General features: G+C 33.0%; 7 protein-coding genes across 7 annotated transcripts in view; 2 read left to right on the top strand and 5 right to left on the bottom strand.

The window, feature by feature from the left end:
- The first annotated feature begins 15,002 nt into the window (after window positions 1-15,002).
- LOC114715477 (gibberellin 3-beta-dioxygenase 1-like) lies at window positions 15,003-16,947 on the top strand. The gene is made up of 2 exons (XM_028900352.1): window positions 15,003-15,638; window positions 16,129-16,947. The coding sequence occupies exons 1-2, from the start codon at window positions 15,139-15,141 to the stop codon at window positions 16,784-16,786; spliced, it is 1,158 nt and encodes a 385-aa protein (XP_028756185.1). The 5' UTR covers window positions 15,003-15,138; the 3' UTR covers window positions 16,787-16,947.
- A 6,647-nt stretch (window positions 16,948-23,594) lies between these two features.
- LOC114715473 (pleiotropic drug resistance protein 1) lies at window positions 23,595-31,249 on the bottom strand. Its single transcript, XM_028900347.1, has 22 exons — window positions 30,786-31,249; window positions 30,548-30,668; window positions 30,261-30,434; window positions 29,997-30,156; window positions 29,813-29,889; window positions 29,666-29,719; window positions 28,975-29,367; window positions 28,607-28,888; window positions 28,043-28,359; window positions 27,780-27,940; window positions 27,586-27,689; window positions 27,315-27,471; window positions 27,136-27,231; window positions 26,897-27,006; window positions 26,297-26,629; window positions 25,907-26,197; window positions 25,726-25,809; window positions 25,510-25,643; window positions 25,189-25,416; window positions 24,918-25,089; window positions 24,578-24,832; window positions 23,595-24,163 (listed from the first exon to the last, which is right to left on the bottom strand). Exons 1-22 carry the CDS (start codon window positions 31,109-31,111, stop codon window positions 23,903-23,905), a joined length of 4,290 nt encoding a protein of 1,429 aa, XP_028756180.1. The 5' UTR covers window positions 31,112-31,249; the 3' UTR covers window positions 23,595-23,902.
- Window positions 31,250-36,572: 5,323 nt separating this feature from the next.
- LOC114715465 (uncharacterized) lies at window positions 36,573-40,430 on the bottom strand. Its single transcript, XM_028900336.1, has one exon. The coding sequence runs from the start codon at window positions 39,996-39,998 to the stop codon at window positions 36,819-36,821; it is 3,180 nt and encodes a 1,059-aa protein (XP_028756169.1). The 5' UTR covers window positions 39,999-40,430; the 3' UTR covers window positions 36,573-36,818.
- Window positions 40,431-45,572: 5,142 nt separating this feature from the next.
- On the bottom strand, window positions 45,573-47,220 carry LOC114715413 (molybdate transporter 2-like). The gene has a single exon (XM_028900257.1). It carries the CDS (start codon window positions 47,203-47,205, stop codon window positions 45,787-45,789), a length of 1,419 nt encoding a protein of 472 aa, XP_028756090.1. The 5' UTR covers window positions 47,206-47,220; the 3' UTR covers window positions 45,573-45,786.
- A 3,652-nt stretch (window positions 47,221-50,872) lies between these two features.
- LOC114715417 (root phototropism protein 3) lies at window positions 50,873-52,846 on the bottom strand. Its single transcript, XM_028900264.1, has 3 exons — window positions 51,803-52,846; window positions 51,082-51,646; window positions 50,873-51,031 (listed from the first exon to the last, which is right to left on the bottom strand). The coding sequence occupies exons 1-2, from the start codon at window positions 52,514-52,516 to the stop codon at window positions 51,122-51,124; spliced, it is 1,239 nt and encodes a 412-aa protein (XP_028756097.1). The 5' UTR covers window positions 52,517-52,846; the 3' UTR covers window positions 50,873-51,031; window positions 51,082-51,121.
- A 3,635-nt stretch (window positions 52,847-56,481) lies between these two features.
- On the bottom strand, window positions 56,482-58,275 carry LOC114715466 (caffeoylshikimate esterase-like). The gene is given in 4 exon segments (XM_028900337.1): window positions 56,482-57,251; window positions 57,666-57,704; window positions 57,706-57,852; window positions 57,854-58,275. Coding segments are annotated over 4 exon segments (975 nt in total). The 5' UTR covers window positions 58,196-58,275; the 3' UTR covers window positions 56,482-56,804.
- Window positions 58,276-69,964: 11,689 nt separating this feature from the next.
- Window positions 69,965-72,089, top strand: part of LOC114715481 (uncharacterized) — a 4,846-nt gene continuing 2,721 nt past the window's right edge. Inside the window, exons 1-3 of the mRNA XM_028900356.1 lie at window positions 69,965-70,562; window positions 71,236-71,543; window positions 71,706-72,089. The exon at window positions 71,706-72,089 is cut by the window's right edge and continues 357 nt beyond it. Of these exons, the coding sequence (XP_028756189.1) occupies window positions 70,298-70,562; window positions 71,236-71,543; window positions 71,706-72,089 (957 nt within the window). The 5' untranslated portion in view covers window positions 69,965-70,297. The remainder of the gene's footprint in view (window positions 70,563-71,235; window positions 71,544-71,705) is intronic.

Raw genomic sequence — 72,089 nt, 5'->3', positions numbered from 1 at the left:
ATAACTTTTCAATTTTACCCATATTTAATTTATACATCTTTCACAAAAAAGTAACTATACACACGATAATAAATAAATGACAAAATATTACATTTATGCTAAAAATTTAATAAAGTAACTTATAAATAGGACAAAAAAAGACCTTCTCTCTCTACCCTATAAATAAGACCAAAAGAGTGTGTGTGTGTGTGTATGGCCTAACTTTCATATGCAATTCTAGTTAATAAGGCCATATTTACCACCAAATAGTTGATCTCATGGTAGAAGGCCTCACTAGATCTTTTTGGGTCTTGAGTTTGAATCGAGTTTGAATCCCAGAGAATGAGAGACTTTTGCAAGGAAGAGAAGCCGCGACGACGATGAACCCGATTAACCAGATCATAAATAAAAAAAATAACAAGGCCATTAGTTCCAAAAATCATCAATAATATTAATAAATTCAATATGCAGTATAAATGATGTAAAATTCACAACAATTTTCAATATTCATATTCATACACATTATGAACAATATGACTTTTTTTTCTCTCTCTTTAAAGTGGGTCGTTGATCGATATGTGCACATACATCTGATATAAATCAATTAGTGCAGTATCTCCACTAATTTCTGAATGAATAGATTGATTTGTCCAACATATCAAAACAGATTGCACGCAGAAATTGTCGAAATCATTGCCGTCGTCCTTATTATAGAGTATTTGCATATTTTAAAAACATATATGTAATAAGAAACTAATTAGAGGAGGAAGGGGACAAAGAATATATTTTGTAACAGAGTTATTGGCAGTGGTGAAGATTGAAGAAGATAATGTTTCATGTCTCTCTCGATCAGGATTTCATGCAATACTAATAAAATATTTTAATAAGGATAAGAAAACTGCCTTCAAAGAGCCCCAAATCACCCCCAGAATCACCCATCTTGTCTTTTTATGACTCACACACACACACACACACCCCTTCAAACCTCGTAAAGCATCATTAATTTAAAAGTATGAAAAATAAATTCATCATGAAGAATATATATAATTAAATGCATATGTCTAATACTTAAGATTTGGAACGTGTTTTACAGATTTACATGTAATTAACAGAATACTACTTCCGGTCTTTAATATAAAAATTAGCTTATGACCAAAAAAAAATATAAAAATTAGCTGAGAATTTGATTTGATTCTAGATATGAGATTTCAATTTATTTTGTTTTTCAAATTTGTAATTTATTCTCTGAAATGTCCCAATTGATTACACATGTCAATGAATTTTCATTTAAGAGTAGTATGATTAAAAAAGTACTTTATGACAATAAACTCATATTTGTGATAAATAACTAAATTAATTAATTTTTTAAATCTATTTAAATTAGTTAAGAAACTCTTATATTAAGAACTAATTAAATATTAATCAGCCGTTCTATCTCTCAATATATAAAAATCTCGTGTAGTGATTGGCTGGGAGTTTGGGACTCTCCCCATATCTTGCAATTTGGGTTCAAATAATTCGAAGCATTCAATGATCACTATTGAATTTTGCCTGTGAAATAGAAACAACAACACGTAACAATGTTTGGTTTAATTTTGTTTGAATATTTGAAGTAAGGAAACCAAACGTGAGGTGACAAAGGTGACAACTCAATCTCGTTGATCCCATTTTCAATAACACGGAATATATCCCAGATTCTCACAACTTCCCAATTACGCCATTTTTATGCACATCGAACGACATCTTCATCTATATTTATTTACAAATCATTTTCAATATACTACTTCTAATCTTTAATATAAGAGCTAATTAACTAATATAAGTATATTGAGAAAATTAATTAAGTTAGTTATTTGTAATAAATAGATGTTGTTTTTTTCTAAAATATCTTTACTAAAAAGTATATCGGTTATAACTATTATTATTATAAGAATTATCTTTTAAAAAATAAATATGAGAGACAAAATGAATTGTAATCTTATATTGAGAACTAAAATAAAAATCAAACGAACTTTTATATTAAGGACCAAAGGTAGTATTTCATATAAATTAAGAAAAACTTTAAATTTCATTACGTCTTGTTTAAAACTCAATAAATTTTCAAATTTATTCCTATTTAATATAATTATAATATCTCATAAAAATAAAGCCAACACAATAATAAATGTAGGGTAAAATTGTGTATTTATATGAAAAATTTCTCTCTCAGTTGCATATGTGAGACCAAAATTTTTTTTTCTCTATCTTATAAATAGCACTAAAAGAATATGCACGCATATATATATATATATATATAGAAGAAGAACAAGGAATTTAATTTGGACATATGTGTGCGTGTGTGGGTCTCATCATGAACTGATAAGTATTACCATTACTTTGAACTACTGTACTTTTCCTTCTTGAGATCTCTATGCATATATGTGTGTGTGCACGCCATTAACACTACCGCAATCATAGATAATGCTTCAGCAAAACGACAAGACTCTCAATCACGCCAAAGTCCCTCACATTCTCACTGCTTATAAAATTTTTACATGTGTGTGGGAAATTTGATGATTATTAAGATACGCGCTTCAACATCTAATCCAAGTTTAGTACATATTTCGTTTCATGAAAGCCACTAGGATAATGATGTCGGCCAGGTGGAATAAGCAGATACTTTCTCTCATTTTAAATATTAGAAAAATTAGACAACTAATTTATACAAATTAAAAAAAATTAATCTAGTTGTTTGTGATACTTGCATTGGATACTATTATCTTAATGTAAAACTCCCTTTACATACGTCAGTGTGTATTTAATAAGGAGAATTAAACTACAAATTTATGAGACAGTTTTATATTTGGAACCAAAACAAAATGGAGGTAACTTATGGTTTGATATTAAAACCATCCAAATCATGGTTTTGGTAGTTTTAATGTAAAGTGAAACACATTACCATCTGCAACAGGTAGAGAAAGTTATTATTTTTTTTGGGGGGTTAGTTGGTAACTATTTCTACACTGGATAGTCACAATACTAATGTAAATGGTATTTTTAATTCCGATTATGATCAAATCGATGAAGAAAGTTTTAAACTTTTTTTCTACACCGATTGATCAACTGTTTCTAACAAATGTTCATCTCTCTCTCTCTCTCTCTGCATGTGTGGCTAGCTAGGTTTCATCCTTTGGGTTATTATAAGAAGAGAATCAAAAGTGTAGGAGTTGATTCCGCGACCTGGTTTAAAGGAAGAAAGAAGAATAAGGACAAAGGGCGAACATGTGCGTGCATAGTTAGAAGATAAAACTAATGATTAAGTCAAACATTAATGTGGTGTCGTCGTTGATCAATCCCATAATGTTAGGGTTTGACTAATAAGTTTATTGGAGCAAATCTATGTATAGTCAATGTGATTTAACTTTATTGCAGAAAACAGACCTAGACACCATCATGCGAAAATCATCACTACTACTGAAATAGTAGTTGATGGCTTTAAGAAATTAAATGTCGTGCTTGCATATATATATATATATATATAACCTCCTGTTTTAATTATAAGACTTTATTTGTAGACTATAAACAGGATCTTATAAATAGAACCGGAGGTAGTATATATATAATACATATAGGAGGAAAAACCAAACAATGAATCTTGCTCAATAATCGCGAAAATGATCAAAACCTGTATGTACTCTCTCTCTCTCTCTATATGTATATGTACGGGTTTATTATAAATTGATGAACCTGAAATACCCAACAAAATTTGTACTGGGTTTGTCATAGGAAGACAACGTCCGATTCGGCCGGCTACATACGACCAACGTTGGAAAATTATTAGACTCCTCGGTTAAAAAAATAAACTAATAAAATAATATATATAAATAAAAATTTTTAATAAATTATGCCATCCAACATGTATAATTTATTATAAGGGGAAATTACAATTAAGTCCCACAAAAGAAAAATAATTATCAAAATGTCCCAATAACAATCTTGACAACCTCTAATAACAAGTTTTATAGTGAGAATAACAGCATTTGAGACTTGTTTTTCAATTGTTTTTCTTGTTTGGGACTTCATTGTAATTCTCTTTTTATTATATGGCTCATTTCTGTTGTGAATATTATGTGTTGGTATGACAAAAGAAAGAGTTTTTTCAACTTATCTTTTTCCTTCTTGAGGATAAAGGCCTTATTTAAAATGTGTGTTGTGTCACTGGACGTGTCATGTGTCATACCCCGTAGTAGTATGTAATTAAAAGGGAGTGTTTGTTGAAGAACAAAGAATCAATTTTAAAGTCTTCAAGTGCTCCTTTCTTTTCTAGTTGAGTTCTTTTTATCTTTCGTTGTTTTGTCATTTTGTAATCATACAGGAAAGGTTTATTTGATTTTAGAGAGTGCCGTCTTCTAACACATTTGAGACGTTACAGTATAGAACACGACTCGGACCGTATATTATTGTTGTGTTTTCAGATTTTCACGGCACATGTTTTGAGATCTGAGGTGAAAAAATGATAGTGATGTGTTAATTACCGGCCAACCATTGGCAGCTATGGCTTCAAATTTGTTTGAACGCTGTTTAACTGCGATGCTGAAGTTAGGCAGCTATGGAGTTTACTAAGTTAAAGTGACTAGGTATAGGACGGTCCAATATCATGACGAAACGTGTAAAATTGACTGGTCTGAACTATAATGCTTATCATCGACAAGCCTATGTAATGTTCTTTGGCTTCTTCCACTACAAAAAGTCAGAATCATTATGTATGAAAATAAATATAAATGTATAATAAAATTATATCAATTATTTATAAGTTACTCCCTTCACTCCTTATTATAAGTTTCAAATAAATAATTCACAAATTATGACCTATTAGTTAAAATCAGTTAGGAGCAATAAATATGTTAAAAATATAGATTTGTTTCCAAATATGCCCTTATAATAAATAAGAAAAAAGATGAAAGAGAATGGGTGAGAAAATGTGGTAAGAGAGAGTATAATAAAGAAGAAAGAATAAATAATTAAGGGTAAAAGTAAAAAAAAAAATACATTAAATGTTAAGACAAATCCCAAATTAAAACTTATAAAATAGACCACACTCCTTCTCAAATTTGAAGCTTATAAATAGGACCGGAGAGATTAGAGTATAACTCATGCATATAATATAACTTATTTTATACTGTAAAAAACTCTCACACTATTTAATTTAAAAAAATATGAATTGTTCAGCCTTTGTCTCTCCATCCGTTTGTGCTAGCAGAAAAAACGATCTTGATACCATGTGTCTAAGAAATTTATTTAAATTTAAGTATTAAAATTAAAGATATTTTTATTTATGATTTTTGAAGTCTTCAAGCATTTGATGAGAATTAAACACTTTTGTTTTTTCCAGTGAGAATTAAACACTTAAATCAATAAAAGAATTACAATTCATAATCGTGAATTAAAATTTTTAAATCTTAAAATTTTTGTAAGAAATGAAAATTTTATTTTTTAATTAAAAGATACATATAGACAAACATATCTAAGAATAAAATAGTGGAGAAGAGTTAAAAAATTTAATTGACACGTATCAAATAAAGGAATTTATGTTTATAAATTTAATAACATGTATTTAGCCAAAGTTCGGCCAGGGGCTCGTCTCTATCATAAAGATAGTCAATAATATGTCACCAAAAAAAAAATACCAATGATAATATTTTGTGTCATATAATTGTTAAGAAACTTATTTTTATTTTTTATGATAATAGTCATAGTTGACAATGATCTCATTGTTTTTTCAGGAAAAACATAAAATATCATTAGAAATCAATATAAACAAAAATAAATAATAATACTTATTACAGAAGCGCACACGAAATAAATAAGCTATATATGTATATATATGTATGTATGTACATGGAGGGCCACATTGGAGGCACTTCATCATTTTAAGTTTGAAGACAAAAATGTTACTGTGTGCGCCACAGTTCACACATCATTCAGATTCTCCCTCTAAACGACAAATAATGCAGCCATGTCCTCTATTTTACCAATAATTCACTTGGGACTCGAAACCCTCTCATTGCCAAGTTTAATTTGAGATTATATATATATATATATATCTCTCTCTCTCTCTCTGAGCCATGACAATTTTGGCTATTTTTTTACCCGTGAAGTCTGAAGTTTGAAAGAAATTTCAATGTCAGGGAAAGAGAGGGAAAAATACCTACCGGGGTTAATATAAATATTTTTTTAACTTAAAATGATATAAATTTAGAAAAATTCCTGAAAAAAAATCCCTATTTAGAATTTTTTTCCTTAAGAGGACTTGATTTGATTTGAAAAATGCAACTCGTAGATATAACTCTATTTTGACTATGAGCAATACAATTTTAGTGGTATACAGGCATTTTTCGTTTTAGATAAGTTGCACATGAGAGAAGAAGATTTGTACTCATTGAAGATGAGTTATACCTAAGTCTTTAAATAACTTTCAGGTACTGTCGGGAAATAAATATTTCAATTGGGAGATTTTCTTTTAGCAATTTTTCCTGTAAAATTTGTTTAATTTTTTCTCAATATGTGTGTGATATCTATGGAAAACATATAATGCATTTGTCTATGTGTTGATGGCTTCTGGCACGACAATTTGGTTACACTGTTGGCCTAACTTACCCCATTCGAAGCTTTCTATAAAAGGGCTTTCTAGTTATATTAGCCAATGCTTCTACGGTTCTACCTCTGTTGTAAGGCAAGAATGCAAAACCAAACTTACACCGAAACCATCTTTTTTTTTTGGTAACCAAATCGCATATATTAAAATATTAGTTAAACTTTTTTGACCAGTAAAACATTAGTTAAAAGTAATAAATATGTCAAAAATACAACTTACATATATACCTTTCAAATGTACATTATTTATGAAGAGAGTAAGTGAGGGAAAATATGCGATAATTAGTATAAATATATGTATTTAATTGTAGTAAAAATGGAAAGAGTAATTTAAAATTTCAAACAAAAAATATTGATTATATTTAGGACAGGTCCAATTTAAGAAAATGTTACTTATATATAGGATTGGACATTTTCCATGTTATACTGATAATTACTCCAATTACTCCAAAGCAGTAAATTTATTGACCTTTATAGGAGCAAATTTGACAATGTAGTCAATATTTTTATATATTAATTACATTTTGTTTTTGGAATGGAGGGAATAATATATTTCATTACAAGGTCTTTGAATATGAATATGTTTAATTAATTAACAATATATAATGCTTAGGATTCATCAGCAATATAATAGGTTCATAATGGAAACACTTACACCTATGATGTGTTTGCACTTTTTGTGGGAAAAAATGGAAGCTTTTTGCTTTTGACGGTGGATGGATTATGCTTGAGTGGGTTTTGAAAATGAAGACGTTTAATTTCTTCCAATAAGAAAAGAATGGACTATTTTGCTCACTCCAATTCCACTTTGTAAGGTTTGCAAAGCCCTACTAAATTATTAAGTTGACTTTGCCACATGTCTTAAGAGTTTATTGGTTCATTCATTAATTAAAGTTTTCTCTTTCAAAATATTGCTATTATATTTGTGTACAATGTTACTCGTTAGAAAAAGAAGCTTAAAGATCTCCGAAAAATTGTCAAACTCCTTAATTAATTAATTACTCTAAAATAAGTGCAAGTCACTTTAGTTTGGATACTCAAAATTGCAAAAAAATTATTACTACTTTTAAACATTACCCGACAGTAGTAAGAACATTTGTAGGGGAAAAAATAAATTATCGTATACAAAGTGGCTTATATTAAAGATCATGAAAATCTTTGAGAATGAGACTGTATAGTTTTATATTCTCTCGAATTACGTGATCAGATACCCAAAATATTATTGATAATACTCCAATTTCCAAGAGACCATCGTACAAAAGTTAAGTTCTTATCTAGAATTTGAAAAACATATTTTGTGAGTTCGATCAGAATTTTCCTTTTCTAATATTAATGGATGATGATAATATTGCTATTAGTTAGAAATAATTCTTCTTTTATTACACTAAATCTGAAAAATGAGTGTTTGTTATTCATGATTTAGCTATACTGCAACTTATTTTAATATATATGTGTGTGGCGTGTGGGTGTGTAAATCTTGGCATCATTCCAAATTTGGATAGCCTATGACTATGACTTTTAGGACCTATTGAGCTTCTTATGGGGGGGAAGAATATACGATATATAATTTCCCACTCGCACACAGATATAGGATTTTCATATATACTTTTTAATGATGATTAAGATTACTTAGGATTTGATTAATTATAATCCCTCAATCAAGGGATTATCACTAAGACATATATTCCTCACAAACACGCGTAATGCAGTCTCATAGTCAATAATTAAAGATCTGGACCAGACCTGACAGTTTGACTGGTTGAATCATCAATCGGACTTGTTAATGGCTTGGTTTGGATTCAAAAAAAAAAGGAGAATTACAATAAGGTTTCAAGAAAAAAATAATTACTAAAATGTTTCAATAATAACCTAAGCAGCCTGTAATAGCAAGTTTCAAAGCAGGAAATGACAACTTTTAGGACTTGTTTTGAAATTATTTTTCTTCTTTGAGACCTTGTTGTAATTCTCCTTAAAAAAACTACTTACATAGTTGAGCTAGATTGGACTGGAGTTGAACCGTCATTAAGCTAGAACTTAGAGTTGGACTGAGAATCGGAACGATTTTTAGAAAATTGGATGATTTTTTAACCTAACTAAAAAAATACTGAAATATTTAAAAAAATTATAAGAAGAATAAAAAATTGACCCCCTGAAAAATCCTAATATATTTTTAAATTATTTATAACTATATAGTATTATTTCATTAAAAATTTTATATGTTGTGGTATTAAAACTATAAGTGGCTAGCCTTTTTACTTCCATATCTAGTCTAACTTTTTAAACAATATTTTGACTTGAATGAATTAATCATTTTTAATACTATTGAATACCTTAAACATACATAAATTTAAATATACAAGGGTTTAGTGCATTTTCAATTATTTGTGAGTGACGAGATATATTATTATATTAGTTGATCAAGTGTCCATAATTTTAGATTATGTAAATGTATTTTTAAATTATTTAATAATTTGATATTATATATATTAATTATACATATGTAATATTATTTTTAATTAATTATTATGTCATCAATCTGATCAACAATTTGACTGATCTAACTGTTTGAACCATGACTCACCGATCTTTCCGATTTGACTTTTGTTCTAGCTTTTAAAACATTGCTTATAGTCTATCTCTCCTCTTTGAGATATATATATATATATATATATATTTAACAAACAATTAAATAAAATGCTTTTGAAGATTATAGATTTCAAATCTCTTATCAAATTGAATATTAATTATAGAGTATTAATTCCTAGTTTCATTGATTTTGGTTCTAGCGCCAATCATCCGGAAAAAAATTAGTTAAGTTAAATATTTATTAAAAATGCATGCTAGTTTTTTTAAAATACCATATTTAATCATTTACATGGAATGACCTCTTGATGAAAACATCCTTAAACATATATGCATAGAATCAATCAACTATATTCTTGAAAATTTGTAATACCCGATTCGTTTGAAAATGGATTGGGTATGACATTATTGTATCCGAATATATTTAATTAATAAATTTGAATAACATATTAATTGAAATTTGAATATATTGAATTAAATGAGAAACATTATAAATAAATGAGATTCAATTAGAGACTTAAATGAAGAAATTAATAATTAAGTTTAAATTTAAATATATTGCATTAAATGTGAAGCATCATAATTAAATTAAAAAGTATGTCAATTGGAGCATTAAATGGAGAAATAAATAAATAATTTTAAATTTTCATCGATTTTATCTAAATTCTGCATCTCTAATTCAAGTTCTATTTGAATGAATAAAAAAAAATCATACTCCTATAAAAAGTAGATCTTGAGCTATAATGGATAATACGATTTATTATAATTTTAAATCTAATCAAATATTTTATCCTTGCATCGTACGGGAGAGAAATTTCTAGTTAATATGGATAATTGGAAAACAAAATTATAAATTTGAGAGACACAATGGATTAAGTTTTGTATTTAAGATAAAAATAACTAAACCTCTTATATAGTAAGGATTGGAGCGAGGGAGTATATAACATTAAGATTATAAGTCATTTTAGAAAAAAATGATTGATCCAAATTAAGAAAATAAAATAAAAACACATGTTGTCGTTCCTGCTCACTGAAATTTCATGCATGTGCCGTCTCACATGCCTCTCATAATGAAACTGACATCTAAACGCCCAAAGCTTTTTTAAATTGATAGTCATCAAAGACTCCAAAACTTGAAATCATTCTTACGTTTGACGCTTGTTGTAATAATAAAAACACTTCCCTTCGGTTGATCCCAAACTTGGCTTGATTAAATTTGAACTATTTGCTCCTAGCCAGTGCCTAATATTATTCTTTTCTAAGAAATATGATTTATGTAACAATATATTTATTTGGAATGTAATATAATAAGTCTAAAACATCGTCGCAACTTGTTCAGTTGTTCTTATAATGTTTGCTAGAGCAATTCTTCTTTTTATAAGATTTTCCTCTTATATATATAATTAATTAATTGAAATGGACTGTACATATAAATCCACAAATTAAAGATCGAGATATATGATAGATAAAGGTATGATAAGTTATTGTCGATGGGATGAATAATGTCAATGAATCAATTAACTTGGAAACATACACAAACACACACCCCACCCTAAATGAAGAACAATCAATCAAATATTAAAATAGAAATTAAAAGATATATGTTACCAGAACGAAGTCGGTTAATTATTATATGTTACTCAGTGATGATGATGTTTAAATTCTAGCTTCTGTGTATATATATTCGATGGATCTCTTCAAATTAAATCATACGCTAATTAATTAAATGGTTTAAACTATGAAGTTACAATATATCTGTGTGTGGGCATGGGATTAATACAAATATAAATAAATATTATAAAAATGAAGAGAATAATAAGTTACAGATGGATGGAGAGTGAAGAGAGAAAAGGAAACAAGGGGCAATGGATAGAGCCGACCTGGCCATGTTGGAGCCACGTGAAGGACATGTGCAGAATTTGAATGAATGGGTTCTGTGTGGACAGTGGACACACACAAACACAAACACCATATGTCCCATAACCATGTTCTTCTCTGTTCTTACCTCACATCTCTCACAACCACAGGGCCATCAATGTTTATTACTACTCCTATATTATATATCTGACTTTTATTTGTATATATTACACCAACATTTGGATGCACCATAAATTAATTAATTAATTGAACTTTTGCTATGTTTATATATCTGTATATAACTATTGCTTCTTCTAATCATTGCTTATATCTTTGCTCACATTAATTAAAACATTGACTTTCTTTATGTGTTAATAAAATCCTAATGTTGTGCTATTGAAATGACTTTATATTGGCAACAAAATAGATATTACATATTTTTTTATTCTTAATATAAGAACTAGTTGACTAATTTAATTTGTGTAGATTAAGAAAATTAGTTAAGTTAGTTATTTGTAATAAATAGGTATTGTATTTCTTAAAATACTTTTGCTAACCATATATATTAGTTAGAACTATTATTTGATTAAATATTTAACATACGCAACTATTATAAGGACTATCTCGACAAAAAATGGATAAATTTGAGAGAAAAAATAGATCGGGGTGTTATATTTAGAACTAAATTAAAAATGAAACTAATTCTTATATGAAGCACCAGAGGTAGCATGTAGTAGTAGATGAGAGGGTTCTGCAAAAGTTTTTGTTTTCTCCAATTGGTGGGATCTGCTATAGAATCTATTGTCAAGAAAATTCAATGATAAAGTTATCTAAAACAATTTGAGTATATATAGGTGTGGCCCCTTTGCTACTTTCAATAAATTTTATACCACTTCTAATCCTTAATATAAGAGCTAATTGACTAATTTAAGTATATTAAGAAAATTAGTCAAGTGAATTATTTATAATAAATAAATATTATCTTTTCTAAAATATCCTTATTAATAAAGTATATTGGCTAAAACTACCATTATTACAAGAACTACCTTAAAAAATGGATAAATATATATATAAAAAATGAATTGAGATCTTATATTTAGAAACAAAATAAAAATCAAATAAATTTTTATGTAAAAAACCGGAGATAATATGTCGTAGCTTTATTATATACGAGAAGGAATAAGAAAAGAAATAGGATCACAATATAACTCCTTGTTTGACGGATGAAAGAGAAAAACTTCAAAAGAGGGTGCTAACTGCTACAAAATCTGGTTTTAATGCTCATTGTAGTGATGAGGACTGTGCTGCTTATTGTTGGGTGAGATCTACACTGTCATATTACAATTCCAATGATCCAAATTTAAATTTTTAACTGACAATTCTAAATAAAAACATTTTTGCAAAAAATTAATAATTGAAATATTATTTTTATGTTATAATATGCACATATTACCATATCAATCAAACTATTATAATATAATAATTATTAAATTTGGACTGTCCAGATTAATTTGGTGTTCATTGTCTAGGTGATAAGTTGTGAAACTGAATTCTTCGTTGCAAGAATATTTGGATAAAACACTAACTTATCATCAATTTGGAGGTAATTAAAAAAAGAAGTATGCAACCAGAAGTTGAAATGATTACACGTAACAGTAAAATACTGCTATATCCGATATAATTAAGCTAAATAATCTCAAATCATAATTACTCTTCTGGTCCTTAATATAAGACCCATTTAACTAATTTGATTAAATTAAAAAAGTTAGGTAAGTTAGTTAATTATAAGAAAAGTGATACATTTTTTCTAAAACACCATAATCATCTTTCTTAATACCACATCTCCCTCTTCTACTTGATTATGGTTGAGGGAGTATCCATGGGGGTAATTTAGAGAAAATTGATAAATATGAAAAATAGGTCTTATATTTATGACCAAAATCAACTCAAGAATTGGGTCCTATATTAAAGACCGGAGGAGTATATTCGTAAGTGAAATACATCCAATGATATGCTTTCAACCCAATTTTTGGATATGTATATATATATATATATATATAGATTATAAGACACAAGTAATCATGAGATGAACTAGATATTCATGTGAAACCAAAAAAGGGAGGGGGGCATTATGTTTGAGAATTAACCCGCAAAGAATAACACAGAAGGGGTAAAAATAAAAGAAGAGGGGAGGGAGGCCCACATGAGGCCATACAAGACAAAGAAAACCAAAATCCAAGGCACGCTAAAATCCAAATCAAACTTTACCGCTTTTCATGAAAATGAGCACTTACACATAGTTAAAAAGAAAGAGGCATTCCCCATGTCTAGGCACGTGTATTGAAAAAGTATTCCAGTTCCTCATAGTTTAGTTAGACTTTTAGACCCCAAGGTAAAAATCATTTAAAAGAAAAAAAAGAAAATAAGAGTGCACCATTTTTTTTAATTTATAAGATTTCGAAATTTCACTCTTACAATCTAATAATATAAAAAAGAATATTTGGAAAGCGAGAAAAAAAATTAAGGTGCAGCTGATGACACCCTAAAGCCTGATTTTTGTATCCTTAATCATTGTTCACCTCCTGAACGAGAAGTGAAATTGTCTTTGGAAAAAACTAGTTTTTTTATAAGTTATTGCTTTTCCATATGTTTCCTCCACTTTTGAGATAATAGAAGGGATAATTGTGTAAAAAAAAAACTTCAGGTGCTAGATGCACTTAAAAAATATTTCAAGATGTTAAATGCGCTACAAAATATTTTAGGATATTAAATACATTTAAAAAAATATTTTAAAATGTTAGATGCATTTTAATCCTAGTTATTTTTTCATGAATGTTTATAATTTTGGTGTGGGGCTACTAAAATTATAAAAATAATGTTCCTTCCTGAACATGGGTTGATTATCTAAAACAATATCATATATGTGCTTGTCTTGTAACATGATAATCCTTGAGAAAATCGAAATAATAATTAATGTTATTGTAGAGAGAGAGAGATTCAAAACCATATTGGAAGTGCTAATTGGATTTGAATTTTTTTCCCCAGCTCCGAGACAAAACAAGGCACATGTTCATCCAAGAGGGACCCTCCCCCTAAGCTCTAAGTACATATGAATATTGTTGCGGACAATATCGTCTTTTTAACTCCTCCAATTACGATCTATTTACTACATAATCATCTTAATCTCACATCAAGCCCTGTCCTTTTAACGATTGATGTTTAATCATACCGTACGTCCCATATTGAAAAGAAAAGTACCCCTCACATCCTTGATAATTAATTTACAAAGATAAAAAAATTAATTAAACTAATTATTTGCTTTTCAAAACATTTTTAATTATTTGTATAAAAAACTATCTCATGATAAAATTAAAGCCTCCTTAATATATGTAATTAATTGTGATTATTTATAAAAATTATAATTTTAAGAGCCAAAGTCCTATATTTAAAATTGAAACAAATTGAACCTCTTAATGTATTCTTATATCTAGAGCTAGTGAGAGGGAAACACAGACTCACACACTCACACTATGATAACCAAGTTGACAGGAAATAGACGGCCCAGGGTTACCTCTTCTGCAAAGTACAATAATTAGAGCAAGTATCCCCCCCCCCCCCAAAAAGAGTTTAAATATAAAAAATATCCATTTTTTTAAAATAAAATGTTAAAATTTTTTATCGTTTTTCATAATTACCAAACTCTCTCATTTTTCATATCCTGTCTTGTTCCCCTCAGAAGTCCTCCTCCACTCACCTCTCGCCACATTTAAAAAAAATAGAGCCCGTATGAATAATTAATAAAGTAAAACTCCCTCTCCCCCCTCAGTGTGTTGGTAGGGCAGGGTAAGGGCAAGGTCACTGCCCTCATCTCTTTATATACTCACTAGCCACAATCATATTTTCTCGCCCCTCATCTTTATCTCTCTCTCTCTAACCCCCCCCCCCCCTCTCTTTTTCTGACTCTCTCTTTCTCTCTATATATCTGTATATTGCGCAGTGTTTTCTTCCAAAGTACTATTATTTATCGCTACCAGGTACCTACTAGCTAAAACTGCTGTCTCTAATTAACTGAACTTGGTTCTGTTCATGATTGAATCCATTATGCCTTCCCTCTCCGAAGCCTACAGAGCCCACCCAGTTTACCTTCACCATAAGAACCCTGACTTTCACTCCCTTCGAGAACTTCCTGATTCCTACGCATGGACTCATCTCGACGATAACCGCACCGCCGCTGTCGACGCCGACGGCGGTGGCCGCGGCGTCCCTCCCGTGATCGATCTCGACGACCCCAATGCTCCCACGCTCATAGGCCATGCATGCAGGAGTTGGGGTGTGTTCCAGGTGGTCAATCACGGCGTGCCCAGCAGACTTCTTCAGGACATTGAGTCCACCGGCAAGTCCCTCTTCTCCCTCCCCCCTCACCAGAAGCTCAAGGCGGCTCGATCCCCCGACGGCGTCTCCGGCTACGGCCTCGCTCGCATCTCCTCCTTCTTCCCCAAGCTCATGTGGTCCGAAGGATTCACCATTCTTGGTTCTCCTCTCGACCATTTCCGCCAGCTCTGGCCTCTTGATTATACCAAATACTGGTAACTACTCATCATCTCTCTCATCCACTCATCACTACACATCCGTCTTCTTTCTGGATATTCGCAGAGATTCTAGTGAATTTGGGTTGCTCTGGTGGTAAAGATAATTAAAACGAACCTAAATTGATATAATTCACACGAATTAAAAGCCGGAGATCGATTGAAAATATCATGGGAGGGAAAGTACGAGGGAGATGGCTTATATGGGATATGGTAGGTACTATGTGGTCAAGTATATTAAAAAAACAAAAAGGGGTTTTACTTTATCTTAAATGCAGAATTTAGCAAAGATTACAAATTTTGCGAGGAGATGCAAGGTGGGCCCGGCTTCTATATATATATGCACCAAAATCCACTTGCTTCTTCTGTTTGTTTATAGGATTTTGTTCGGATGTCCTCCGAAGTTCTTATCAAGCAACAGTACTGTTTTGATTTTTCTAACACTGCCATTTGGGTGGTCTTTTGTCTTTTTCCCCTCCCCCCACTACAGCAACGTTGTCGTGGAGTACGAAGAAGCCATGGAAAAGCTTGCGGGAAAGCTAACGTGGCTCGTCTTAGCTTCCTTGGGCATATCAAACCAAGACATCCAATGGGCTGGCTCCAAAGATGAAGAATTGAAAGGTGCTTGCGCGGCTCTTCAGTTTAACTCTTACCCGACTTGCCCCGACCCGGACCGAGCCATGGGTCTCGCCGCCCACACCGACTCCACTATCCTCACCATCCTATACCAAAACGCCATCAGCGGCTTGCAGGTGTTTAAGGAAGGGACCGGGTGGGTCACGGTGCCGCCGATCCCGGGCGGGCTGGTGATCAACGTGGGTGACCTGCTCCACATTTTGTCGAACGGGTTGTACCCGAGCGTGTTGCACAGGGTGCTGGTGAACCGGACCCGGCAGAGGCTATCGGCGGCGTACCTGCATGGGCCCCCAGCGAGTGTGAAGATATCGCCACATCCGAAGGTGGTGGGGCCCAACAGGCCGCCACTGTACCGGCCGGTGACGTGGCATGAATACCTGGGCACAAAAGCCAAACATTTCAACGAGGCGCTGTCCTTTGTTCGGCTGTGCGCACCCAAAAACGCCGTGTTTGGCGACGGAAACGACACCGACCACGGTCACAAAAACAATAACAGCGTCCAAGTGGGCTAGATATATAAGAGAACAATATAACAACAACAATAGTAATTACGTCGTAGAATTTTGAATCTTTTTTTCCCCGTCGACTTGACCCTCTAGGCCACTATTTTGTTTCTATATATGTGGTTAAATCATTTGTTTCCCCTTATTATAATGATGATTTAATTTTTATTCATGCGGTTTAAATGTGTCTTGTTAAACTGTTACAATATATATTATGTAGTTTTCTACCCTTAGGTAATAGATACCCCTCCGATTCTAAATATGAATGAGTTAATCCATTTAAGCAAGGTTCTCAAACTCGTGAGTTTAACTGATAATAAACTCGGATCATAAACTCGAATCATGAACTCGTAAGAGTTTACTTTTATTAATAAACTGGTATTAAAAGTATATAATCAAATAATTAATATATAAAAAATGAGAACAATTTCATTTAAATATATTTTAAATTTAAATAATTAAAATTATATTAATCAATATTCATAATTTATCATATTCAACAAAAAAATTTCTATAAAATTCATATATAAAGTCACTAAACATAATCAAATCCAAAAATTTAGCACGAATTTAAGAACGAGTTGACATGATTTTATAAGCTAAAAATGTAAAAATGATAAACTCGGTAAAAGAACTTATAAATTTAACCGAGTTTACAGTTATTACAAGTTTAAGAACGAGTCGACACGATTTTGTTACTTGAAAACGTAAAAACGTTAAATTCGGAGAATCAACTCGCGAGTTTGATAACAGTACATTTACATGTTTATTTCAGTAATTTATTTTATTTTTAAAATTTAATAAGCACTTATAAGCATATTTATATAAGCTGAGATAAAACTTTTCTTATACTTATTTTATATTCTATAAATCACGATTGAAAAATTACTTATAAGCTGTTCCAAGCAAACACTAAACAAGTTTCCCCTTATACCTTTGGACATGACCAGAGAGCAACACTAGTAGCCAATAACTCAAAGGTCCCTCCAGATATTCGTCATAGACTATTTGCAATTAATAAAGAGATAACCTGGTAAAAACTTCATTATAAATTTGGAAAAGTAAATTAATGTCTTATATATATTTAAGGTTGAAGCAAACTTCTTAACTAACTCTAAGAGCGAGTATGAGAAAGGGGAAAAAGGAAGAGGAAGATGACAAAGGAACATAAAACGGAGAAGAAATGTGGTGGTGGTTTGGTGAGGGGAAGGGGAAGAAAGGGATAATAGAGGTGGGAGAATTGGCCTAATTTTGAAATGTCCAAAGTAAAGGACACAGAAAGCCGACATGTTCTCAATGTCCCAAAGTACCTATCCACTGTTTGGGTCTGTCACTCTCCTTAGTTTCCCCTACCTTCATTTACATTTCTCTTCAAACCTCGTTCTACATTTATATACACAACTGTTGTTGCCTGTCTCTCTGGGTCACATCCACTTGAGCATAAGATTTTGTCCCCGCATTGATGTGAAATATTCGTATTCACAAACATATTAACGTTAAATTTAAACACAAAATCTCATTCAAATATAATGGGTAATATTGCTGCTGGTACAACTTATCGTTGACATAAAATATATGTACAAGTGTAGACAGAAACAGATTTCATTATTTAGATGCCATACTCAAATTAATTTGGCTTTTGATTTTAATATTAGTCCAAAAAATAATGCGCATATATAATTTAACATATCTCCTCATTCTTTTTTATTTTTTTAACGATTACTTGATATACAGAATTATTAATTAATCCATCTATAGTACTTTCAACATGCATGATTCTTTTATCCACTTGGTATAAGTTAAGTGGTATTAAGTTTCAATTCATTACATTTCATCCGACATGTATAAATTTGAATTTTTCTCTAAGTACATGAAGCGGTTTAATTAACCTAATCATTGAACCATTTTTACCCAATGAAATTAACAGAGGGCCTTTTTCTTTGACCAAGCAAGGGTTAGTAGAGTTAGCTAATCACATGGCAGAGAAAAAATTGCTTTGCTTCACTGCCAAGCGAGGATTTTAAACTTACTGAACAGTTTTCCCCCTTTAACCTGCAAGTTTTTGGACATGAAAATATTTATAGTCCATTTTTTTTCATGCGCACACACATATATGGACACGGATGGTTTTATTTTATAAGTCATTTCTAATATGTTTCGTTAGAACTATCAAAAAACTTAAACCTCTTAATTTTATCTTAAAATTTATCCCTATGTGATATATGCACTTTCTAAAAAAACAACAATCTATGAAATAATAAATAAAAGATAAAATAATACTCCTCCGGTCCTTAGTATAAGACTCATTTAACTAATTTGATTAGATTAAGGAAGTTAGGTAAGTTGGTTAATTATAAGAAAAGTGACATATTTTCCCTAAAACACCATAATTCTTTCTTAATATCCCCTCTTCCTCTTCTACTTAATTATGGTTGAGGAAGTATTCATATGGGTAATTTAGAGAAAATTGATAAATATGAAAATGGATCTTATATTTAGAACCAAAATCAACTCAAAATTAGGTCTTATATTAGAGACCGGAGGAGTATATTATCTCAAAAATTTGATAAAATAACTTTTAAATAAGATGAGAAGGCTTTCTCTACCATATGAAAATACATAGGAGCAGATGAATATATAGTCAAAGAACTGAATTATGAGTGATGAACTGAATAATTGTCCCCCTTCTCCCCACCCCTCCCCCTCTCTGTGCAACAGCACGTGCTCCTCCGCAGCGGGCTACCTTTCAGAATCCACAGCTCATGATATCTCGCTTGAACTTCTCACTTCTTATTTTATTTATTACATTTTAATCTTATCAAATCGAATTTCTCTAATTAATTTTATCAAATCCTGTTTCTTATTCTTTGTATTCCTATACAGAGCTTAAAAGTCCCATCTTCATTAATTATGTACTCCTATACAAAGCTTAAAAGTCTCATATTCATTAATTGACCATAGTGTACATAAAAATATTTCTAATAATCTTCTAGAGAGATTAGTATATAGCTAATTATTGGCTAGTTTTCCCACTAAGTCATTATTGAAGGGAAAAGAGAGATCTTTTCAATTTTGCTTATAACTGATTTGGAATTATTATTGGAGTAGCTAGCTAGGATTAGATGAAAGAAATCATTGTGAAACCAATCAGTTCTGAACCTTTTTTCAATAATTTCCGTGTAATTTGTCATTTCACAAAAAGCCATAGTTTAATCGTAATCATCAAATTGTTCTCTCTAACGCATTCTAATGATAATGAGCTGGGCCAAACCAAAACCATATTGTTATTAGATTGATGTAATAACTGATCAATAATCCAATGATCAATGAATCCTACCTTCTGATGGATAATGACATTGAGGACGTAACCCAACTTTTTAACACAATGATTAGATCTATGGGTCTCTACATAATCTATTGTTGATAACAAATTAATGGTGCTTACTTATTTGACAGCAACTATATCATAACATCTTAATCAAAGATCTTCTTTCTTCCAAAACCTTTCTCTGCCTCTGCTTTGTTATCTTTCCTTCAACTTCTGTCATCTCTGCATATTTAGAATCAAACTAGTTTCTACGTTTTGGACAGAAGAAAGCACCAAATAAAGGTGCTATAATTTCATCTTCAATCTTGAAATTTGACCATGTTTTGGTTTTGATCATTGAAATTTAAAATTAGTGTTTTTGACCTTTGCAACAATGTTTTAGAGACCAAAAACATTGTTTGAGAAATCAAAAATCTTTAGGCAGACCAAAATAAAGTCAAATTTTAGATACTGAAGTCATTGATTTCAAATTTTAGAAATCAAAATAAAAAAGATAGTACTAATCCTAAAACTGTTCTAACCGGGGCCAAAAAATAGTGATTGACAACAAAATATAGAAAGAGAGGAGTCTTATGTTACTGTGGAATACGTACGCAGATTAAGGTGCTGTTCGTACGTATATATGTCCGTTTAGAGGAGGCGATCATGGAGTCACGTGCGAGAATGATTGAAGTGAACTACATGCATTGAAACCAATGTGTCTCAAAGCAAAGGACAGAGATAATTAAATCTCTCAACTTGAAACTGATTAATAATTGCATGACCAAAGCCAAACCGTCGTTTTGATATGTGTGTGGTGAATTATTAGAAGTTGTGTCTCAACATGGACTGAATATATATTTTTGGATGAAAATTGAGAAATTCCATGTTGGATCTGACATATTTTGTACACATCTTATAATAATTGGTGCATAACACGGTGGTTGCTAGCTAGCTAAACCTTACAATGAACCCATAAGATGAATCGTCATTCTAGTTCAAGGGTTTCTGTCAAATATCAGAATCAAACCCCTTGTTTAATTAATCTATCAGTAGCAGTCCATCAGAAATAAATCGACCCCATCACATCAATCAAATAAATAAAACCTTAGATTTTGCGTTCACATGTAGTGACTGAGATGTTTTGTTTAATAGTAATTACCTTTAGCTAGAGAGGCTAGTGACGTGTACGTGTGAAGCCCTAAGTCACTAGCTCCCTTGAGAGAGACTAATTAAGAGGCTTTTGTTTGGTCGCACCGCACGAGCAATAAGTCTCCATATGAAGATTTGATTTCAAACTTCTTAGTGGCTGCTATAGGATTCCGATTAGACTGAATTAAATTACACACACACACACACACACACACACACACACACACAAGGCCTTTCATTATAAATTGATTAAAAAGTAAAATAACATTTAGCATTCTGATGTTATTTTCAAGTTATATCCAAGCATCTTAATTTTATTTATTATGCATTCAACACTCTTGTGTCATTTTTCTGATTCTTCCAATACCTTAATATTACCTCTGATCCTAATTATAAGATCCTGTTTGTAGTCTACAAATAAAGTCTTATAATTAGAACCAGAGGTAATATTATTTATAGTGCATCAAGCATAAACCATAAATAAGATTAAAGTCTAAATGTAACTGAAAGGTAATAACATATGGGGGTGCTAGATGCACAATAAATAACGTTATGATACTGGGATGCTATTTTACCCTTGATTAAAGTTGACATGTAAGGGTAAGTTGTTTACTGATGTATATATGCAACCGTCAATATGATGAAAATCCAGAAGTGTGACAAAACAATCATACACATATACACATATGGGTATGAAGTATCACTTGTAATTATCACTAATGTCAATATATCAGAGTAAATTATGAAGTTAACAGTCTGATGAAATTCATAGTATATAATATTTTATGCATGAAGATTATTATGATTCCTTTGTCTGGATGCAGCGCACGAGTCTTGTAAAGATTTGCTGGGAAATTATTGAATGGCAGTTTCTGCTGTATATTTGGATTGTGACTGAAAGGAACGTCTTTGAGTGAAGAAGTCTTAACCTCCTCTAAGCTATCTCATATACGTAAAATGTGAGTTATATAAATATATATATATATATATATATATATTGGTAGGGCTTAAAATTCCAAGATGATATCATGTAGATATGGATGCAATCATTTTCTGATTTGGTTTTTTGTGTTTGTTTCTCTGCTACTTTTAGATTCTCTTTTCACTATTCATATATTTGAATTTCTGTGTTTGATAGTTCAGTTGTAATATGTATACACCAACTTTTTCAATTACTTGTTACCATCCCGCTGATTTAGGAGGTTCTCTTCTCCCGAAACATTGCCCTAAAGCTTCTGCTAGCTAAAATATATGAGAAAATGATGTAAGTTAGATTTATGTATAAAATTATTTTCACTGTTTAACTTTTTAAATATTTTTTATTTTTTCTTCTCAACTTCTTTCAGGAAAATATTTAAATGTTGGAGTGTAATAATTGATGCTAATGTTTACATATTTTTCCTTGAAAAATGCATCTTATGTTTTTTCTGCAGCATGAATGGTTATTATTGATTTGATTTACTTATTGTTAATATATTAGCCAAAATTTACTTATTGTTAATATTTTTGATACACAGTGAATATTCGGTTTGAGTTATATCAAATGGAATTCATATTTCGAGGTCAAGTAAAACTTGGAAAATTTGGTAAGGCCCAAAACATGTTTTTGGTCAACCTTACTTCGTATTAGGACTTTTCTTTTACAAAACTTTTACAGGTTTTTTTTCCCCCCTATAACGGAGGTGGCAAGCTCTAAGTTATCTCAAATGTGAACATATACAATTGATGGTTGAGATTTGTCCACAAAAAGTTGAAAAGTTTAGATAGGTTCATTATTAAGTTTTAAATGTTAAGAAGGTTATTTAACTATGGCTGAAAGTTTAGGAGAGTTTTGCGTAATTTAATCGAAACAATAACCATATTGAAAGAACAGAACTAATATGGCAGAATCGATAGGTTAGGTATGAAGTGTTCCAATCTGGTGTTTGGCAGCCAAACGTGTATTTTCTGGTTTTGCGTACAGGACGAAGCAAACACAGGACCACTCGGCCTGGCCATTATCTTCCATCTCAAAGACGAACAATGTCCAAAGCAAAAGCACAGAGACAAAGGTGGAGATTTAAAGCATGGCAAAAACATGTTACACAGCAAAACCGCTATTCGACATTTTCCTTATTATGGTAACTACCGTATGTTTTCACAACTTTAAGAAACTCCCGTTTCTTTTTGCTGTTTATTAGAATGAGGAAATAAAACATGAAACAGATGATTTGTCTGAAACTCCTCATCCCATTTTAAACATTTTTACATTATGGGTTTCAAATTTTCAATTTTTGTCAATGCACATGCCCCCCGCCCAAAAAAAACACACACACACCCCATTGAACAGATCCACATCAGCAGTTCACAACTTCAATATGATTATTAAAAACAGAAAAGACTTAACTTTTTACATCCACAGTCTCGAATTGTACAACGTTGTCCAGCTGAGCATGGAAATTACAGAATTAGCTTTTGGTGCCAAAGGCTTTGAATGTGGAAATATGATAGGAGCGAACGGAGAAGTTATCCGAGGATGCTATGAGAACAATATTTAACATTGATAAGTTAACTAACAAATACAAAACTTGTAATATGTTTGAGAATTAGCAATAGAAAGGGACTAACTACGTAGCCTGTACAAGAAATGTATGAAGATCATAAGTAGGGTAGGGCTATCTATCTATCTATCTCTTTTGGAAATTGAAAATCTTAATTGAGATTGCAAATATAAATGCAAAAAGCACTGCAAATCCAACAACCATAACAGCACAAATTCCTAGAAAATCATGTCTGAAACCAAAATACTTTCTTATAAACTCCTGCACTGTCTGATTATTTGATTCCATCGTGCTTGTAATGTCTCCAAACTGTGATGCAACTAATCCGTATAAAGTCCACGCCACAGGACTTGCCCAGTAGTACCATCTCCACCATATAGGGATGCTCTGTAATAAAGAATTGCAAGATATTAGGAAAAACAACACGGTAGGCATCAATATACACTCATCAAAGTGCAATATGGCATCATATTACGAAGTCCAAAGGTAAGTTGGGACTTAAAAGACCTAGTTGAATGAAAAAATAATGTTTGACATAGTTTTGGAGTCAACTGACTTTTTGCCCAAAAGTAATTGAAACAACTTTTTTTCAGCTTTTGCCTTTTAAGAATATCATCCACACAAGTTTATGTTAAATTAACTTTTTTTATAAAAATTTATTTAAATATAAATTACATTACACTAATTAATTTTTACGTAACATCAGTTTGCAAAAGTTAGTCAGAATAAAAGTTATTTTTACCAAGGTTAATCCACACAAGCCCTAAGTAAGAGTTAAAGACCAGTTTTGGCGTTACTTACAGGTTCTGGGACGATGAACCCCGAAAAGAGATTCCAAATTCCATAAAATGCAGCAGCAACAATTGAAGCAACATGGTAATTTGGAGTGACAGCCACAGCCATCATTCCATAGAATGTGAAGTAGAGCAATGTGAAGTACATGAAAAACAAGTACCAAAAGAATTTCTCAACAGTCCATTCAAATCCAATCATTGCATAAACTATGGCACCATATGTCACAGCTTGAAGAAGAATATAAGGTAGCTCTATTACAACCTGCATCAGAAACGCTGATTTGCTTTAGCATGAGACAACAAACCAAACTAAGCAAGTGATTCAAACCTATTAAAAAATTAGTTACCTGTGCCAATGCATAAGGTAATGCTGAGTACATTCCAGCAGCTCTTTCTCTGTAGAAAACAGTTCTTTCAATGGCTACCACTGGCTGTACAGAAGCAGCATTTTGAACACCAAGGAAGAGAACAGCAGTGTACATTGAACCCATCGCATTAAATAGGTCTTGATTCTTTGAGCTGAATGTCACAAAAATATATCAGATTAATAGAAGGGGAAAACAAAGTTGACTAAATAGCAATTCTCTAAATGTGAAGGATGCAGAAGTTCATACTCACGTTTTAGATCCAAGGTCCCAAAACATTGTTCCAAACATCAAGGCTATAATAGTAGTAAAGAGAAACCTCACAGCAGTGTAGGGAGGATTGCGCCAATAGGACCAACATTGTTTCCATAGGCAAGCCAAGCATTGGTTAAAAAACGATTGTGAGTATTGAGTGGGGAAATGAAGATCCTTGCAACCATGAGCCGGCTTGCCCAGTTCTTCTATCAGCTGTTTGTTTCGCCTACATCCATCAATAGGATTTTTTAGTTCACTTTAAAACCCATGACAAAATATATTGTACTAGATAACTTTATGCCCATTTATCATAGGTTACCTATACAATTCAGAGTTTTTGTATATCTCATTAAAATCAACACCCAGAGAAAGTTCTTGAGCTGAAGACGTAACTTCCAGCATCCAAGTTGCTGGATTATACCCGTCTTTGATTTTACTAACGCCTTCAATACTCTGTGAACAAAGACAGTGGAAAATCAGCAGATGCTGTGGTTATGAACTTAAAAAATACCACAATTTAAGATACACATTTTACCTCAAAATACTTGATCAGTTTGCTAGAATGACGACCCAAGGGCCCAACATATATTTCTTGACCCCCACGTTTCATGAGGAACAGCTGTGACGCATGCAATATATAGAGTTCAGTACTCTGGTGAAGAATGAAGCTACAGGGCACAACTTTTGTTGGTAAGTAATCAAATATGATTTCTCACCTCATCAAAGGATTCAAATATGTCAATGCTTGGCTGATGGATGGTGCAAACAACTGTTCTACCGGTGTCCACTGTGTTCCGAACTGTTCTCATGACAATGGCAGCAGCTCTTGCATCTAATCCAGACGTAGGCTCATCCATGAAGATTATGGACGGATTAGCCACTAGCTCAACTGCAATAGTTAGTCTTTTGCGTTGTTCAGTTGAAAGACCATCCACACCAGGTAAACCCACTAGTGAGTTCCTCAATGGTTCTAATTCCACAAGTTCCATGACTTCCTCAATGAATATCTATAACAGTTAAAACAGATTCAAAAGCATATAATCAACCTCAAACTATAAGGAAGAAGCTGGGAAAATTATATTATGGAAGTAACTTTAGGTGCTTACCTTTCTGGTTTTGGCATTAATTTCAGGAGGTAAACGAAGCCATGCTGAGAATAGCAAGGACTCGTAGACAGTAACATGGGGAGAGTGGATGTCATTCTGCTCACAGTATCCAGAGATTCGAGCAAATGTTTCTTGCTTTTTAGGGTATCCAGAAATTTTAATGTTACCATCAATATACCCACCAGTTTTTCTACCTGCTAGAACATCCATCAAAGTAGTTTTACCAGCTCCACTAACGCCCATTAGTGCAGTGAGAACACCAGGCCGAAATGCTCCACTCACACCTTGCAGAAGCACCAACCTATCCTCAATCACACCTTGATCTTTCATTTCCTGCCAATTGAAGTCGAAAGAATTAGGGGCTATTTTAGCCCTATAGCTAAAACAAGACCTTGTTATAAATTCACAAGTTGTTATTGAGTAAACTTGGTCTGCCAAGGACAGGTAGAGCAAGCCAATCAGTAAGCACACTAGAGATAAATACCACTGAAACTGTTTATGACATGATTACAGCTTTGAAGATAAATACCGGTAAATTGAGCTCACTTTAGACTTTTTTGTAAAACCTGTTCCTGAATTTTAACTTTGAAAGTCACTAACCTGTGGCATGTCAACTGAGTATATAATTTCGTTAAAGGTGATGGAATGTGGTTCAAAAGGAAGAATCATTCCTCGTTTCCTCCTATCTCGCCTACAACTCATTGAACTCTCTGCAAGAATTCTTTTTTGTTAGGGGAAAAAAAAACAGCAAATGAGGTCAATGTATACTACAAATTACAAAGAAACTCCTAACATGTTCATTCATGTTCACGAAAAGTGATATAGATGATATTAATTACCTCTGCATGATAATTCAACTCCTTCTTGGGTCTTGCCAATAGATGCATTTTTGTCTTCTGGTTCTTCGGGTATCACCGCATTTGGCTTGCCAAAAGCTACATTATCAGGAAAATTCATTAATTAAAATTATGATCAAGTTATGAAACTCAAGGAATGGAAATTGAAGATAGATTCTCACGATTAAGGCAGCCGAGAGCTACAGCAAACATGATGTTGAAAAGAAACATGAATCCAACCAATGCCCCCACCCCTATCCAATACCAATATGCATGCGTGAAAAACCCCCGAGACTTCAGAACTCGAATTCCCAACGGAACAGTTTCCTTTGGGAGGGTCTGTATAACAAAGAAAATAAGTTAAACCAGATATTTTATGGCTAAAAGTATATGGTTTCTTCATCCAAGGAAAACAATGTAGATGGTTTAAAAAGTTTCTAGTTGAAGTATTACGTGGTTCCAACTTTTCCCAAGGAATTCATTGATCACTATTGCATTTTGCCCATACATTAAAGGTGAAATCCAGTAACCCCAAATCCACCAGGGCTTGATATTCTCTGTTTCATTGGCAACGAAAGAAATAAACACCGCATAAGATTCCATCAAGTGAAAGATCTAAACTTGAAACTTTTATAGAGCTATTTCACCTCTTGAAAGAATGAAGCCACTCAATCCGAAAAGTGCGAGCAGTGTAAAGGACCCAAATGTGTTAGCCACAATCATGTTCCTACCAAGTGCTGCAATAGTTCGGAACAATCCAGAAGCCATTTGGTTAACCAACAGTAGCAGAAGGTATTGCTTGAACAATCTGCATCATGAATAAGAAAATCCCACATCACATTTAAGATGCTAAATTGCAGAACAAGTTATTCAAGGCTCTAAGTTTAAATGAAAAAGAAAGCTCGTTTACCTGCTAACATTTGGATCAAATCCAATTACATAATACGTAAGAAATACCCAGACAGCAACTTCGATAAATGTGATAGGAATTTTGAGGATCCATGTGGGAACCGCATAAGCCCATGAAGGATAAAATAGGAGGTCTCGTTGCTTGTAAAAAACTGGAAGCTTTGCTATGGTCATAGAAAGCTCGGACATCCCATTAAACATGATCATAGTCAATGTGAAAAAAAGAGCCCCAGCATAAACTCCACCATGCTCCACAGAATCATGGTGCATCTCAGTTCTCAGGAAAAGTGTCATGGTTATAAATGCAATGATGGCCAGCTAAACAACATCAAGAGAAATATTACAAGTCAAAACCATGTGTGCAAGCATAAGAGTACACAAAAGGAAATTAGAAAAGAAACATTTTCTTCTTTTTTTGCCAGTAAACTATATATGGAAAAGGATACGCTATAAGAAAGGATCTGATGTTAATTAAGAAAATGAGCAAAGAGACTGGATATAAGGCAACAAGTGATACATGCATAGCTTTCACAAAAATATCAGTGCTTCCTAGGCTACAACCCACCTGGCATGTCTTGAAGACATAGACAAATGAATTTCTCTTCATAAGCAAGTATTCCCTTGAGAAGTTAGCCTTCAGCAGTTCCTTCTTGTTAACACCATATTTCTTAGTGGTTAATGCAGCAGGGTGATTCTTTGACCTGTCAAATGGGTTTGCAAGTACATCCCCAAGTCTCCGACCAATATGAAATGATTGAAATGCTTCAGCAAATTGAGTCACTGTTACGAAGTGATATGGTTCATACCTACGCACCCAGTATTGCTCTTGATCTTTTCTTGAAGTTACCTATAGGAAAAGATCTCAGATTATTTGTATTTCCACTACATATAAAGCTGCATAAAAAAGTAAATAAGAGATGAACTTTCACTCACTTCTTGAAGGAAATCTGCTACACCTTTCCTTGCAGGACATCTAAAGCCCATAGATTCAAAAAAGTCAAGAACAGATTCACGGGGTCCTTGGTAGACTATTTGGCCATCAGAGATTAAAATAATATCATCAAAGAGATCATAAGTCTCTGGTGCTGGCTGTAGCAAAGAAATAACAGCGGTACCATCAAGAATGTGAATGTATTGCCTGAGACAATTTACAATCTGAAATGTTGTGGAGCTGTCCAGACCAGTGGATATTTCATCCATGAACAAAGCTTGCGCTGGTCCAACTAGCATCTCCCCTGTTGTCACACGCTTCCTCTGTCCCCCAGAAATCCCTCGCAACATTTCATTGCCCACCATTGTATCAGCACAAATATCCAACCCCAAGACCTGAATAATTACAAATATATACCTCGTGTTTGTCAGATAGTGTTGATTTTCTTCGCTCGAAAATAAAGCTTTTGAGGTGAAAACGTTGTTAACATGGAATCAGAGGCTTAGGGACGACTCAATGTTATGGATTTGAATCGTTGCCAACCCCGTTCTCTTCATTAAAATCTATGTTTTCAGGTCTTCACCTAATATCTTGTTTGTTAAGCCTTTGTGCAGAACTAATGAATTGAAATGGTACCTAAAGAGAAAATCATAAGAAACAGTAGAGAATAAGAGATCCTGATAGTAGTATTACCTTTAATACATAATCCGTAACTAGGTTTGCATCTTGACCTTCAGTTGCTGTTGCCTGGTATATAAGACCTCGATTAGATTCAATGATATTCTGTCATTTAAAACATAGTTTCAATGTAATGAAGATTGATATTGTCTCCTTTCTTACCTTCATGTAGACATCAATATCTGGATCAGGCTTAATATTTGCTTCTCTCTCTCTTCTTGACAACTCTGTTAGCAAGTCTGTGGAACCCCAAAATAGTATCCAGTCATGTTTCAGTTACCAAAACTCTAAACTACATCTGGAAAAAGTATAAAGGAAAGTGATGATTGTATTAAAATTAACCAACCATAACGTGATCCAACCCCTTGGCACCTTGCAGAGAAAGCCAAAGTTTCCCTTACAGTCATTTCTCCAATATGAACATCATGCTGGCTGATATAAGCAGCAGTTCTCTGAGGTACGAACTCGTTCATACCATGCCCATTATAGGTCACTCTCCCAGATACCTTTAACGCAAATGAGCTTCCAAATTAAAACTAGGTGTTTGAAAATAAAATTAAAAAAAAAAAAAAGCCAAGGCATTAAAAGGAAATTTCCTTTTAGTTTTCACCTTAAGATTTGGGTCAAGCTTTCCAGCCAAAGCCAAAAGGAGTGTAGTCTTTCCAGAGCCAGGAGGACCTAAAAGCAGTGTCAATCTGCGAGGTTTGATGATTCCACTAATATCTTTAAGAATCGTCACATGTCTCTTTCTGCTGGGAAGAATATGGAGAGAATTCAAGAAGCTCTGAGATAACAAGTGAGAGATTTTGTCAGGCACTATGATGGAGAACAGATAGAAATTTCAGAAAGAAATCAGTGGTTAAGAAACAGGAGTTGATGAAGTCTGTCCATTGTTACCTCTACTATATTAGTTGTAAAGTTCAGGACGGTAGGCAAAGCTCTGCTTCCCACATTCACCTCCGCCTCTATATTTAGATGCTCATAACGAACTTCAATGGTGGGAATATCAATCCCAACTCTACAAAATTATTAGAAGATTCACACATAGAAAATTAAAAACCAGCTTAATATAAATAAAATGAACTAACAATAGCAATATGGCAGTCTGTGAATGCAACTTTCCTCTTTAGTTTACCTATCAATTCGGTTCCTAAGCTTCAACAAGAACTTCTCATTATCCTCTTCCGCAACTCTAACCAACCTCTCAAGCAATTTCCTCCTTTCCTGAAATCCAAGATCAGTGACGTCGATTTCATTGGCGCCACCGCGGGACGACGTCAACAACCCTTTTCTGAGACGATTGTAAGTAGGGAGCTTCTCAAGTGCAGCCCATTTCAGAACTTCTTCGTCATCTTCTGCACGCGAAGATGCAGAGAATACTTCAGCAGAACCTGTTCTCCAAATCGTTGAACTTCCTGATCGTAAACTGTTACTTGCTTTATATAGGTTCGCACCTTCCATTGCTGCCCAAGAAAACAGGAAAATTATAACGTTTGCAACTTTCTGTCTCTCCCCTTAAAGATTGGAAGTAATGACGGAAGGTTGTTGTTGAAACTCGTATGTTTCTGTGTGATCCTACAGAACAAAGCGAAATCCAAGCGCCGATAATACAGAAAAATGGACACGTTTCATTAAGTATCTTTAGCTTCCGAACCAAGGAATTGATTGGAATGAAGAACAGAGCACTGCTTTTATATATATAAAGCTTCATGGAAGAAAGAATATTGTCTTGCCCCCCAAAAAAAAAAAATAAAGTGAAGAAAAGGTATATATAAGGTTATGTAATTAAATATTTTAAAAATATATAAAACATTTCACATATAACCTTATAACCTTATTAAAAGTTAATACTACATTAATTATCATGAATTAATTGCTCATAAAGTTTAATTATACAAAAGGATAAAATTAAAAAAAATACTCCAAATAGTGTTAATTTTATTTATGCTAAAAAATATTAATTACTTTTCAACTGTTTGTATGCTAAATAATTTTTTAGGTAACCGAATAATAAATATACAGCGTCAACTATGAATAATCACATTAAATAAGTATAATAACAAAAATACTAAACTGATTTCGACCAAGTGAGTAAACATCTCCTTGTTGGCAAAAAACCAAAAAAAAAAAAACTGAATAAACATCTCCTTAAGTTTTACTTAAACATAATTTTAATTTAACTTAATATTAAATTTTTTTCCTCAAGCATTGAGGTTTCAAGTCTTATAGATAGTGTGAGTGTATTAGTGTGTATAAGTAGAACATTCGGGCTGTTTGGATACCACCCGCGTTAGGTGGTTTTCCCTTCAGTCTCTGGTCTGGAAAAAAAAATCTTATAGATAAAAAAAAAATCATCGTTTTTGCTAAAAACACAGTGAATTTTATTAATCACAAAAAAATCATGTTAAAATAGCTCTCAAAATGAAACTGATAGTATTCAAATATGATGCTATGATAATATGATAAATGCTGTGAAATACTGTTTTTTCCTTAAGAAATAATTACTTTAAGTTCTTTGTAGGAAAAATTTGTCATCTTAGTATATTACTTGTAGAGTATTTAATAATCATTTTTTAATTTTATTCTTATTTAATTTTCGCTAAAAAGAGAGAAAGATAGAAGAAATATAAGAATGATACGTAAAGGTAAAAAGAGAAAAAAAAATTAATAAAAATACATTTAAAAAGTTACATTAATTTAATGCATTTCTTAATTCATAAAAATAAATTACAAATCACTTGTAACATATAGATACTATATGAAATCTGGTCCCCCAAAAAAAGAATACTGTATGAAATATTTTTGTTGTGGGAAAGTGTGAATATGGAGCTTGACCAGACTAAGCACATGGCCGTCCAATTTATGTGAGGCTCACAGTTGTGGAAGGGAGAAGACTTTCTTGCTGATCACTTGGCCAATTAATGTCTCCGTCTCATTTGTGAGAAACTTGTGCTCCGAACCTTTCTCCGCATCTTCATGTGAGTCTATATGCCAACTAATTCATTTAAGAATCGGTGCTCTCACAACTATATATATATAGCAGTTCACAGTTCCCACATATGCATACACACACAAATCAAATCAGAATCTAAATTCTGTCCCCTTCCTCGTAAAAGTTCAGTTTCCTACTTGTCGGTAACTGTCACTGTACAACTTTTACTCCCTATTTATATGGCGGAAACCAACGACATTTTTTTATCCTATTTATAAGGTACTGAGATAATTTTTTTGTATAGATGTATAAATTTACCCTTCATTTATTATTATGTTGATTTGTTTACATGAGATATAATATATATTAAATAGGGATAAAGTTGAAAAGTTGTTAAATTTTAAATAAGAGTTAATAAAGTTTAAGATTTTTCGTAGCCTGTATAAAACATATTAGAAGTGATTTATAAATAAAACCAAATGTCAGTGAAACCCAATTACACTCACATAACCCTAATTAATATTGTTTTTTTGGTAACAACGAACCCTAATTAATACTAATCCAATGGGAATCAACGTGATGTGTGGCACTTCGTTTTTCATGTAACTAACTAATACTCCTCCAATCCTAATTATAAGACCCAATTGACTTATTTGAGGAGATTAAGGAAGTAAGTTAAGTTCATTATTTATAATAAATAAGTGTTGTCATTCCTAAAATATCCTTGCTAATTAAGTATATTGGCTAAAACTATCATTATTAGAAGGATTATCTTGGAAAAAAATACATAAATATAAGAGATAAAATGGATTAGGGTCTTATAATTAGGACCAAATAAAAAGTCAAATAGGATCTTATAATAAGGATCGGAAGAGTAATTAGGCAAGAAAAAAAGTCAAAATAAGTTAGTTCGTAGATAACCTGCCTTGTCCCTTTCCTTCCGCGGCCATATTAATGTTAATGTCCTGGCGTGTACTACTCCTTTGGTGAATTTTTTTTTTTTGATGAGTGGTGAATTTGTTTTTTGAAGACCCTATGAGAGTTCCGATCAATAACGTTAAATATTTTTTTTTTAAAATGCAAGGATAGGAAGAGGATAAAAATTAATATGATTTTGGAAAAGTTTCTAAAGGACATGTGGTAGCCTTTGTTTGGCAGAACATAGTTTTATAACTGAAGATTAGATGTTGATACGATGTTGTTAATCCCAAATTTAGAAGGAATTACCTCTTGACAATGACACTTATGGAAATATATGTATATATATAACAGAACTTGTCTTATTTCTCTTGACTTTATTTTTAGAATTTAGACGATACTTATTGGATTATAGGTATTGTTGTTAAACTCGCGAGTTGATTCTCCGAATCTAACGTTTTTAAGTTTTCAAGTAACAAAATCGTGTCGACTTGTTCTTAAACTTGTAATAACTGTAAACTCAATTAAACTTATGAGTTCATTTACCGAGTTTACCGTTTTTACGTTTTTAGCTTACAAAATCGTGTCAACTCGCTCTTAAACTCGTGCTAAATTTTTGGATTTGATTATGTTTAGTGACTTTATATATGAATTTTATAGAATTTTTTGTTGTTGAATATGATAAATTATGAACATTGATTGATATAATTTTAATTATTTAAATGAAATTGTTCTCATTTTTTATATATTAATTATTTGATTATATGCTTTTAACACCAGTTTATTAATAAAAATAAACTCTTACGAGTTCATGATTCGAGTTTACAATCCGAGTTTATATTATTATCACGAGTTTGTTTAAACTCACGAGTTTGATTATAGGTTGAGATGCAACGAAATTGGAAACAAAAGGACATGGCAAGACATAAACACGTTTGACTTTGAGAAGTAGTGTTATCTTTGAATTTCTCTGCAATAATTATGGAAGCAAAGAAGGTAGATAGATCTTGAAATTTTGGGAAAATAAAAGTTCATATATTTAGCTGCATAATGCGTTAAAGTTGCCATTAATGATTTGTAACATAGTGGCTTTCACACCTAGCTTGTTTTCATTGAACATCACATTTTGCACAATTTGAATAGCTATACAATTTCTATTCACATGGCCATTATAAACATGCCACGCCATTCTCAACCGGACTTTTATCATATATGGCCTTTGGAGATGTTAATTCTCCCTTAAAAATCTAAAATGGTACTCTCTCCTTTTCTATATATAATACTCTTCCGATCCTAAATATAAGACCTCTTTTATAGTGTAAAATTACACTATAAAAGAGGTCTTATATTTAGGACCGGAAGAGTATATAGTTTCTTCTTTTAGCTTCTATCCCTTTTTATAATATATGGTTTAGAATTTCACAGTGTATTTTACTAAGTACAAATACTCTTTTATTAGAAGCAATCCTGTTCGAAGTATAGAATTTTATGATGTTTTTAAAATATCTTTGGGGTCCAAATTTTGGATGCAATTAATGTATATACATCCGCGGCCAACCAGGAATGCTGTACTATGAAAGGAGGATTTCAAGATGGAGGCTCTCAAAGGAAAACTTCTCAAGAGTTAGGTCACCATAATGTGACAGTACATACTGATTTTATGGAGGCCCTCTTGGCCTGTTGTTATATTAATCAACATCCATTTGCTGAGAATCTGACAATGTTAAAGAGATGCCAAAAATACTTCCAAAGATAGTTCTAATTTTTCTTTTAGAAAAAAAACTTTCTAACTTTTTTTATTTTGATTCTAAATATAAGAGCTCAATCTATTTTATCTCTTATATTTATCTATTTTTTTCAAAGTAGTCCTCGTAGTAATAGTAATTCTAGCTACTATACTTGATTAGCAAGGATATTTTAAAAAAAACAACACATATTTATTATAAATAACTAAATTAACTAGTTCTTTTAGTCTTTTCAAATTAATTAACCTGCACGTGCCAACCGGCTGGAATGCTAGTCGTTTCAACCGGCAGCAGGCTTTACCACCTCTAGAGCCCAAGGTGTGGTACGTTTTCCCGCGGGTAAGCTCCATTTTTTGTTTGCCTATGAAGCCGGGGAATAAAACAAGATCAGAGGAAAGGCAACCTTTCCTTCTCCTCTTGTCACAGTAAGAACGATTAGTTTATCCCGAAAATTAAAAACAAAAAGAACAATTAGATGATCAAAGATTTAAATGTCTAAATCCTTGGCAGCATAATTCCCTAAAGTCTCTTTTGGTACGAAACATTAAAAATAAGTTATAGATATTAGAATTGAGATTTAAAAAAATCTATTAAAAGAATATTTAGCATAAATAATTACTTGTTACATAAGATTAAATAAATTTATATATGTAGGATTGAAAAATACCATGAGGGGAGGTAGTACTACTCAATCTCACCTCCATGGGTTTTTCTAATCCCATGTGACAAGCCATTACTCATACTTAATACTTTTTTAATAATTTTTCTTAATTGCAATATCAATTATATCCCTCATTTTTAATACTTCGTACTAAGAAAAGCACTAAAGAATCATGCCATGAAAAAGAAATGTTTGGATAGGATTTTGCGTGAGCATTAGCTTCATGTATAATTGTCAGCTAAAAAGGTGGGGGTAAACTGAAATTATGTGGGAATCATGATGAAATTTAATTTGTGGGCACTAAGGAGATTTGAGCCAAACAGGGATGGATTTCATAATCAATTGTGCCCCAAATATCATGACGCTTTATATTTAATATGAAGATTTCAACTCATAAAATACGTCAATACAAAACCCGGCACAAAATGCCAAGCCCCATAAAATTTTACTAAGTTTATGCCCTTTTTATTCAATCTAACCAATTTTTCCGTGCTATCTACCAGATAAATCAGCACAAACGGCATCTAAATATGTAAGAGATGCTTTTCTTACTACACTGGAAATATGATTTCCTCCAAATACAGGCATTTGTATGGTAATCATCCATCATTTACAAAAGAGTTTATCAACGACCATATGATCTATGTTTAATGTTTAATAGCATAATTTCACGTATCCGAACCCCCACATGCCTTTGATCTCAGTCTCGTAAAATACTCAAGGAGAGAGCACCTCAGTGAAGAACAAAGGCAGACTGAACAAATAGTCAGTATCTTCAGAACACAAGACCACAATCCTATCAGTTATTGAGTACAAAAGCCATCCAGCTTCTCATATACAACGATACAACCACCAAAACTGGTACTTACCTCTGAAGTATGTTTTCGACAACTTCTGTCAGTAATTTCTACATCATTCTACCTCATCGTGCTCATTGTCTCTTGCAGCACTACCATTGACACCAGGAACAAGCTCGGCTTCAGGAGACTTCGATGGCAATCTCTCGTATCTGAAACTAGGGAGAAGTTTATGCCGCCCAAATGTCAGAGTCTTGCTCAGCTTGTCATAGCCCAATCTCTGCTGAATATAAACTATAATGGCCAGGACAATTGCAGTCAGAGGAATGGCAACGTCCACAAATTTTGAATAAAAGTCAAAATTTGGGTTGACAAATTCAGAATCCTCAGACATGTAAAGGTTTGGAGCTGGAGATCGTATGTAATCATAAACATGAGGAAGTAGTCTGACCACAGTGATTCCGATAAAATATAGTTTTCGCAGTGGTTGGCGGTTGATCTGCCAGATAAAGTTCCCAAAAATTTGAGGGAGCAAGAAAAAGTCTTGGACCAGACCCATGTATTCCTCCAATTCTATTGCCCAACCAGATAGCGCCAGAGAATTATCTCCATCAATTGAGTATGTCTTTGCTACAAGAGGCTTTTGAGTTGTCTTTGCACCATGAATTATGAGAACAAGAATATATCCAATCAGATGAATGGTGAAGGTGCAAATAAACACCCATTTATCAATGGGGACACGAAATGGTTCATGTGACCCACGACTCAGCAATCTTAGGCGAGATTTCCACACCTTCTGAAAAAGACGTAGAGTTAGTAGCAAAGCTATAATCAATGACAGTTTGACAGTGTAATCAATCACATGGAGCCACATGCTGTTCTCGAGACCACTAGATGACACCCCATAAGAATCAGAGGCCTTCTTCTTGAAGAGAGCTTCTGCATCTGTGATTAGAGGAATACTATACCCAAGAGCTTGCACACCCAGCATAACAAGAGAAATATATGGAAGGGAATCCACACTGTCTTTGATATAGAACAGTTGGCTTGAAATGAAACCAATTGCCAATGACAGTGTCAAGATGCGGAGAATGCCTTCAAGACCTCTGCGTGAAAGGATATCCTCCCGCTGCTTCCTGTACATGATTGGGAAAGTTTGAAGCTTTATTGCACCAAAATGAAGAGGGTCATCATCAGTCCTTTGACTTTCAATGGAAATTTTAACTGTGGGATCGACTTGCCACCAAGCTGTAGTGGGAGGATATTCCACAACCACCTCAATTGAACAGTCCAGTCCATCTTCGAGATCATAGCTCTCATACAAGACTTTCCATGATGCTCGAACATCTCTGCAACCAAGCAGATACATCTTCCCAACACGTTGGTCATAAATACCCTCCAGAAAAAGTACAGTGAAATTATTATAAGCTTTTCCAGTAAGACTGAGTTGTGCAGATACATTCAGAAGAAGCTGCTTTTCTGTATATGTATCCTCAACATGATATTCAGTTTCTGGTTCCAATGTTGAACTATTTTGATACCAATAGCGCCCAAACAAGGGACCAACAGATATAATCTCCATCTGAACGTTAACTTTTGGAGCCAGGATATTTGGTGCAGGATCAGGAAAACCTGATATATGAAAAGTGAGATCTTCTGAGAGAAGAGACAGGCTATCCTCATATGCCTCATTATCTTCAAGTTTAGGGAATCTTAGTAATGATTTTTTTATGACAGTTCGAAAACTGAAGGGCTCATGTTTTTCTAGTATAGTGCCAGCCAAATTAATTTTTGAATATCTGTAATAAGGATGGGAGAACCTGAAATAATTCCAGAGCTCTGTAGGTTGAACTAGCTGCTCCAATGACAGGGGAAAGAAGGCATTACTATTATCAATTGAAGACAAACTTCCAAGAAGAATACTACGTTGCTTGATGGAAAATGAGGTAGGTATGTACAAACAGATCCGAGAATTACAACTACTTCCTTTGGCACTGATGGACCCAATACAACCAACCATGCAGAGCTGCCCACTAGAAGATTTCCAAAACCCTTCAGCAGCAAGAGACATGTTGCTAGGGCCAGATCTTTTTGCTGCAGTGTACTGATTTTCCGATGGAGAAACAGCTCTAAAATTTGTAAATACCCTAGCAGAACCAGCATTGCCACGAGTAGTTGCTTGCTCACAGATAACATTCTGCATGTAAATTTTAACATCTTTAAAGCTTCCATCTGTTGATTTGATTCCCTTATCTGACAAAAAGGGGCCTAATTTACTGCAGAAATTATCTGTCCCATTGCATCTCCAGTTTGGCACAACAGATAACGGTTGGCCCCTGGTGATTTCTTCAAGAATTTGACAAAATCTTAAGCCTTTATAGACACTGATGCCATCAGTTGTCAGGTTATCCTTGTATGGGTATGGATTACATGCTTTAGATACAATATCTTTTGAGCCAAATGAATACTTTGCTGACCTGCCCAATTGTGATGTTATGTGAACCACATCAAAGTATTTAGTATTTGATTCACGATTTAAACTTCTCAACTCTCCGCTGATAACCCTGTTAGTTAATGTGAATGTCATGGGGTAGTGAAGAACTAAGATGATTTGATCATCTTCTGACAGAGGCATTTCATCATTATTTTTACCAGAAGTCTTCATCCATCCCCATGGATTGGCAGGATCAGTCTCTCGAGTTGGAAGCATTGTGTCCCCTAATAAACATAACACCCTCTCCCCACCATTTTTCTTCGACTCAGTGTAAAACCCTTGAAAGGGAATTGAAAGCTGAGAATGGCCAGGCCATAGCTGGAAATCAGCATTTCCACCATAGGCATTATCCACAAAAGAACCATCTCTAGTAATGCCCATTATCAAGAATCCATTGACAGGAATTGACTTTTTCATTCTATGCGTATGATCAATGTCTGTTACCCAAAAAGAGACTAACTTCAATGGAGTCCGGTCTTCAGATGGCAAGGTCCCAGAAAATTTCCCCGCATCAAATGGCATTATGGGAAACTTACCCCCATCTTGGCTCCAATCGCCATTGACAAAGGAAAGATCTTGTTTCATACCATCAACCACATCATATCCAGATCTCAATTCAGAGGCAGAAGATAAGACTGGGGCACATTGCCTCCGAACTTCATCAATCCGGTCATAATTATATGTTGGATGAGAACTCCTTTCAAACCGAAAGTCGGCCTCAGGGGGATATGAATCCGTAACTCCAATGACCAATAGAACACAAACAGACCAAAGAGCAATAGCAGAAAACAGAATCTTCATGATTCCGGCAGACAAAATTCAATTACTTTATTTAGAATATCAGAAAAACACGAACTTCCAGTTACTTCTTTCCTTTCCCCTCCCCCGAAATTTCTATATAAAATTTTGCTTCATTACATCCACTACCGCTGAATATGTGCATGCAGCTACCAAAAATTCAAGCACATATCATAGAACAAGATTTATTGAGGAAACGATTATAGAAAACATAAGCTCAAACTTCTAGTCAGCGATGATGAATGGAAGCTCGTAGAGAGCACAGATAGAAAGACGAACCTCAATCAGATTCAGATCACAGAAACTACCAAATCCCAATTGTCGAGTAATTGATTTAATAACCGAACCCAGTCTGTAAGATCTGGACTTGAGAATGTTACAAACTTACAATAGAGAAAGACAGCAAGCAAACTTGGTTGGAGCCAAGAGGGGACTTGGAGTGAAGTTGAAGACTTGTCGAGACTTGATCCATTGCTATTTTGGTGGGTCTTGCAAGTTGTAACCTAATTGAAAATTAGTCTTGCTGGGGTTCATTTGGGTTCTTCCCTCACCACCTGGGCGCGTGTCGATGACCCGACAGACCTATGCAATGGAAAAATAAAAAAGAAAAAGAAAAAAAAAAAACCACAATAACTAATTAAACTCAACGAACAAGTAAAACAAACTAATTAAACTCAACTAACGAGTAAAACAAAGTTTACACGTAATTGAGCCCTAATCGTTGGCCAACCAGAAAAAATTTCAGTAATGTTTTTGTCTAAAGGAGTTATAATCTTCATTTAATAGAATACAAAAACTCCGTCGGTCTTTTTTTATACATAACAACTATAATTCTCTCTTGTTCCTAAATATAAATAATATTTGCAGATTGTTTTAAATTTTTGTTACAAATTTCCTATTTTATCCTATTAATTACTTATTTTAATACTCAATATATTTATTATCTCATTTTTCAAATTATTATCTCCTTTCATCACACATTCTCTCTCTTCCATAATAGTTTTATTCCCTTCGATCCTTTATATAAGCTTCAAAATTCAAATAGCCGAATCATATTGAACAAACTAGCAATTAAAATTAGTTAAAAATAATAAATAAGTCATAAATATTTTTTTAAAATTTGTCCTTATTTATTAAAAGAATAAATAAAAAAGACAACAAAATAAAAAAAGTGATGAAAGAGGATATATAAAGATAATGTTAATAAGGGAGAAGGAGTACTAAATACAGTCAATTACAAAAATAAAAAAAATAATAAATACTCAGACAAACTCAAAAATGAAGTTTATATTTTGAATCAGAATTCTCTCAAAAAATAAAGCTTATGCCTAGGACTGAAGGGAGTAATAATTTTCTTATTATCTTTCTTATACTCTCTTACACCCATAAGTAAGGGTGTTTAAAAAAAAATTAACTTCTATCTATTTATTGTCTTTAACTAACTTTTTAATCTATGCAATAGAATCTAAAGTTGCTTATAAAAAAAGACGGAGGGAATAACATAATATAATTTTAACACTTTAATTTTATCTTTTAATCTTTTGACTTTAAATATACACACTCATTCACATGAAATCAAACTGATTTACAATAATTTTAGCCTCACCGTCATGCAAAGCCAATGGATAAGAATGTTGTATCTTTCTCCCAATATTCATGATTTTTTGTGAATAATTTCCATATTTTCAATTTTAAAAATAGAATTAGAATTTTTTTTGTAAAAAATATATAAATATATAACAACGATATTAGTAAATTAGGTCTAAAGCTACATTTTATACCATCTTAACAACTATACATATCATCATATAAAATAATAGCTAAAGAAGATGATTGTTAGAATTTCCTGGAAAAAAAAAAAAAAAAGACACATTCCTTTCCGGTTCCACTATCGCAATGTTTAAGTTTAAAAGGCCAATGAGCTAGTTTATTTACAAATCTTGGAAACAAGGGGAGAGACACAGATGGAGCTTATAAATTATGTAAAATATAAAAATAATAAAAAGAGAAATTAAAGTATTACTATTATTTTGAGACTGTTAATATTATATACAAATTGACTTAAGTATATAAATATCTTCAGTTAAAAAATTAAAGAATTGCAAAGAAATTAAATAATCTGCTTGAAACTTTATTGGTTAAGCCATTCAAATTAATTTTTGAAAATATTTATTTCAATTGACAAATGAATGGATTGAAGAAAATTGAAAGAACTCTTAATTGTGCGCTTATGGGCTGAAGGATATGATGTGTTTGCAACGTCCTGGGGCGCGCGTGGGAGAGGCACCAAGTAGGTGGACGAGCGATTAAGGGGATTTTTAGCAGAGATGGCATCTATGATGTTTCAACTTCTTTTTTTTTTTTTTTGGGCAACTACGATGTTTCAACTTCCAACCGACAAGAGAGCTCTTTGACATATTTTTTGTGGAAGATTATAATAAACCATCTAATATTTATTGAAATGAAAACATACATAAAAACCATAACTAACGCCTCATCAATCTCAATATACAATAACATGCAATATAAAATCTATCAAACTAGTAGCACCAAAAAAAAATCTATCAAAATATGATACTACTTCCAGTCCTTAATATAAAAACTAACTGACTAATTTGATTAAATTAAGTAAGTTTGTTGAATTAGTTATTTGTAATAATTAAGTATTGTTTTTTTTTAAATATTATTGGTACTCATATGTATTAGTTAGAATGTCATTTGATTGAACATTTAACATGTGTAACTACTGCAAGAACTACTTTAAAAAAATAGATAAATATAAGGGATAAAATAAATTAAGATCTTATATTTCAAACGAAATTAAATATCAAACTAATTTTTATAATAAGAACCGAAGACAATATGAAATTGATCAGGTGGTTTGACCCATTTGACATTAACCACCTTTTTATGACTTGCTTTATGATAAAATTGCATATTCAACCCTTATAAATATATGGTGTGTGACTCTGGTAGTTCCTGGGCACCTCTTTCTTCGTGACATTGTGAGGAATTAATTATTAAAATAATAATAATAATAATATAGCCCACCCACTGTTTGTTTTGTGTGTGTGTGTTTTATTTTTAAGTTTTATATATATTGATTTTTTACCGAAAAAATATATTGATTCATTTATCAGATGTATTTTTATTGACACATCTCATATAAATTGAAATTATGATGGTTGTTAAGATTTTTTATGATTCCAATCATTTAATTTTTAAGAAAATTTTAATTTACCTTTTTATATTAATATTATTTAAAAATAATGCATAATTGTTAAGTAATCATAATTTTAAACGTTATTTTAACTTTTAAGCAATATAGACTCTATTTCCACTTTAAAACAAGTGGCTATGAGTTTAATTTCCGGTTCTTGTGAATAGAGAGAATTTAGTTAGGGAATATTTGCTTTTTTACCTTCTAGTTTCTAGATCTTAAAGAAATTTAGGGTCTGTTTGGGGTTTGGGCAAAAAAATTACCAAATAGTGAAGAAAAAACAAAAACGATGGTTTTGAACTCAAAATTATAGTTTCAGAAAAAGTGACTCTACTCTGCTTTTGACTCAAATTAGAGAATATGATTGTACCTGTTAGAATAAATCTCAATGATAATATGACTTTAATACCCTCAATTATTTTTTATAAACACGTTTAATCTTATATTTTATAAATATATATACACATATTAATTATTTATTAATTATATTATCTTATAGATTATTAATTATGTTGGTAAAAAATATATATTAACAATTTTATTCCTTCAAATTAAAATATATTATAAAATATATCTTTTATGTAATATCATATTAACTTATGCCTTTTTTAGTAATTTGTACATATAAAAAGTGTTTTTGATAACAACTATCCAAACACTCTCACTTTATCAGAATTACTTTTTCACAAAATTTATTCTCCACAAATCTCTTCTCTCAAAAATCTATGCTCCAAAGTTATTCTCCAAACTATAGTTTGGTTTTATCCAAACACCCCCTTAACCTCTGTTGTCAGTGTAGACTAAGAAGCAAGAATACTCATGATGCTCTGGCCAAAAAATAAAGAACACTCATGATGCAAATAAAAAAAGATTTTAGACGGTGATAATTATTGTTTTTTCCAATAACTGAAATTGTTTTTTTCAAAAAAAGTTTTTGCCAATTTCTTTTTGTACAGGTGAGGTGCAACTCGGTTTGACTCATTTAGACACGTCATGCCAAGCGATTTTTTAGATGAAGAAAAATGAGATAGCAAGTCTAGAAAAAGGATTCAACTGTACAGGTGAAAGAGTGAGTTGAGTTTTGACTCATTAGACACGTCATGCCAAGCTAAGTTCAACACTTCAATCACAAGCAAAGGATAATTCCAGGCTCCGTTGATGAATCATGAAGATGTTTGGGTCGTAGACACCCTAATCCCGGTATAAGTTTTGGGCTGAGGTACTTTTTTAATCATATTTATAAGTCATATTATTAAATTTTATATATGAATATATTATCACTCATTTATTATTATTATTGTAAATATTGTCATTTTTCAAAAAATATATATTAAATAAAGCTAAAATTATTAAATCTTAAAATTTAAAAATATTTTATCAAATATCTTGTAAATAGCAACAAAGTAGTATGCTATGCGTAGTAGTTTATTTGCATAGGTTATTGAACATGGTTTTCACAAATTTATAGGTGCAAACGATCACAAAATTTGTACTGTATTTGTGTCAAATATAAGATGTGTTTTTTCGTAAAACATTATTATCATATTAGTGCCTCCCTCTCCTAAGTATAAAATTTAATTTTAGTTTAGCTTGTACTGCTATTTTTCAATACCATTTGTTCGTTTGAATGGCTTCAAGTCTTCTCATCCATGTGCCTTTCTTTTGTTTGCTAGGCGCATATAACATACAACGAAATTTAAGAAGATCCGAGCCAAGAAAACGAATACTACCAGCTTTTCCTAATATAAGAATTAATTTAACGTTTAATTTGATTATAAACATAAAATCCTAATTCACTTTATTTATAATATTTATCTATTTTTTTAAAATAATATTTATAATAATTACACATGCTAAAAGTTTCATCAGATGGTAATTCTAATTAATGTATATGATTAGCAATAATATTTTAAAAAAGACAACACTTATTTATTATAAATAACTAACTCAACTAATTTTCTTAATATAATCGAATTAATTAAACTAACTACTACCTCTAGTCCTAATTATAATAACTAGTTGACTAATTTAAGGAGATTAAGAAAATAAGTTAATTTAGTTATTTTTAATAAATAAATATTGTCTTTCTTAAAATATCTTTGCTAATCAAGTGTATTGGCTAAAACTACCATTATTAGAAAGACTATCTTAGAAAAAAATATATAAATATGAGAAATAAAATAGATTAGGATCTTACATTTAGAATTAAAATAAAAATCAAACAAAATCTTATATTAAAGACAGCAAGTAGTATTATATTAAGTACGGGAGACGGTAGAAAATTTTGAACCAACACATAAAGCACGCTCTGTGGCTAACTAGCTCATGCACAAAGGTTATATGAATAATAAATACAATTAGATGCTATGTTACTCTGATTATATGTATAATTTACAATACACAATACGCAAGGTTAAGTAGAGGAAAGGATGCTTGAGAGGCTTGTGAAAAAGGAAGCAAGGTTTAGAAAATGGAAGCTGCCACAAGATCACATGGTGTTTGTGTGTGATCCTTTCAAAGGGACATAACCCCATAGTTGCAGCAAAAAGTGAAGCAAGAACAGGATTTGTCTCAGGCAATGGAGCTGCTTCCTTCTTCCTCAGAAGATTTGGATTTGTTTGAAGCGGAAGACCAGTCAAATTCCCTCAATTTCAAAACCAGATACAGCACCATGCCACATCCAAACCCTAGAGCAGCACCTGAGCCCGTGAGAGAAACTGCAGCACAAACCAACATCACAAACGATTCTCGCTTCGTGTTCATGTCCTTAGAAGCCATGGCCAGTTCAATCCCTGCGAATAACAGGAGTACCCCAAGGATTCCTATCGGGAATTCGTTCAGAATCCTAACGAATGAGTTCCCCAGAACCAGAGCAAGCACCAATTTCGCGATCCCCAGAAATACCACTGAAGCTCCGCTTCTTCCCCCAAATCGATACTGACCGGCCAACCCACCAGCTCCGTGGCAGCAAGGCATGGCGCCGAACCAGCAACCCACGAAGTTCATCATCCCGACGCTCACCGAAACTTTCATCGCCGAAGCTTCTTTTTCGGGGAACAGATCGCCTGAGAGTTTACATACTGCTATTACTGAGTTTAAAATTGATAGTGGAATCTGCGGAATCGCTCCCCGGAGAAACCCTATCTTCCAATCCTCCCACGTGAAGTGCATTACGGAAATCCTCGATGGACCGAATCTCAGATCCTTGATTATAGAAGGGTCACGGATAAAACAGAGGATCAAGCCGAATAAGAACACTATGAGAGCAGCTGGAATTGCTGATAAAACCCGCAATCTCCTTCGAATCTTGAGCTTCGGGTCGGGTTGAGTTTCGTTTTCTTCTTCCTGGCTGAGATTCATTGTTTCGCTGTGATCATCGACCCCGGCGCCAGTGGTTAGGATGAGAAACAGAACGGCCGAGAGAGCGATGATGAGGCCGTCGAAGCCTAGCCAGGAACGAGGAGGACCGGATTTGGAGGCGGAGATGTCTTGATAGTAACGAATGTATTTGACGGCGGAGAAAGCGAACTTGAGACCTTGGGAGAGTTGGATGCCGCGAACTACGGGGAGTGGGAGGTAACGATAGAGGAAGGTCATAAGGCCGGTGCAGCCGAGGAGGAGGAGAACAGCGGCGACGGACAGGCCGGCGGCAGCTATTTGGGGGATAGTGAGGGGAGGCGATTCAGAGATGGCGACCGCAGCGATGGACTTCATGGGCTGGACCGGCATGGGAAGCCCGAAGAGCAAACCGGTGGCGATATTATAGAGAGAGGTGAAGACGAGGGTAGTTGTGAGGTCCAGGTTGTTCACCAAAGCAAGAGCCAGAACGATTGGGATGTACGTGCCGAGATCGCCGACGGCCCCAGAGAGCTCCGACCAGAGTGAAGTTTTAAGCTTGATGGAATCCGGTAGGCGAGGGCGCGGCCACCGGTTGCGTAGTAGAGGAGTAGTGACGGTTGGATGATCATCGGAGACAGAGTGTCCCGCCATAGTATGGCGGAGAAGATGGTGGCGGAATCTCTGGTTGATTTCCTCGAAATCCAAACACTCGCATATTATATATCAATAATGATTGATAATGGTTAATAAATCAAGCGAGCAAGCCAAGCCAATTAGGCAAGCATGATGGTGATTACGATACGTGAGGCACAGATGGGTTTTAACTTTTAATTCACTTAAATATCTTTTTTTTTTTTTTAATGTTGGTTTTGATTTTCCAGCCAAATGGTTTTTGCTTTCAGGTTTGTTTATTGGGTGGTGTCAAGTGCCATTATTTATTTAATTTTTTTTCCCATCCCAAGTTGGCATGGGATGAGAACTATATGAACGGATGAAAGTTGAAATACCAAAAAGCGAAGTGAAGAACCAATGCTTTTGACTTTTGAGAAAAAAGGAGGGTGACGCATGAATTAATAATTAGTTTTTGTCAACCTCAGTGAGAGTAAAATTTAGATTCTACTCCTCCGGTCCTTATTATAAGATCCCATTTGACTTTTTATTTGGTCCTAATTATAAGACCCCAATCCATTTTGTCTCTTATATTTATGCATTTTTTCCAAGATAATCCTTCTAATAATGATAGTTTTAGCCAATATACTTAATTAGTAAGGATATTTTAGGAATGACAACACTTATTTATTATAAATAACCAATTTAACTTACTTCCTTAATCTCTTCAAATAAGTCAATTGGATCTTATAATTAGGACCGGAGGAGTAATTTTTATATTCGAAGCACTCAAATGATAGGGCATCTAAAGAAAGGCCAGCCATGAGCTAACGAAGAAGCAATCATCCTATCAATCTTCACCTTTCAATTCGAGTCCACTGGTCACAGTACAGAATAATTTTGAGACTTTTAGTTCACTGTTAGAGATCTGCACACTGTTAACAATAATTTATGTTGATTTTGAGGGTTTCTTTTTTAATTTTCATTTACTGGGTTCAACAGGTGTGGTCCCTTGTGTGCAATTATGATAGATATTGAGCAGGGAATTGTAAGTAAAAGAAAAAAGAAAGAAAATTATGGTCAGCCTTTTTTGTACAAGATTATTGAATTTGATGTTCCTGATAAGTGAGAAGGTGGTTAATTTATTTAAGTGTTAACTATTATAGTTGATTCCCATTTGACATGTAAGTAGAAAGTTAGATGGAGTTAGCCATTGAGAAATTAGAAGCGTAACGGAAGTTCAAATCTGAGTGGGAGCCATTGAGCTGATCCCCCTTGACCTTTAGGTGCGTCTCAAATCAAAGATCCTTGTCTGCTTACATCACGTTTGTGTCTGCTTCATGGGTTTCTGTTACTTTTCACGCCCTCTAACTTCATTTATCCCCTCGACACTGATCCGGGTTATCAAATGTATACTCCTGATGGTATTTATAGAATACTTTTAATATATTTTATATGAATAAAAAAAATTTTAAACTACATTAATTTTTTATTAAAATATAATAAATTTTTAATTTTATTTTCATTTATTATATACACTTTTTTAAAAAAATTATTTACACTATAATAAATAAAAAATAAAATAATATATTCATACTAAAAATTTAATAAAATGTCTTATAAACATATTAAAAATATATTTTTCTTTATTTTATACACAGGACCGGAGCAGTAAGGAATGACGCAGAGTTCCATGAAAAATTAACGTCATCTTTCACTAATGTTGTCATAAATAGTAGTTGTACCCCTTAATTTTCCCTTAGAAGTAAATATTGGTGATTTTGACTAGTATTACGTTTCGATTCACAAGGCATTTTTTGTGTAAATTGTGAAGACCAATGAATCCTTTTATTTTTATCTTTGGTCTTTTTTACCTTCTTATTTTTATTCTTATTTCTATTGTGTTGGGTTGGCTTTCTGTTTCAGGGGATATTTAGATGAAACCAAACTATGATTTAAAGAATAGTTTTTGGAGAAGAGATTTTTAAAAAAATAGATTTTGATAAAATGAGAATATTTGGATAATTGTTATCAGAAGCACTTTTTATATGTATAAATTACTAAAAAGAGCATAAGTTAATATGATGATTACATAAAAGATAGATTTTATAATATATTTTTATTTGAAGTAATAAATTTTTAATAGTATATTTTTTTAACACAATAAATAATATATAAAAACGTAATTAATAAATAATTAGTATGTATATATGTATTTATAAAATATAAGATTAAATATGTTTTTAAAAAAATAATTTTTTTTGTCAACAGAAAAATATTATTTTACCTTAAAAATTTTAAATATGAAATCCCATAATATTTTTTCACAATTAGGTTTTTTTTTAACAATATACTAACTCTTATTTTTAATATAAGAGCTATTTTGATATTCAATTTGGTCTTAAATATAAAACTCAAATCCATTTTATTTATTATATTTATCTATTTTTTTAAAGTAGTCCTTGTAGTAATTATACATGTTAAATATTTCATCAAATGGTACTTCTAGCAAATACACATGATTAGAACGGATATTTTAAGAAAGATAATACCTATTTATTACAAATAGTTAACTTAACTAATTTTTTTAATCTACTCAAATTAATTACCTAACTTTTATATTAATAATTAGAAGTAGTATTACGATGTGAAAAAAAAGGACCATATTTTCAAAAAGCAAAATTTTTTTTTTTGCTTTTCGTGAAATTATGGTTTTGGAACAAACTAAGATTTTCTGAAAAATCAGCTTGTCTAAGTAATCTCTTGTCAAAACCATGGTTTAGGGTGGAAAAGCACTTTTTTTGAAATTGCCAAACACCTTCTTAGTTCATTTGAATTTTGTTCAAATTGACTGAGTGTTGCTGGCGAGTTTTTTTTATGTGATTTTTTTATTTGAGTTTGAATAAAATTGACATTTTATAAAATTGTTTTCAAGAAATTCGTTTCATTTACCAGTAATCTCTAATTGACTCACACTTAATTAATGAAAGGTGTTTTTAGAATAAGGTCATTGAGAAATTATTATTTGCTTCAGAACATCTTGTATTAAGAAATATCAAACCATTTAAAAAAAGTTAAATTTAAAGGGTACTTCTACTTCAACTGGCGGAGGGGGAGGATATATTTTTAGATACCAACTACGTCTAAGTTCTACTACCTTCTGTCTCTAGTATAAGATTTTATTTTATTTTTATTTTTATTTTAAATATAAGATCTCAATCTATTTTGTTTCTAATATTTATGTATTTTTTCATAAGATAGTTCTTCTAATAATAATAATTCTATCCAATATACTTGATTAGTAAAGATATTTTAAAAAAACAACGTCTATTTATTACAAATAACTAATTTAATTTATTTTCTTAATCTTTTTAAATTAATCAACTAGTTATTATAATTGGTTCCGGAAGCAGTAATAATGTTTACATTCGAGAAGGAAGGGAATATACAGACACACCAGACCCCACTTGCACCCACGGTTCGATATCTTCGTCATCACATCACAGTTGCAAATTAGCAGTAACATGTAACATGTAAAAATGAATTCCTAAAAATAAAATGTTACTCTTTTTATCTTAAATATCAGATTTATTTTATGATATAAAATTATAACAAAAAATATATTTTTTATGAATCATTAATTTTAATTATTAATATCTAAAAGGCACGTTTTAAGTGTAAAACCAAACTACGTACACTATTATATTACTTTTTTATTTTAAATATAAGACTTAATTTATAATATAATTTATATTTAGTATATGAAGAATAGTTAATTTGACTCACTCTTAATTGAATTAAAAAAAAAAAAAAGACACAACCTTATTAATTATTATAACGCTCCTCAGTACTATAAGCCTGCACTTATTTGCTTTACGCGCGCGCGCGCATATATATAAAAAATATATATATATATATATAAATATTATGACTCTTGCCCTCTTTCTACACCGATGATTCAAGACATGGATCTCCTCCACTTAGGATGATGAGCCTTAGCCTTGAGCAGTCTCGTCCTTACGTGCATAGGCGTTTGTGCCTGGAGCCCCACAGTCCCATTGTCATCATTTTCATCTTCTGTGCTATTCATCTCCACACTCCTACTCCCGCCGCCTCTGGCAGTAGAGGTGGCCATTATCGCAGGCTTCTTCCACCAGAAGAACCCCAGCTTCCTCTTCTCCGTCATCTTCTCCATCTGCGCCTGCATCGCATTGCATTGGCTTTGCAGCCTCACCACCTCTTCCTTCAGCTTCTTTATCTCCTTCCCTTGGTTTCCCACCATTTCTCGCCTCGACACGCACCTCGCCGGCTCCAACTGATGGTGGTTCAGTTTGGTTTGCTCCGAGAAGAGCACCTGCAACACTGCTCGGACCGGCAAGCGTTCGTTTTGAGCCGCATGAAGCGACGCCTCCGGCGTGAGTTTGCTGCTATCTATCAGCCTGCACAATCTCTTCCTTGCTTGCTTCGATACCCCTGTATGCGCCTTCAACAAAATCACTGTCACTTTCCTGGATTCCTAATTAATTGTATCAGGTGGCTTTGATTTTGTATATTAATTAACAGTAGATTGATAGGTGGATAGTTAACTCGATCCATAATGAAGCACTCTGACTAACATAATTAAACGCATGTCACATACTTTGAGGTAAGTGTCAATGGCTCTGTACAAGCCATCGTCTGTAGTTCTTGCATGAGGAGGAAGAGCTCCGGCGAGCGCAACGAACTCAGACAGGCTCAAATTGGCATCAATGGCTGCCTCGGCGAGGTACGAATCCACTAACTTAGCTACCTTAAGCAAAGCAGCACCGCTCTTCGCTCCCTCGCCATTCAAACTCAGGAACTCATTCACCAACCTAATCACGAGCTCTACATCCAATAATGTCCCGCAGGTGTGATTGAAAGAAGGAATCATTAGCTCCTTCAACAAAGCCTCATCCAGCTGCCGCGAAATCTTCTTCTCAAGCTCCGATCTGAATGCGGCCTCAACGCCGATCATGTTGGCTGTTCTGAGAAGGCGAAGCAGGAAATTACAGGGGATCGAGTTTTTCTCTGGAGGCAGAACGCCCACTAGGGTTTCGACGAAGAAGCGCTTCTTCATCCACGAAACGGCGACGCTTTCGGGGGATTCCTGGAATTGGGTGAGGCTTCGTTCTGCGACGTCGATTGAAGAGAGTTCAGGGAGCCATTTGGAGGCGTAGTGAGTGATAACGGAGCCGATTAGGTCTGCACACACGCCTTTTGATTTAATGCCTGAGAGAGTTTTCACGAAGAAGTCGATGTCGAGAATGCAAGCATCGTCCAACCAGCTCTCAGAGGAACACCCATCTGCTTGGTCGGACTGCTTCGTCATCATTTTGGTGGTCGTGAGAAGAAGAAGAAGAAGAAGAAGAACCTCGTTGCTATGGCGGAGCTTCTGGTGGTAAGGATCTCTGGTTGATGCATATATAGAAGGAAGGAAGATTTTTTGAGGAGATGGACAAGGAAATTAAGGGACCACAGATTATGAACACAGCACAAAATATTCCCTGACTCGATCGGACGGAGAAGATGAGTTAAAGTGATGGTCGGAGGAAGATATATATGAGGAAGAAGAAGATCCACAAATGCATGAAAGCGACTTGAAAAGCAGACGTCTCTCTTCTCTCTTCTCTCTTCTCGTTCCTCGTCTTTGCATGTGCACAACATAATCCCAAGGAATCTCAATGGGAATAGCAGACAATTTTCCAGGTTTTTTTTTTGGTTGCCTTTCCTACTCCGTACTGGTCTTTTAATCACGAGTCTATGGCACCATGATGACATGTGGAGCTCCCAAATGCTCACGCCTTGCTCTTGGCGGACAAAATCATACTGATCTTTTAGTACAAAATTACTTAAACAATAAGTTAACTCAGAATCAGATACATAATCATAGAAATCATGAGATGCGCGAGATAATATGAATGAATGGTTACGCACCTTTTAGCTTACCTCCCCTCTATCCACGTATTTTGTAAAGTTTTTATTATTAACTACTGGCTTCTATTCTAGTTATAAAATTCTGCTTGTAGTCTACAAATAAGTTTTTATAATTAAGATTAGAAGTAGTATTATCTTAATTTAATAATGCAATTAGTAGATTTGTTTTCAGCTTTTTAATAAACCCCATTAAGGAGCCAGTTTCGGTGTTGAGCATAATAATGCTTAACTTTAGAGTTAATTCTACATCATTCAAATATGGTTTTAATAGTCTTGATTTGAAAAATTGACATTCAAAATACTATATTTATTTTGGATTACGTACATATTTAAAAAAAATTTAAAATAAAAATATGAAAAAATTAAATCTCAACCATTCATATTAAATTTTATGGTTCATATTTAATGAATATCATGGTACTCATCGAATTCTACTGAAAGTAAGAAATGGATGAGCATTGTCAAGACTCAAAAGTGGGATGAGCATTGTCAAGACTCAAAAGTGAATAAAATCACTTATAGTTATATTTCACATAAGTCGATATAAAAATTTTCTCATATACTTATTTTGTATTCTATAAGTCACGATTGAAAAAGCTGTCTATATTCCAAACGGCCCTTTAGATGACACGTAGCTTGTGAGATCATTGTTGTTATGTATACATATTTTACTCGTTGGTTTTGAAGCAGACAAATGCATCCCCGGGTATTGGGCCCACTTCATTCATTATTTGGTCCAGCCCACCGAAGAATCTAAAGAGACTCATTGCTCCACATTTGATTGGGCAAGGGAATATCGGTTATCCATGGCAGGTTGGTTCTCCTCCTCCTTATTTGTTTAGGGTGCATGGGTTGATATTTTTCCATCACTCTTGTCTTGTTGCAACTTGCAATCAGGTTTTCCGGCGTTTGGGACGGGCTTTCGCTTCCATCTGATATTAAGCGTCCCCCAGAAACAAGTGCCCGAAAATTAGGATTTCTTCTTTTCTCAGCTATATATTTTACCTTTTTTTTTTGGGTAAATATGTGAATTTTTACTTTTATTAGAGGAGGAAATGAGGAATGATGGAGAATCTGACATGGTTCTAGTGTCTTCAACTCCCTTAAAACCACACAGCTCCGTAACAAAATAGTTTGAAAGCATAACTCGTTTGGCTCACTGAATAGAGAACAAAATGGGGGGACATAAATTATGCAAACAAGTTCTTCCTTTCAGGTTAAAAACAATACTCCCTCCAATTCAAAATATAAGCTAAACTTAGTTCGTGGGGCTTAAAATTTTTTTTATAAGGTAACATTTACTTTTGTCTGAGCATTTAATGAGTTTTTTTTTTAATTTTACCTCTTATATATTCTCTTTCCTCTTTGATTCATTTATTGCATCTTTTACTTATTCTTTTCATTAATAAGGGTATATTTGGAGGAAAAAAATACCTACCTTATATATTTATTATTTTAAACTGATTTTACTAGTTTCTTGTAAATAGATAAAGTTTATCTTATATTTTAAACGGGAGGGAGTACTAAAAAAGTCAACATTCTGTAAAGGAGAAAACTTTGATGGAAAGGACTAAAGAAGTGAGGACCAAATTGGTGGAATACCCTGTTTCTGGGGTTTGTGGATGGAGAAAGAAATCCTTTAGTCTGAAGAACAGCCTCCATTTCTCAGTTGCTTGCTTCAGGCCTTCAGGGAGGCGAATGCAGACAGAGAATCATAGGAGCGAGAGAGAATGTAACCGGGGGAGGAAAAACAATTTCCAAAAAAAAAAAAAATCTTAAAGGGAGTATTTGCTAGGTGTTAATACCTTTTATATGTGTAGTTTAACGGAATGAATTTCAGTACCCATTGTAGTAATAAGCATCGTAATACTTATCAAATTTTCACCATTCAAATTTAATATGAACGGTTGAGATTTAATACTTAATATGTTTGTTTTTCAAAAAACATTTTTCTAATAGATACATAATTCAAAATAAATATAATTTCTTAACTATATATTTTTAAAAAAATTAGTTTTTATTTAAAAATCACTAGTTAAAAATTTTAAGTCTAAACCATTAAAATTAATTTTAAATAGTTTAGATTTTATTGCAACAATAAATATCATAATATTTATCACTGTGATTAATATTGAAACTGGTTCCATAGTTTAGCAGCCTCCACCGAACCCTCAAAGCAAAGGTTGAGGTATGAGGAAGGCAAGACAAGACTAAGCAGGTGGGAATTCTGAAATTTTGGCAAATAAATAAACAAATATATGAAGCCTGAAAGGGAAAAAAACCACAAGGGGTCGGTAAATTTAAGGGACAAATTCAATAAAGGACCATGTAAGGCACATAATTAAAAAGTTAGACCCAAAATATTTTGAAATTTCATAGAAGATCAAGGGAATGATTTAACATTACGTTCCTATGATCACAAGAGGAAGTAATCAATTTCAGGTCTTAGAAAGTTAAACAAGAATTATGGAAATGATATGTTAAGATATTCTAAAGTCATTTTTATACCCTCCAAGAATTTTTTGTAACTCTATCAGTTATCACATGTATAATGTGGATATCACTTTATATTTGGATTAGTTTAACTTTAATTACTCCTCTGATTCTTAATATAGGACCCAATTGTTGAGTTGATTTTAGTCCTAAATATAAGACCCAATTCTCATATTTATCAATTTTTTCTAAATTACCCATATGGATACTCCCTCAACCATAATCAAATAGAAGAGGAAGAGAGGGTATTAAGAAAGATGATTATGGTATTTTAAGAAAAACGTATCACATTTCTTATAATTAACTAACTTCCTTAATCTAATCAAATTAGTTAAATGAGTTTTATATTAAAGATCGAAGGAGTATTATAGGAGTGAAAGTGTTTATAAACAGTAGTGGCTTATATTTATTTAGATCCTAAATAAGTAGGAACGCAAAAGGATTCCATGAGCAATTTTGGCAGCAGGTGAAGGAAGTCCCTACAGGTCAGTTTCTACTTTCTATACCATCCACCCAAACACGCCCCATTATGTAATTGTTTGTCAAAAATCAGAATACTGGCAGCCCCCAACACACCATACGTAGACGAATCATATAAAATTTAATAAATAACTCTTATTATTTATGCCCTGTTAATAATTTATCTCGTGATTAATTTTATTATCTGTATTGATGATTTGATATTGATGATAAGTGTCGCACATAGTTATATTTTTATGTCAATTTTTAAATGTATGACTGAAAAAATATAAATTCGTAGTTATTTACCTCAACTCTTAAATACTCTTTTGTTCTTCGGATAATTATTTAAAGCAAGGGGGGGGGGGGAAGGTGGAACTTGGGTCACTTGACAACAAATTACAAAACTCCTTGGACTTTGCTTGTGCAATGGCAACAAACCATATAATGGTAATAATGCTCAAAGAGAACAACCATCATCAATTCATATAAATTCATATATCTATACTTGTAAATTCATTTTAGAGGATGTTTGGATGGATTCAAAACTATGGTTTTAAAAGTACTTTTAGTATATGGAGGAGTTTATCTTGATTTGTGTAAAAAGCATTTTTAAAAAAGCATTTTTCCTGATAGCCAAACACCTCCGTAGTAGCAGTAAATTTCGTTTCATGAAAATGGGAAGATTAGACAATGTGGGCCCAACCACAAAATTGGGCCAGTGGGAGCCCAAATCATTGAGATTCCTTAGGCCCATACCTCCGGACCCTCTCATCAATCCACTCTCTCATGTCCTTCAACACCAGATTAGCGCAGTCGTCGGGCTCCCCTTGGATCAGCGAATGGTACATCCCATCGTAAAGCTTCAAGCTCTTGTCCTCACTGGATGCTTTCTCGTACAGCAGACGCGAAGATGACGGGCATGTCACTCCGTCGGCGGTTCCGTGGACAGTGAGAAACGGCGCCGTCACTCGGGAGAAATTATCCTGTATGTACTGGCACACCCTAGCCAGCTCCCTCATTGTGCCAACCCTAGGTGGGCCCGTGTACCTTCGGGGATTGGACGCTATGATCTTCAGCTTCTCAGGGTCCTTTATGGCTTTTCCCACCATTTTGTTGTCCGGCATCGTCGCCCACGTGTCAGCTATCCCGAACAGCAGACCGTACAGGAACAGCCGAACCTGTCATCCACCAGAAAATCACCAACCCCCTTAACATTTCTTTACAAAACAATTTCGTCGGCATTTAAGTATTTAACAGCTTGTGAAGACAAAGTTATTTAATCAGATTACCTAAATAAATTAGTATCTCACGAAAATTCAATACTTCTTCTGATCTTAATTATAAGAATTAACTGATCAATATGAAAATATTAAAAAAATAAATTAAATTATTTATATATAATAAACATATATTGTTTTTTTTAAATATTCTTAATAATCAAATATAATGGCCAGAATTATCATTATTAGAATTAATTTAAAAAATATATAAACATGACAAATAAAATATATTAAAATTTTATATTTAAAACTAAAATAAAAACTAAATAAGATTTTATATTATTCATCGTAATATGTTTTTTTTTAAAATACCTTGCTGGGCTTCATGTTCTCGGGCATGACGAACAGCGGGGGCCGAGAAGATCAGACCGGTCCACGTGTCGGGGTCGGATTGGAAGTACATGAGCATGGTGGCGGCGCCGCCCATGGACTCGCCGAAGAGGAAAGCGGGAAGATGCTTGTACTGCTCACTCCGGCGGACATGAAGAAAGAAAGAGAGGGGAAGAGGCGGCGACCTTCTCCATGTCGCCGAGGTAGCATCGGATGCCGTCGGATCTGCCGTGGCCGAGGAGGTCGGCGGCGAAGACGGCGTAGCCCCAGGTGGCGTAGTGGATGCAGATCTTCTGGAAGAGCCAGCCGGTGTCGGAGCCGTAGCCGTGACTCATGAAGACGGTGGCCTTAACGGGAGTGGCGGGATCCAGAGGAAGAAAGGATTGAGTAAAGATTTTGCCATTGGGAGTCTGGAAGTAAGATTTAGAATTGCGAACTCCTTGAGAGGCGTAGTAGTCTTCCTCGGGCATATCGCCCCAGAAATTAGGAGGAGTAGTTTCAGAAGAAGCCATGATGTTGGGAGGCAAAGCAAGGAAGGCGTGCAGAGCTGTGATTTTAAAGAAGCCACTTTGGATCTCTGAGTTTCGTGCTTCATCAATGAAGAGATAACACGCCCGGGAGTTGGTGAATCCACTTTTTTTTTTAAATTTAAAAATAACTAGAAAATTGGGTTGGTGGATGGTGGGTCCCGAGAGGTTAGGTGCACTCTATTTCGTTTTTTGGGGTTTTTGAATTATGATTCCCCACTGTGGAATTATTTTTTTATAATCTTTCCTTTATTGTAAGGCTTTTTTTTAAACTAAATTATGTGATTTTAAAAATAATTAATATGTAATGAATGTAATTTTTTTCAAATATACCCTATACATAAATAAATAAATAAATATGAAAGGATAATAATAAGATAAAAGAAGATAATGTATTAAATATATTAAATTAGAGGTAAAATAAGTAATAATATATTAAATATTCAGACAAACTCAAAAAAAAATTATAAAAAGAAACAGACCTATTCATAAAATTGGATCTTATAATAAAATATAGAGGGAGTAAGTTATTCCTTTGACCATCCCTGTTTATTTATTTATCTGTTTATTCTTGGAATTAAACATTGCGTGAGCTAATTTAAGACTAAAATCTTCGGGGGGAAATAAACAGAGAGAATATTGATGATTTAGCCGTGAACTACACGTAGGTGTCATGAACTATGCATTTTAGGAGAGGCACATTTTTTCGAAGAAATAGATTACTTGTTCCAATATAGGCTGTTGGGTGGTACATTATAAAATACTGGAACTATTTCCTACTTTATATAAATAAATTATATTTTGGAGATTTATTTTTTTTTTTTAAATCTCATTTGGGTGGAAAGTAGGAATAAGTCTGATATTTAAAAATGGAGGATATTATGATGCTGGTATTTTTCCCTTCAGTTTTGGGGATTTGATTCATTTTGGTCTGATGGACTACATTTGTTCAGGTTTAGCTAGAAATTTTCCCTTTTGTACATGGGGTCAAAAACAATGGTAATTAATGGCATAAACTAATGGATCAAATTAATAGAAGTGCTAGCAAAATAATAGTTATGGTGTTAAATAAATTTACTCACGTCAAGGAATATTTAAAAGAATAATGCAACGGATAGGATAAAGCAAAAAAAAAAAAACTTATCTGGTCCTATTTATAAATCACTTCTAACATATTTTATATAGACAAAAAAAATCTTAAACTTCATTAACTCTTATTTAAAATTTAACAATTTTTTAATTTTATGTCTATTAAATATACATTATACCTCATGTAAACAAAATCAATATAATAATAAATTAAAAATAAAATTGTATATCCACATAAAAATTTTTTCAAATGCCCTATAAATAAGACCCAAAAAATTTTGCTCTTTCTGTCTTGTAAACAAGACCAAAAGAGTGCATATATATGTATGTATATATATTATATTACCTTTCGTCCTTAATATTGATTTATTTTAATGAAAAAATTAAACTATAAAATAAACGTTTATAAACATTGCTCGTATTTCAATTAAGAATATTACTTATAAATCATTTCAAACAAAATTAGAAAAGGAACAGGCTGATGGTGTCAACATCTGGAATGAATCGATGCGCTGGTGCGACCCTACTGGTCAGAAATGTTGTCCAATAGAACACCATGAATGTGCGTTTTGCATTATGTCACAGGACAGAATGCCTAAATAAATACTTCTCCATTCCCAATATAACATTTAATTAATTAATTTAAATAAATTAAAAATATCAGTTAAATAAAATTTTTTTAATTCCTTTCCTCCTTCTCCTACTTAATTATTATTAAGAAAATATCAACATAATTAATTTTAAAAAATTAATAAATATAATCAATTTTCATATTAAGTCCCGAAAATAATAAATAAATAAACAGTAAACAGACCCAGTTTTAAATACCAACAGATAATTTTCGCCCAGTAAAAGTATGCGAAAGAATGGGCTATTCCTGTTTGTGTCCATGGCAATGTAAATGGCCTTTCGCCATACTCATGGTTTTAGGTTGCGTGGGTCCCATAAGTTGGGTAGGTGGTCTTTGTCTTCTATTGGCCGCCGCGTACTGGATATAACTACATATGATGTGATATAGGAGGCATTTGCGACCTGTAAAAGTAATATTGAAAATCACTTTTACGTAAAACGAGATAAATTTTTTTATATATTTATTTCGTAAACTATAAAAGTATTTTTAAAATTATGGTTTGATTTCTATCCAAATACCCCTATAATCTACATGCCTAATTTAATTTATTTAACAAAAACATGTGAACTTTATATGTATAAACACTTAAGTTGCTTTGATATAAAAATTCTGATGAGTAGCATTATAAACCGTTAAATAGTCCTATCAAACTCGCATGAGACCTACACTAATTTTTTTTTCTTCTTTTTTTTTTCAAAACAAGAACTCATAACAAGAAATTAGAATCTGGTGGACATGATGCCCGGTGTACCGGGTTCTTCTTGGTTTGTTCAGCCTGCCTGTTGTATTATAGGTTTTGGGCAATGCTAAAGGATTTGAGTTTTTTTTCTTTTTTTCTTTTGGGGACAATAAGGAATTGAGTTAATACTTACAGAACAAGTTGATGCCTGGGTGGTTGACCCAGAAATGTTGGGCTTAGTGGGCTTCTATCGAATTTTGGGCCAGGAATTTATAAATAACCCTTGAAATAACATTAGCTTGCCGCTCAAAAAGAAAAGCAACTTAAGCAACTTAAGTATAGTGGAAGGGTTAATCCCTCGCAATGAAAAGAATTAAAATTTGAATATCGATTGAAGAAAATACTCATATTTAATATCTGATAATATCTTATAAGAAGATACATATGCCAAACAAAAAAAGTAAAAACCTAAACCACATTCTTGGTGAAAGGGCCCGAAAAAATTTGAAATAACATGACAAATGTTTTATTTTTTTTTCATCAACACACACCCAACACTTGCTTATAGGAAGGGCCACGCAGTTCAGCACGGGATGGTGCTACTCTCTCAAAGCTGGTTGAGCAAACATATAGTACCTCCAGTTCTTAATATAAGACCTCATTTGATTTTTATTTTAATCCTAAATATAATATCTCAATCCACTTTGTTTCTTATATTTATACATTGTTTTCAAGGTATTCCTTCTAATGATGATAGTTCTAACCAATATACTTCATTAGTAAGGATATTTTAGGAAAGATAATATAGGTTTATTGCAACTAACTAACTTAACTTATTTCCTTAATTTTTTTAAATTAGTGAGCTAGTTCTTATATTTAGGATCGGAAGTAATACTACGGATCGTCTTTAATATAATATTTAGTTTATAATTTAATTTGAATTACAAACTAGATCTTATATTAATGATAAAAAAATATTGTTATTCAAGGTGTTTGTTTCTAATCAAATTAAGATATGTGAATCCTTTTTTTTTGGGCCACAAGATATGTGAATCTTTTTAAATATTATTTATTCCATAACAAACTTTTGCTATTCATGTTATCGATCCTTTAAAATTCACTTGATTGAAGAAACATGTATTAAATATATAAGGCTTAAGTATCCTTCATACATTAAATTGTATGAATAACTTTTTTTTTTAATAATGACAGATTTTTTTTAAATCTGATGCCAACCTTTATTTTTCCAATATGGGTGAAGATGGCATGCCAGCAAGACTGTGGCCAGTAATGGTGAATGAGTGGGGTTTTAATTTATTTTTCTAATAACTCTTTTAAGTTTCAACATCAGTCGTCCAAGCAAATGCATAATACTACCTCCGGTCCTAATTATAAGAGCCAGTTGACTAATTTGAGGAGATTAAGAAAGTAAATTGAGTTAGTTATTTGTCTTAAATAGGTGTTGTCTTTCCTAAAATATCCTTGCTAATCAAGTGTATTGACTAGAACTATCATTATTAGAAGGGCTATTTTGAAAAAAAAAATGTATAAATATGAGAAACAAAATGGATTAAGGTCTTATATTTAGGACCAAAATAAAAGTCAAACAGGGTCTTATATTAAGGACCGGAGGTAGTATTAAATCAGTCTAGTTGATGCCTTATTATATACCTACTCATCATACATAGATAATATATATATATATATATATAAACCAGCCTAAAATATCGAACCTATTAAATTAAAAAAAAAACAATAGATTGATATATAATAAGATTGTATAAGATATTATTAGTTGAAATAGTAAGCAATGTCATCCCATAAAAAGAAGAACACAAATTCAAATCTTAAAAGCATACTTATTGAGAAGTCTTTAATCTTAATACTCCGTATTCGACAGAGATTAATCTCAAATGTAAAGTGACTCCGGTAGATTTTAAGTTTATGAAAGAAAAATTGAACAAGAAATTAGTATTGCCTCCAGTCATGCATATAATAGGTCACTTGTACTCTAAATTATGCTATGAACAAGCTAATATTTAGGATACGAGGTAGTAAGATATTAGTACAAAAGATAATGGCATGTTCCTTTACAGGACAAAAGATGTGGCGGATTAAACTATAATTAAAATAATAATTTCACGAAAAGCTATCATTAGGCTTTGTTTTCTTGCATCGCTGTCCCTGACTCTGTCATATAATTGGACATTATCCAGCCAATATTTATTGACATCCTTCAACGTTGTCATCTTCTTCTACCAGCATTTCATTTCATTTAAAAAAAAAAACTGCCTTTTGTTTTTCATTTTTTGAAAAAGCCCTAGGTATTGGAATATTATTATTGCATACCTGCAGGAGGGTTTTACTGCTACTATATTATTCCTATATATGAGGCAGCTTTAATTAAGTTTGGTGTTTACATTATCAAAGATAACGAACTGTTCAGCTTTTTAAATGTACAGTTGGCTCTTGATACGAGGCAGCTTTATTAAAAAGTTGGCAAATGAAGAAGCCAACGATAACAACAACGAAGTTCACGACATTTTATATTTATTGTGTTGTGTCCATCCAACCGATAGTCTCCCTGTTATTTACTGCTTGATATATGAGACAGAAAGTTACCTTTCAGCACCTAAAAACAACTCAACATAAATGAAATCAGACAGACACAAATATTTATATGAATAGTGATTTAAGGAATTATGATGTCATCGTTTCCCAGCTGAGATTTACCAACTGTTATATAGGGTTTGAGATGAGTTAACAGCACAGATACACACTTTTGTTAGAGAAAGTGCTGGGTTGTACCAATAAGTGATTGGTTTTATAAGAAGTAGAATACGTGTTTGAATTTTGAGAAACACATTTTCTGGAAAAGATAAATTCTTTGTTCTGATAAGCACAAACATTCTCTTATTGAAAACAATTCTATTCGAAACACTATTAAGTACTAAATATGAATACCTCTCTGTGTGAGAATTTAAACTTTAATTCATCATATTGTGATACTAGAATAGATTAGTCGATTGTGGGGGGAGGGGGGCTGGCCTAACAACGCCTTACATCCAGACATTAGGACGGATACTAAAGGTTTAACCAAAAGGAAACAAGCATAGTAGGGCCGTCCATAATATCTAATACAGTGAATGAACAAAACAAGAGTACATGTTCGAAGCATGCTGTTGGGAGTGGGACAAAGAATAAAACACATAAAACACATATTACTGATGGCGATGTTAAGAAAAGAACATTAAAATTTTTAGGTCTCTGCAACATTGAGCATTGTGAGTGCTAATTAAAGAATATGACATAGTTTTACTCAAAAAAAAAAAAGAATATGACATAGTTGAAAATGAGGGTCCTCCCTTCTGACACAAGCCAGAAGTTCCTTTCGTCTTCCTCTGCATTGACTCATCAGCCCTCCTCTTTCACTCTTTCTTCTCTCTCCCTCTCTCTATAAAGTTTTCCCTCCTTCATATTTTTTCCCCTCATACACACACACACACACACTTTTATATATATATATATATATATCAACATAAAGGTCCTACGTCCTTAATCATCATATATATGTATGTATCTCTCTCTCTCTCTCTCTGCAACTAGCTTGTTTGAAAATGAACATGCAAGTTTGTTTCCCACACGCTGACCAAAGCTAAAATGATTCCTCCCATGGAAAAAAATCCCAATAGTATCTATCATATATGTATATATATACACACTACCTCTGGCATTTAATATAAGGAATAGTTTAACATTCAATTTAGTTCTGAATATAAGATTCCAATTTACTTTGTCTTTCATATTTATTCACTTTTTTCTAAGCTAATCCTTGTAGTAGCTAGGCATGTTAAAAGTTTCATCAAACGGTAATTGTAACTAATACATATGATTAGTAAGAATATTTTAAGAAAAATAACACATATTTATTGAAAATAACTAATATAACTAGTTTTTTTAACACACTCAAATTAGTCAACTCGTTTTTATATTAAAGATATGAAAGCTAGTATATTAGTTGTTGTGCTTACATTTAAAGTTTGTATGATTGCTCCCAGTAAATATACGTTGTCATCAGCCTATATATATATATATATATATAAAAGAAAATTAACAAAAGAGCGAGAGCGGCAAATATTCCCATCTTTTCATTATATATAAATGAGAATCTTCTTTGCACTATAATGTGTGAAAAAGAAGACAAGAGGGAAGAGATTCTTGACTTTTTTGCAGCTGCTGGAAGAGCATGCATGTTTATATCATCATCTCTGTGAATTGATAGTTTGTGTGTGTGGAAGAGAATGATATTTTGAAAACAAAATATCTCTGTGGTCTCTCCAATTTCGTGTACATATATGTGACTTCAATTGCTTTGGAGACAGGGAAAAGAGAAAGAAAGCATCAATTCAGAGAGAGACCTTTAAGATGAGGCCATCTTAGCTGATGAGATAGGTTTCTTCTGTACTTTCAATTATTTTTTCATGTGTCTTATGAAGTTGCAAGAGAAGCGAACCCTTTCCTCTCCATTTTCTTGTTTCAAGCATAAACAGAAAGATCCATATAAAGCAAGTCATAGCCTTTACCCTAAAGCTTTGAGAGTTGCAGGTTGCAGGCCCACCAAGGCCATTTCCCATACCCATCATCTCTGTACTTTTCTCTCCTTCTCCAATTGTCTCCTTCGTGTCTCTTTCTTTCTTTTTTGCCCTGCTCCTCTCTCACTCTTCAAATTAGGGTACAGTTTTTTTTTTCCCCTGAAGAGGAATGGTTCCCGCATGGCCATGTTGTCTAAGGGAAAAAGAAAACCGAAGAAAAGAAAAGTGAGGAAGGAGGGAGGTCTAGAGAGAGAAGATGAAGAAGTGGGTAGAACTTAGAAGGAAGCACGTGACGCGTATCGTAGAGTCTGAGAACAAAATCATTCTCACATGAAAGCGTGACCTTCTTGTCAGAAATAATCAAAAGACACAAAACCCCCTCATTTTAGACCCTTTTTTTTTTTGGCCTTTAAAAATATTACTATCTCTGATCCTAATTATAAGAGCTAGCTGAATAATTTGAGAAGAGTAAAAAAATAAGTTAAATTAGTTCTTTGTAATGAATATGTGTTTTTTTTCTAAAATATCCTTACGAATCAAATATATTGACTAGAACTATCATTATTAGAAGGATTTTTTTGAGAAAAATGCATAAATATGATAGATAAAGTGGATTAGGATCTCATATTTAGAATCAAAATAAAAATCAAATGAGATCTTATATTAAAGATCGAAGTTAGTATTACTCACTCACATGGTGACATGTTAAACTTCTACCGTTCTTCGGGGATTTTGTAACTAGACTTAAAAATTGTGCAATTAAAGAGGTAAAATAACTTTTCTAATGTATGAAGTTCCAAAGGTGAATAGGCTCAAAGAATCACCTTCTAGCAGGCATATTTCTTCAAGTCACATTAGAATAGGACTAATTACTTCAAAAGACCGAGACATGTTTGAACAATGAAGTTTGAAACATCAAAATTTAGCCATTTTTATTTTTATTTTTTATGTCTGAAAAAGAAAGAAGAAAACATCATTTTATCTACTTGCAAGTTAAAGTATCTAGTTTAGATAATCCATCTAATCCAAGAAGTCACTCTAACATTGTGTTTGTTATGGGTTTTCAGAAGGGAGGAAGGTGGCTCCCTTCCCCTCATTTGGCCGGAACATTTTTTAATAGAGGGAAGGAAGCTGCTCCTCTCCCCTCGTTTGGCTAAAACAATTTTTAAAGACGGAAGGGGCTCTCATTTCCTCCTCTTAGTCTCTTGTCTAAGGGTGTGTTTGGTATGAGGGATTTGGGAGGGAGTGGAGGGAAGGGGAGGGATTTTAATCATTTTTCCTTGTTTGGCAACACACAAATTTTAAGAGGGGAGGGAAAATTTTTTAAAATTTTCCATCCCCTCCCCTCCTCAACCTCCCCTCCAAAATTGGGAGGATTTGGAGGGAAAGGGTAATACATTGTCATGTTGTGACCATTATGCCCATATTTTGCCATGTTATGATCATTATGCCCATATTTTGTCATGTTGTGACCATTATGCCCATATCTTAAATAAAATAAGAACAAAATTGTCCATATTAAAATATTTTCCTCTCCCCTCCCCTCTTTCTTTATAAATCCAAACAAGATAATATTAAAATCCTTCCACTCTCCTCCCCTCCCCTTCTTTCCATTAAAATCCCTCCCCTCCCCTCCCTCTCATTGAGCCAAACATACCCTAAAAGTGAAGTTTTTTCAAGAGGAGATGAGAGAGAAAATATTTAACTTCATAACTAGCATAAAATAATATAATTTCTCATTTATCCTCTCTTTCACCCTTTCATTCTGTACTTCTCTCTCAATTTTACAATTTTAATAACTCTAATCAACTCAACTTCATTTTCCTTATATTCAACAATTCAAATAGAAAAATCAAACTACTTACAATTTTGTTAAAAAAAATGAAATGATAAAAATCATTGGGACAAAAAAATAAACGATAAAGAATTATAATATTTTTGAAAAAGTCAATATAGAGTAAAATATATAATTTTTGAATAGCTCCCATCCCTTCCCCTATTATGTCAAATATGGTATCATTAAAAATGCCTCCCCTTCCTTCCCCTCTAATCAATCTAAACGAATGATTATTAAAATCCTTCCCCTCTCCTCCCCTTTCTTCTCCTCCCCTTTGTATCTCTCCTCCTTTCCCCTATCATTTCCTTTCCTCTATTGAAATCTCTCCCCTTCTTTTTCTTCAGTTGAGCCAAACACAACGTAAGTTAGAATAGATCAGGTCATTCTTGACTAACTTTTTCTTAATATACCACTTAGATTGGTCAAGTGCTTGGATTGTCATATTCTAAAATGATCCAGTTGCCTTGATATGCATTTCTAAACTAAGATAGACTTGTCTCAATGCTCAAGAGCTACCTTTATTATTAGAATTTTCATAATTAACTGTATACAAAAAATTTTTAATACCTTTTAGTTTGAGTTGGATTAGGACTAAAAATATTATAATTATGGTGCAAACAATTTTTTAAAGTTTATAGTCGGTTTATGAAAATACAATTTTTCAGGTGAAAACTAAACCAACTTATATTATGGCTACTTGAATCACAAATTAACCATTTTCTCAAGGGAAAAAAAAAACACAAGATGGTTAAGACTTAAGACTTGAGGGGGGAAGAAACGTTAATCTAATGATGGCAACACGTGGCAGCGAGGGTGACAACTGATACCAACTGATGTGGGGCCCAGCGCCCGTTTCAGTTATTTTAATTTGAATGTTGCCAACCGTTACGTTGCCTTCTCGGGGACCTCGCTGGCTGCGCTGTGCCCCTCCCCCATTCCCGAGCCAGGTTCGCATGAGACTTATTGTTATTTTAAAATCTACAATATTCAATACTTTTTTAATCTTTAATATAAGAACTATTTAATTAATTTGATTAGATTAAAAAAATTAGGTAGGTTAGTTAATTATAAAAAAAATGACACATTTTTTCTAAAACACCATAATTATCTTTCTTAATACCCCCTCTCATTCTTCTACTTAATTATGATCGAGAGAATATCCATAGGGGTAATTTAGAAAAAATTAATAAATATAAGAAACGGGTTTTATATTTAGGACCAAAACTAACTCAAAAATTAGGTCCGATATTAAGGATCGGAGGAGTAGTATAGATTTAAAATTTTTAATTAATAATTTTAAATAAATAAATTATTTTAAAAAAATTACAGTTAAAATATTGTATTTATTTTGGACTATCTATCTATTAAAGAAACACATTTTGTTAAAAACAAAGATATAAAAAATTAAATCTCAACTTCCATATTAAATCTGAGTACTTGAGATTTGATGAGTATTATTATGCCTAATACTGAGATGAATACCGAAACTGATTCCTCCTTTTCCTGCCACTCTACTCGTTTAGTATGCATATTATGTGTTTTTTTCAGCCAAACGTCAATTGATATTTTTTGTCATGTAGAATAATTATTTGGTGATTAAAAATAAATTATGTGTAACAAGGATTAAATTATTAGATGTAGAAACTTTAGAGACTTAGTCATAAGCAACTTAAAAATTTAGGAATTGAGTAACATCGAGTTATAGTGGAGAAACTGAATTATAATAAGTGAGTTAAACCTTGAATAATTAAAAGATTAATTTTTCTTATATTTTTTAAGATTATGAATATTCTTCAGCAATGATAGATGCTAATCTCTGTCTGCATATGAAGAACAAATAATAATCCTAATTTTAGTCATGCATTAAAAACAGACAGATTAGTATGATGTGCTCCCATTCTTTAATCCGCTTTGATTATTTGGTCTCAATTTTTAGTTAAAATTGTTAGACTTACCAGTGCGTGTATATGTATCTGTACATTTTTCTCTTTGCCCACACACGTATGTGTGTACATGCACCATGCTTAAAAGAATTTGATCAAATGACACTAACGTTGTTCATTGCCATATGAGTATAAGCTCCATCTAGAATCACTTACAAAAATGTTTGATGTAAATTCAAACAAACTCCTCTCACATAAATAACTTTAGAGACTTTAAAACTTTTTCAATAAGTGTGCTTTTTAAAATTTGAACTCGTATTCTTTTGATAGGAATAAAACCGCTTACCGTTCCAATCAACAACTAGTGAGTAGTGTGTGAATTTCTTCTAAAAAGTGAAAAAAAAATTTACAAAAAAAGAGGGAGTATAATTTAATTTACTGAATAATTAATTAATGAGTGTGGCATTGTGTTTGCTTTTAAAACGATGATTGGGACAAATCGGTGGAAGGAATCTGGAAACGGGGAAGCGCCACTGGTAAGGCTGAATTCGTCAATCCACAAACACAAAAGAGCTGTCAGTTGACAGCCTGATTCATTATGTCTTTGCCTCTACCCCCAACCATTGTTCTATTTTATTCTTTGGATTTTCTGTCCAACGATACAACCCAAGAATCTTTACTCCTTTTTTATTTTTATTTTAATTATTATAACCATTTTAATTTCTAATAATTTAATAATAAGGGAAAATTGCAAAAAAAGACCTTGAAATTGTAAAAACGCAGATAGGGACCCTTGACAACTTCACTTTAGGTTTTGACAAGAATAATATGCCCTGAAGTTGTCAAAACCCAAAGTGAAGTTGTCAAGGGTCTCTATCTGCGTTTTTACAATTCCAAGGTTTTTTTTTACAATTTCTCCTAATAATAATGTCCCGACAACAAAAACAAAATAAATTCCAAATCAGAAAAATATAAATAGCAGTAAACTATGCGAGAGATGAAGATGGAGGAGAATGCGAGAAATAGGCTGGCAATTCATCCGAGCTTCGATCTTTCTTCAATACTCTCTCGATTTTCCATTGTCACCATCACCACTGTAACCCTAGCACTTGCTCCTCATCTTCCTTGCCCTTCTTCTTCCATCCTCTGCAATCACTCCGGCAGCATTGTACTTTCAATTCTTCTTCTCCACCGGCACCGGAAAATGGAGGATAATCCCCCGCCGGAGGGCGTGATTTTGTTTTATGCTGGAGTTATAGTTGGCGGTGAGAGGATGGTATTGTTTGAACCATCTTGTATTTTATAAGCGCCGTCGTTCTTTGGAACGGGTGTTGGATTGGGGTGGGTGGATCGTGTTCGGTTTGGTTTTGTTGATCATGGCGAAAGGAGGGCAATGCTTCGAGAAGACTCGCAGGTGCTTTCGGACGGTTTTCTTCATGGTGGCGATGTTGGTGTCGCTGCTTGTCACGTCGTTGCCGGTGCTCGTGGCATTAGTCGATGTGTTGGTGCCCAGTGTCTTGCTCTCTAATTTTATGTGCGTGAGCTGCCGCAGTTTCAAAGTGCATTGGCGTCGATACGCTTTCAAGAGCTCCTTGATAGATATTCCTCTCGTTTCGGTCGTAAGATCCCTCATCATTCTCTGTATGATTCTCCTCCCATCTCCCTCTTGAGTTTTTTTGTTCCAGTTCAATTCTCGCCTGCATGATGATTCCTCAGTTGCTGTCGTGCTTGAAGGAATCACGCAGTGAATTTATCCTATTTTATTAAATGAATTGGTTTTCGTTTCTTTTGTGAAGCGGTGGAGACAATATTGCTTAATTGGTTTTCTGAGAATATTTGTGTTACCAGATAAATTTCGAAAATAATTTCTGGTGTGCTCTTCATCATATTGAAAAAAAATCGTTATTATAAGTTTTAAGTGTTGCTTTACATCTTTTGATTTGTTCTTTTTCTCAAAATTTTACTCTTATATGGCTTATCTAATTTCAATAATTAAACTTATATTCAATTGCTCAGTGTCCAATTAGACGGTTATGGTTGATTTACTTGTTTTCTATCCTTCTTATTTTTTATTAAATTAACATTGTGGTGAGAGATATGGGGAATGTCGTAATTCCTGAGATTATTCCAGGGCCGGCATCTTCTTTCACCTCGTTGGTTTAAATTTTTGCTCCTACTTTGAAGTTCAAAGAAGGAAAGCTGCTTTTCTTTCTTCTTATTCCGTAGCTTCAAGATTACACGTGCCGTTGGATCCTCACCTCTTGTTTATTTATGCATTTCTCATATTCAGCTTATCATCCTTTAACGATGACAGGTGTCTATACCATTTGTGAAGGCCCTGCTTTATCCCATGGTCCATACCTTGGAACTGTGACTCTGTGTTCGTTACTCTCTGTTGTTCTTCTATCAGTCAAAGTTTGTGTTTTCACTGTAAATTCTCAAATTGAAGTGGAAGCTTCAGCAACCAGCTCAAAACAGAGGCTCCACTTGAAGAAGTCATGGGGAATACCAGTCCTATTTCTTTCGTCAGTTGTGTTGGCCCTTGGCCACACTGTGGTCGCTTATAGAACCAGATGCAGAGCTCGGAGAAAGCTCCTTCTTCACCGAGTTGACCCTGAAGCTGTGAGTTATCTTGTCCTTTTGTGCTTAGCATATCGATTCTGTAGTTTGGAATCTTTGGAATTTAATGATTCTAATAATAAGCAGCCGCTAAAAGAATTTTTCTGAAATTTGCCAAAAACTAATTTATATATGTGTGTGTGCGCGCGTGTGTCCATTATGCAGGTCCTTTCATGCAAACATGTTTTTTCTGGTTATCAAAAGGTCCCGCGTTCTCCCACTCCTTCTGGGGGAAGAACCCCAAAAAGTGACACTGAGATGAAGAGGAGACCATATGCGACAGCTCGCGAGGAAGAACTGCCAGTCAGTCTGCTTGCAGATTCGAACAGCTTGTTCATTACATGCCAAGGGCTAAGACTACATTACAAGATAAGCTTTCCTGGTTCTCCTCCACATTCCTTGTCCTCGACATCCTTCGTTGAACCAAATTCTAGTTGCAGCTCTTCATCAATGTCTGGGGATTTAGAAAACTTGAATAGGCATTTGCTTAGCATGTCTCCCAAAATGCAGAGACTACTCCACAGGAGCTATAGCATTCAATTCCATGGG

This window comes from Neltuma alba, unplaced genomic scaffold (genome assembly GCF_004799145.2).
Source record: "Neltuma alba isolate B1F8T4 unplaced genomic scaffold, ASM479914v2 tig00011591_pilon, whole genome shotgun sequence".
Taxonomy (NCBI): Eukaryota; Viridiplantae; Streptophyta; class Magnoliopsida; order Fabales; family Fabaceae; genus Neltuma; species Neltuma alba.
The sequence above is the reverse complement of the archived record's forward strand: the minus strand, read 5'-3'. Positions and strand labels throughout refer to the sequence as shown.

Bases quoted from the DNA above. Each gene is read 5' to 3' on its own strand.
- LOC114715477 (XM_028900352.1), top strand. From the start codon at position 15,139: ATGATTGAATCCATTATGCCTTCCCTCTCCGAAGCCTACAGAGCCCAC. The intron at 15,639-16,128 runs GTAACTACTCAT...CCCCCACTACAG, and splicing joins CTTGATTATACCAAATACTG to CAACGTTGTCGTGGAGTACG.
- LOC114715473 (XM_028900347.1), bottom strand. From the start codon at position 31,111: ATGGAAGGTGCGAACCTATATAAAGCAAGTAACAGTTTACGATCAGGA. The intron at 30,435-30,547 runs GTAACAATGGAC...TTGTTATCTCAG, and splicing joins TTACAACTAATATAGTAGAG to AGCTTCTTGAATTCTCTCCA. The intron at 28,360-28,606 runs GTGGGTTGTAGC...GATGTTGTTTAG, and splicing joins ATGTCTTCAAGACATGCCAG to CTGGCCATCATTGCATTTAT.
- LOC114715465 (XM_028900336.1), bottom strand. From the start codon at position 39,998: ATGAAGATTCTGTTTTCTGCTATTGCTCTTTGGTCTGTTTGTGTTCTA.
- LOC114715413 (XM_028900257.1), bottom strand. From the start codon at position 47,205: ATGGCGGGACACTCTGTCTCCGATGATCATCCAACCGTCACTACTCCT.
- LOC114715417 (XM_028900264.1), bottom strand. From the start codon at position 52,516: ATGATGACGAAGCAGTCCGACCAAGCAGATGGGTGTTCCTCTGAGAGC. The intron at 51,647-51,802 runs GTATGTGACATG...ATTTTGTTGAAG, and splicing joins CCATTGACACTTACCTCAAA to GCGCATACAGGGGTATCGAA.